We start from the raw sequence: 72,089 nt of genomic DNA, 5'->3' as shown, positions 1-72,089 counted from the left end.
AATATTAATCATTTTATATGGTAGGGCAACAGCTAAACATATTTATATTCCTTTCTGTTTTGTAACCTGTGAAACATTAATTAAGTTCAGTGATTATGAAAGATCTTTTCTTAGCAAGCATAGCATTCTAAATGAATTCTCTTGCATTACAGAGTTTATTTTATAGAGGGTCACTGACAAAGAGTGAAAAACAATACTAGCTAACACTTTCTATCATCTTTATTAAAGTACATATTGTAAAGAAAAATCTATTTTTAAAATAAGAAAATGCAATAGAAAGCTTTGCTCAATGCTTTTGAACGTAATTCTGTTCTACACTGTGGCTGGTAAAGTTTGAGAAGCAAAATGGGGAAACGAGAAGGAAACAAGTAGGAGATAATGAAGAGAGAGGCAGTTGAAAATAATTTGCACAGGAAGATGTTAAAAACCAAAATGGTGGGGGAAAGACAGAGAGTATACGTATATAAGATACACAAACAAACAAACGAATTATATATATACATATATATATAATCATGAAATCATTTATCCCATCTCATACTCTAGTCTAGTCTACCTTGAACAGTCTAAAAAATTATTATATTGCGACCAAAAAATTACTTGGGGCCATCAAATACCACCTCCTCCAATACCCTTGCCCTGTACCACAGTTTCGCTTTTGATCCTCAGTTTCCTTCCATGCTTCAGTCCTGCTTATTCCCTTTCTCTGGTTCCTTTCAAAGTTGACAGAAGTAACCTTGGCTCACGTTTCTAACAGTATATATTCATGCCTGTAAAATGCTCACAAAAGTTTGTCTGTCTTTTCCTTATATTAAAAACAAACAAACAAAAACCAATTTTTCCCCCCTCTGCTCTGTAGAGTTTCATGAATGTTATTCTGGCATAGTGTTTTGTTATTATATTAAGCCTTCTGTGGACTTGTAAAGAGAAATAAAGACATAACTAATCTCTTTGTCGGAAACCCTGGTGGCATAGTAGTTAAGTGCTATGGCTGCTAACCAAAAGGTAAGCAGTTGGAATCCACCAGGCACTACTTGGAAAACTCTATGGGGCAGTTCTACTCTCTCCTCGGACTCAACAGCAACGGGTTTGTTTTTTTGGAATCTCTTTGTCAATCTCAGGATTTGTAACTGAGCAAGTAAAGCAAACCAGCCAGCCTTTAAGGAGCCTGCAAACCGCTATGTAGAATAAAGCATGGAGTAGGGGTTGGCTTCTGTTCTTAAGAACCCTTAGCAGGTGACAAATATGATAATTGCCTGTCGGCACATCTGGAAATGAATCTGCAAATAAGAAAATTACAAAAATCGATAAGATAGCTTATTAGTCAATAAAGTTTGTAGCAGATTAGTTAACAGTGTTAGCCTCTCATTATACCAGAGGCAGAGGAGAAAGTGAAATTCTAGTTTGCATCTATAATCAGAATGCTATCATCAAGCCCAGCATGAATTTTATGGTTTGGATAACGCTCGGTGTTCTACTGTGCAACCTAGTAAATCCTAGGATCCAATTCAATGACTTTTATTCCCAGTGACTCTTTGATTAGAGCCCTGGTGGCGCAGTGGTTAATAACTAATCTGCTAACCAAAAGGTCAGGTGTTCAAATCCACCAGTCGCTGCTTGGAAACCCTATGGGGCAGTTCTTCTCTGTACTGTAGGGTTGCTGTGAGTCAGAATTAGTGGCAGTGGGTTTGGTTTGGTTTTGGTTTTACTCTTTGGTTAACATGAAAACTCAGTCACTAAAATCTGAGTTTTCAGTTTGTGTCTTTCTGGACCTTCAAATTAAACACAATTGAAAAACTACAGGCATCAACAAAGAATGTAAGCTCATGAAATCCTACAGACTTAGGGACTGTCCATTCCACCTGAAAAGTGTGGTGGCAGATCTGACAGAAACAAACAAACAAACAAAAAAAAAACAAACTCATTGCTGTCAAGTCAATTTCAAATCATAGCGACCCGATAGGACAGAATAGGTAAGCCCCATAGGGTTGCTAAGGAACGGCTGGTAGATTTGATCTGCTGACCTTTTGGTTAGCAGCCTAGCTTTCAACCACTGTGCCACCAGGGCACCAGGTCTGATGAGACAGAGTGATTTTCAGAGGCAGACAACTTGTTAGTGTCAGAGCTAGAGAGCAGACCCAGGTGCCCTGGTTCCCAAAGGCCCACTCCAACCCTACTACCCACATTGTATGCCACATTGTGAAATGCTTCCTTCTGTTTTGTCTGTGGCCATCTGTAATCTTGTTCGGAGTCCTGGTAGTTACGCGTTCAGCTGCCAACCAAAATGTCTGCAGTTTGAATCCACCAGGGGCTCCTTGGAAACCCTATGGGGCAGTTCTACTCTGTCCTATAAGGTCACTATGAGTTGGAATGGACTTGACGGCAAAGGGTTGGGTGTGTTTGCCTGTGAAGTTGTCTTACTTCAAATTCAATAGCTGAAAAAGGTAAAACGGACTCAAACTGTGGCTGAGAGAAGAAAGCAGGAAAGCAGTGTTTTTGGCTCCATTAAAATAGATTCTCCACTGCACTTTCAGCACTCTCTAAAGGCAAACAGCATTTAGCTGGAGCCCTAGGGGGGCAGCTTTAGTAATTAGCATGCTGCTTTTGCCTCAAAGCAAAGGTTAAATGTTTGAACTTCTAAGCCAAACCGCCTTACCTTGCACTTAGGGAAAGGGGAGCTACACCCTCTGATTCAATAGGTGAAAAGGGAACAAACCATTTGATTTTTGAAAATGAATTAACAAAAGAACAATGTAAGGTGACTTTCTGAGAGATGGTCGCCTGAATTTGGGATCTGTTGAAATGAATTTCACTCACACAGATAAACATGTATTGAGCACTTTTTTTGTGCCAGGTCCTGTGCTACATTCTAGGGATATAAAGGAGAAAAAAGACACCACCTCTGTTTTGAAGGAACTTAGAGTCTAATGAGAGAAAAAGATACCTGAAACGGGATTGGTATATAACAGGGTAAGAGACCCTGGGTGGCACGAATGGTTAGCGTGCTCAGCTGCTAATTGAAAGATTGGAGGTTGGAGTCCACCCAGAGGCACCTTGGAAGAAAGGCTTGGTGATTTACTTCTGAAAAATTAACCATTGAAAACCCTGTGGAGCACAGTTCTACTCTGACACACATGTGGTTGCCATGAGTCAGAGTCCACTGGATGGCAACTGCCTAACTGGTTAATATAATTGGGTAAGTAAAATGATAGAGAAGTGACAAGAGTATAAAGAAGGTGCACACAGAGGATTAGGGTTTAAGAAAGACCTTTTGAAGCAGAGGTTGTCAAAACTGAGTCTTGAAAGACAGTGGGAGGTGATTTAGGAGATAATATTGGAGTCATTATTCCCTGTCCTAAAATGTGACCCATCTGGAGCTGGACTCACAAGGACTCACAAGGACACATCAGCTGGGCCCTGAGGTATAAAGACAATAGCTAGGATAATCTTGAAAAATATCTTTTAGGGAATCTTTCACATAAAGCCAATCAAACAAACACAAAAGACTTTCTACTCTTATCTTTTTCTATTAGCATTTAGTGAATAGAAAATTTGTTGGACCAATGAAGACCCTCCTGACTGTCATTACTGAAACCTGTACCAATGATTGTTAAGAAAAACGATTCAAAATGTAGGATCACAGTTTCTAGCCAATCTGTGAAAAGGCGAAGCTTTCAATGGTTTTGCCCATTTTGTAATGTCAATATATACCAATGGTTCTGTAATATTCCTTGGACTCTGGGCAGACATGGCTCTAGAGCATGCTTGCCTGTTCTCCCACTCTTGCCTATTCTGTAATATTCTTTGGACTCAGGCAGACATGGCTGTGGCAGCACGGTTGTCCATTTCCCACTTTTGCCTTTTTGAATATATGCCGAATAAAACTTTCTTTTTGCTTTACTAAACTTTGTGGTGTTTTTACCCTAGAACACAGGTCACTGGGTAGGAAGGACATTCCAGACAGAGGGTAAGGTATTAGCAAAGACACAGAAAAGTGAAATATGATGGAGTGTAGAAAGACCTGTGAGGAATTTTTCAAGATCGTCAAGTATTGTCTGAGCCCTGAGGGCATTGAAAAGGGGACGGAGACACCTTCCAGGGGCTGCCTGGTTGAAAACCTTGAAGGCCAAGCTAAGAGTCTTGATTCTGTCACATGGCACAGAAATTAAATAAGAGACAGAGAGGCAGGGAGGAACATTTGAAGACTATTGCAATAGTCAGTGTAAAAGCTGATGCAGAACTGAGCTAGGGCGTTAGTGATAGAGACGGTGAGAGGGAAAACAGTGAAAAAGATGAGACTTTTGGGGATTAATTGGAGAAGAGGGATAAAAAATAAGAGGAGGCTAAGATGGACTCAAATATATCAGAGATCATTTAGATGGCACAGAACTGGGCAGTGTTTTGTTTTGTTGCCATGCATAAGGTCGCCGTACATAAGGAAGCAACTCCACAGCGACCAACAACCGCAAGGATGGTTTGAGAGTCCCTGGGTGGTGCAAACCATCAAAAACATTTGGCTGCTAGCCTAAAGAAAGGCCTGGTAATCTACTTCTAGAATATTAGTGATTGAAAACCCTGTGGAGCACAATTTTACTCTAAAGCACAAGGGGTCACCATGAGTTGGAATTGACTCAGAGGCAACCCATTAGCTGGCTAAGACAGTTTTAATTAGTTTAGGAACAAATTTTCTGTTTTCTTTTGGAGGAAGAAAGGTAAGCACATCTTCATTTTACAAAGGGTAAACGCGTTGCAGTAGAGTCGATTCCAACTCTTGGTGACCCCGTGTGTTCCAGACTAGAACTGCTCCATTGGGTTCTCTTGGATGCAGTCTTTATGGAATCAGATTGCTTTCTTCCATGGTGTCATTGAGTAAGTTTGCACCGCCAACCTGAAATGCAAACTGTTTGCGCCACCCAGGGATCTTCTTACAAAGGAAAGTTGCATCCGATTAGGCAAAAGCAAAATATTTTATTGCTATTTTATGGAAGTTCAAGTGTGTGCAGAGAAGTGTGTATAAATGCTGAGTAGCCAAAGATGTGGACTGCAGTGGTTAAAGCTATTACCTCTCAGTTCTAAATAGATCCTTCCATTCTCTGCTTTATGGAGCTAGGACTGGAACTCTGCAAACTTTGTTCTCATTTGTCAGCTGGTATCCTCTGAGGGGGGCCAAATTGAGACTAGAAGACAGGTGGAGGGTGAAAGGTCTTGCTCCTTACTGATAGATTTGCTGTTCCTGTCAGAGACACTTCAGCAATGGCCTTTCAGCCTGGAAGTGCTAATTGGCTCCAGTCTCCAGCTTTTTTTCTAGCACATCCAGAAGCCCTCTCATCGTGCTTACCAAAAGGTACCAGCACCACCAGTGTTTCCTCCTCAGAGGTCTGAATCTCAGCTCAGCAAGGCACCTCTTCTGTGATCCTGAAGGATTCATAGGAAGCCAGCAGCATCCCCTCCTCAAAGACCTGAGGTCCAGCTCTCCCAGGGCTTCTTGTCCAAGCTTGCAGGTTCTGAGAACCCCACAGCTTCCTTCAGTGGCATCACTAGGAGGGTGCGGGGGATGAGGACCACACCAGGTGACACTCTCAGAAGGGGTGACACCAAAAATGACTGTCTATGAAATTTTTGTGCAGTGTTTCAACAGAAATTTATTATTTTTTTAAAAAAAATCCCTGTAGTTAAACAACAAAAACATTTTTTGTAAGCCCACCTTACATATATCAATATACCTACAAGCCTAAAACTCTATGCTAATTTACTTTTTGAACCCTCTAATGCCCTCTGGTCAGCAATATCATTGTTACCCAATTACAATGATGCTTCGAATCACGTGGTTTCATCTGCTCGTGGCTGTAAGCCTGCACTGCTGTTTTCCTTGCTGTGGGTGTTTATATGGTAGCTGATTTTGTCAAATTTTCTGGTGTTTTAGCTACAATATTGCTATAATTAGTATTCGTGAACCTATATCAATACTTGTTTGAGAATGAACTAGTAACTGAAGGAAAAGCAGGAATTAAGATTTACGAGTAACATTAGTACAAAAAATATTACTAAGGATTCTGTTTGGTCTGGTATGGGAGGAGGTCCATGGGGAGGTGGTACTATGAGTTACCCAAATGGGTGACACTAACCCTAGTAACGCCACTGGCTTCCTACTGTTTCCCACTGCACCCCCTCTGACGGTGTCACCGGGTGCGGTCCTCACCCCCAGCATCCTACCAGTGACACCACTGAAGGAAGCTATGGGGTTCTCAGAACGTGCAAGCTTGGAGGAGAAGCCCTGCAAAGATCTCAGGTCTCTGAGGAGGGTAATCACTTCCTGCAGTTACTATCTCTGTGTTTCCTCTGTGTCCCCTTTTAGCTTTTGAATTCTCCAAAATCTGTTTAACCAGTTCCTTATGTTAAATTCTCTCACCGTTCAGCCAAAGATTAGACAGCCCCCTAAAACAAAATGAGACTAATGGGGCACAACGGTCCAGGGACAAGGACTAGAAGGCAAGAGGCAACGGGAAAGCTGGTAATAGGAAACCCAAGGTTGAGAAGGGACAGTGTTGACAGGTTGTGGAGTTGTTGTTAACCAATGTCATAAAACAATATGTATACTAACTGTTTAATGAGAAACTATTTGTTCTGTAAACCTTCATCTAAAGTACAATAATAATAAAAAAAAAAAATTCTCTTTTGCTGTGATGCCCCCGCCCTTTTTTTTCCATTTCCCAACTGGATCCTGACACATTCAAGCTTAAAGTTAAAGAATTTATATTGTTGTCAGGTTGTGTTTGAGATGCCTATTCAGATTAAATTGGGTAAATTCAGAAAGTCATCGGTTTTAAGAGTCTGAAACTCAAGGGAGAGAATATAGAAGAGCCTGAGATATTTGTTTGGAAGTCATAATAAATAAGTGGTAGTTAAATTTTTAGAGAATATATAAGAGAGTCCCCACACCCCCCAAAAAAACACAAGTAAATCTCTCTCTCATCGATTCTGTGGCACTACTAAGCCTTTTACCACATTCAAGAATAAATGTTCCCCAGAATCAAACACCTCTGAGGATCATTATTTAACTTGTATTTTGTTTGTTTTATTAATGCCTTTTGTTGTGTTTGGCACAGAGTAAGAGCTTATTTATTTATTTTGAATTAATAGAAGAAAGAAAAAAGAAAGCTGAAAAAGATACTCCAGGTCAGAGGGGATGGAGAGGCTGCTAGTTGCTTACTGAAGATCTTTTACCACTTTATTATTAAGTAAGAAAATCATGATTCGTCTGGATTATGAACAAGTCTATTTCCCAGATCTCTGCAACTAGCGTATGGTCAGGTGACTAACTTATAACAAATGACAGGTAAGCAGAAGTGTTGTTTATGACTTCCAGGAAGCATCTCGAAAAGGAAGTAATTCCACTTTTCTTCTTCCTGCTTTCTGCTGTCTAGATGCAATGCCTGAAGCTCCAGCAGTCATTTTAGACCATGAGGTGACTTTGAAGATAATGAATCAGAAAGAGAGGAAGGAGCCTGGGTTTCTGATGACTATAAAGTTGCCTTCCATGGCCCAATCTGGCTATTTCTAGACTTGAAATGAAAGAGAAATCAGCTTCTTACTTATCCACTGTTTTTATTATATGTAGTACAACCTATGCAAAGGGATGTAAATAGGTCTTAAAGTTAACCTATAAGAGGTAGTTGAAAGCCCTATTTGACTTTTCTATTTATTTTTCACCCCATATATGCTTCTAGAACTTCTTTACATTCTGAGTAAATCACTCTGGTTTTGGATAGCTTTGGCTCTTATAATTTCATTAAATGAGAGGAAAGATTTCTATTAATTGTTCCTTGATCTACTTTATGGAGTGTTATGAAAAAATGCCCATTTCTTCTTCACTAACAAGCACTGTGATTCCTGAGGACAGTTATTATACTCCTCACATCTGCAGGCTAAACCCTCCAGCTTCTTCCTACTAATCAGCAATTAGACATGGTTTAAAATTCCCATTTTAACTTAATCCCCAGATGATCATCAAAGGGAGGGATTCTAACATACTATTTCCCAGTAGCTTTCTTATAAGACCCTGACTGCTATTGACCCTGGGACTGTAGGTTGTTGTTAGTTAACTGCTGTTGATGGTTAGTAAAAAAATTTTACTAACCCTCTACAGTAACTAACTACTGGAGCCTTCTGTTCCAGTGGAGAGCCAAGGGGGCCAGTGCTAAAGGAGAAATAAGGAAACCCTTTGGATGTTTCATTCTCCTAAAGATCATTTTCAGTGAGAATGCTTAAATATAGCAATTAAGGGTTTAATAGTCTTTAATAAAAAAAAAAAAAAAAACTCATCTATTGCGAGGCAGTGTAGCCTAGTGACTAATCTGGGTCCAGATTGCTTAGGTCAAACCCCAGCTCTGTGTCTGACATGGCCTAGCCATAGCTCAGTATCCTCATCTGTAAGAAGAAGTCTTAACAGTGGCACTCTCACACGGGTAATTCAGAGGATGAAATGTGTATGTAAATTCCTATGTAAAGATTTTTTGGCACCTATGTCTCATCAAAGTTTCTAAAAGGCGATATAACTTTTACTCCAAAAATGTTAGCTATTTCTATTCCTACTACTGGTGGGATTTGACACAGTGACTAATTCCTTGTTATCTGGTGTTCTAAACCAAAACCAAACCAAACTAGTTGCTGTGGAGTTGATTTTGACTTGCAATGACCCCATGTGTTGAGTAGACCTGCACTTCATAGGGTTTTCATGGCTTTGACCTTTAGGAAGCAGATCCCCTTTCTTCTGAGGCCAACGCCAACCTTCCAGTTAATAGTTGAACGCTTAACAGTTTGTGCCACCCAGGGACTCCATGGTGGTCTAATGACCTTAATAGTCTCTCAGATTCATTTCCTAAAATTTATAGTAAAAAAAAAAAAAAAATCACTCTTCCTGTGATGGTTTTCTCTTTTCCTCCTCAGTAAAGTTCTACTAATACTTTAAGACTCAACTTAAATATCTCACATTTCTTCTTGACCTTATTCTTTCCTTCACTGGAATAGCAAGCTCTTCAAGGGAAAGAACCATGTTATACTCATATTTAACCAGCTTAATATCTATTATAATATCTGGCTTCCTATAGATGTTTATTACATGTTTATTGAATGATAATGAATTATTGAATAATGCAGTTGTTTTTAAAACAAAACACTTATTTTATTATATCTCTTCCTTCTTTCCTCCTTTAAGGATAAGGACATATTTTTTGACACTGTGTATTTAATTTCAGACAGGCTAATCCTGAAAAATAACTAACATTTTACTATCACCAATCTCTGTGCTGTTTTACATATATTATTTTATTTTATCTTCACAAAATTCCATTTGACAAATGAGGAAACTGAGATTTTAGAGAATTGTAGTAACTTCCCTACTTTTACGTGACTAATAAGTGGTGGATTGATTATCCAAACTCAGTCCTGTCTGACCCTAAGTCTGTATTTTAAATCAGAATGCTACACAAGCGCTTCTTGAACCTTAAGGAGAATTTAACAAATCACCTGGGGAGTTTGTTAAAAAGCACATTCTGATTCAGTAGGTCTGACATGGGCCCAGAGATGCTGCATCTCTAGCAGGCTTCCAGGTGATGCTGATTCTTAGCACAGACCACACATGGAGTGGAGTACATGGTGCTGATTGCCACACCCCTGGTGTGTCTCAGCTGCTTTAACCTACAGGTCCTACTTGGCTTGGTCCTTGGATTGGCTTCCAGCTCAGCAGGGGGCCTGTGACAGATTTCCTTTTCTGTATAGCAATTATCTCAGGTGCAAAATGTCCTTGTCCCTTGTTTCAGGTCTGGTTCCCATCTCATCCTCTCCATCACCCTCTTGGCTTTAACCTGACATCTGTGTACTTCCTGACTCTTGACCTCACTTCCCAGTTTCTAACTCATCGCCCTGCTTATCTTATCTGTGATTCCCACCTCAGTTTTGAACATTAGCTGTAGACCTTCTTTAGCTCTTGGCTTTATTTTAAAATTTGGAGTTGCTAAGAAATAATTTTCGCAGCATGTAGACTAAACTAACATGGACCGCATTCAAGCTTCAAACACATATTACTGCTGGATATTTAAAAAAAAAATACAAAAATATATAGAGTCAGATTTGAAAAATGGTGAAATTATTATTTTTTCCTCAGAAATGAAGAGTTACTGTACAAGCTGACTCAGTAGCAGTCCAGAGGGTAATAGACTCAGATATAGTCCTGCACACTTTAGGGGGTTATGATTTAATATTCATACAGGAACTTTACCGGATCTTTGGAGTGTGCATGAGATAGAAAGCTAGAACTAAGAACAATGCACCAACTGAAGTCTCTGGAAGACCCACTGCCTCCAAGAAAAAGGAGTAGGAAAACTCTTCCTGCTGTCATGGATAGCAGCAAGAAAACTTGTCATCTGCCAAGGTATTTCAGTGGGAAGAAAAATGTTTTTTGTAAATCAAAATCCCAAGATTTCACCATGGACAGATGCAAAACTTGAATTTATACCATACATGCTACTGGTGCCCTAATTTGATGAATTAACAGAATAGTAAATTAACACCGTGCATAGATGTCCCCCCCTTCCTCCCACCTCCCCACAAACTCCTACTGAAAAAGAGCTGATAGTAGACGTTGCGGAGCTCAAAAGTTTACCACGGATAGATGTAAGACTTGAATTCATATCACATGTTCTGCAAGTATCACAATTTATTAAGTTAATGTGTCACCTGAACTCAGAGTAGTAATTTCTCCAAGGCTGTAAGCAGAAGCTTATACCATGGCACTCTATTCGGAAACTTCCACAACTCATGGTGCACAGATGTCCCCTGCGCATGTGTGTGGGCATGCACACATGGGCAAATGCAAACATACAAATGAAAAGCTTCCACTGAAGATGAGCTCATAAGAAGAAATTACAAATCTCAGGACTTCACCATGGAGAGATATAAGACTAAAGGTAAATTAACATGTGAACTAAACTCAGAGTATTGTTTTCCCTGAGGCCCCCTAGTAGAAGCTCATGCTATAACATTCATTTAGAATTACCCAAATCCATGGTACATAGATATCCCACAGAAAAACCAACTCACACTGAATATGAGCTCATAGTAAAATATTATAAATCCTTGAAGAAACAATCTACCTTGTATGTGACTTGATGCACTAAAAGCATGAGGTAATAGAACAACCTAAAGGAGACTGTAAGTCTATTTAAAAGAATAAATAAAATCACAATGAAAGAAAGGGTACTATGAAAAGATGCAAATAAAACTAATGATGAATAATACAATCATTAGAACTAATAACACAATGTATGCATTAAAAAGATTTGACGGAAAATTAGTTAAGCAGAAGAAAAAAATGAGAAAATACTGATAATTCAGTCTAGAAAAAATATGTAAAGGTGAAATTAAACGAAAAATCCATTGCTGTCAGGTTGATTCCAACTCATGGTGACCCCATGTGTGCAGAGTAGAACTGCTCCATAAGGTTTTTATGGCTGTGACCTTTTGGAATCAGATCACTAGGTCTTTCTTCTGAGGTACCTCAGGGTGGGTTCAAACCAATAACCTTTTGGTTAGTAGCCCAGCGCTTAACCTTTGCACCAGCCGGGGAGACTGAGATGTAAAAGATAGTATGAGGAGACTGAACATATGTATCAGTAAGGAATCATGAATAAATAAGAGAAAATGGGGTAAATGCAATATTTAAAAATATGAAAACTGAATTCTAGAATGGAAGAAATGCATGGGCTCTCAAGCTGAAGAAGCCCACCAAGTTCTGAGCTCCTAGACAAAAAGTCTGCAGAACAGCAAAGAAAAAGTTCTTAAAGCAACTACAAAGAAAAGGCTGATTTTCTATCAAAGAAAAACAAATTAGACTGGCAGCAGACCTCTCTGCAGTACAATAGTGCTGAGAAGATAATGAAATGGTGTCTTCAGTGTCTTGGATGAAATAATTGTCCACCTCAATTTCTATACCCAGCTCAACTGTCATTTAATAAGGAAAAAAATACAGACTGCTGTTTTTTCAATAAAACAAAGAATAAGATAATTTTCCTCTATAGAGTCTCACTGATTGATTTTCTAAAGGATGAATTTTCATAAGAAGAATATTAAATGCAGAAGTAAAGATTAACTAGCAGCAATAATAAGCAAACACACTAGTAAATATGAGGATACATATGCAAAATGATTGTAAAAAATAATGATAATATAATTTTAACAATGATTTTGGGGAGTTAACTAGAAAGTAACACTATAATAATGGGCAATAATTATGTGGAATTTGAAATGGCATGATTGGAATTAAAGTGTTCTGATTCCCGTTCATGGTTCAGGTAGAGGATAGAGATGTTGGTTAGATTTACATTTTTTTAAGGCAAGTGTATATTCAAAGAAGTCCTGGTGATGCAGTGGTTAGGACCTATGGCTGCTAACCAAAAGATCAACAGTTCGAGTCCACCAGCCACTCCCTGGAGACCCTATAGGGCAGTTCTACTCTGTCTTATAGGGTCACTATGAGTCAGATTTGACTTGACAGCAATGGGTTTGGGTGTATTCTAAGGATAAGGACAAAGAGAAGAGAAATAGAATAATTTCCAATTAAGAAAATAAGAAATTCAAGTGCATTACTTCTCTATGGTCACTATAACAAATGAACACAAGTTGGATGGCTTAAAACAACAGAAATTTATTCTCTCACAGTTCTGGAGGCCAAAAGTTCAACATCAGTTTCGCTAGGCTGCATCAGTTTCACAGGACCTCACTCCCTTTGGAGGTTCCAGGGGAGATTCTGTTCCTTGTCTTTTCCAGCTTCTGCTGGTGATCAGCATTCAGTTTCTGCCTCCATCTTCACGTCACCTCTCCTCTGCTTGTGTATGTCTAATCTCCCTCTACTTCTACGTTATAACGATGCTTGCGACGGCAAGTATAATCCAGGAAAATGTTCTTATCTCAAAATCCTTAATTGTATCTGCAAAGACCTTTTTCCAAATAAGGTAACATCTACAAATTCCACGGATTAGAACATGGACATATATTTGGGGCTACCATTCAGCCCACTATAATAAGAATAAATAAAACACAGTCTACCATATAAACAACAGAAAAAGAGAGATAGTAAGAGCAATGAAGCCAATAACCATTTTGTCTACTTTGAACACTCTTTGAAAATTTCATTTCCTCAACTTAACCTTTTACTCTGAACCAAGATTGGAGCAGTGGAAGGTATTAGATAAGGAGTCAGCGCACTATGGCCAGTTGGCCAAATCCAGCTTTCTGCCTGTTTTTGTAATCATAGTTTTATTGGAACAGCCCTGCCCATGTTTATATATTGGCTGTAACAGCAATGGGTTTGGTTATGGCTGCTTTTGTGCTGCAACAGCAGAGTTGAGTAGTTATAACAGAGACTGTATGGCCTACAAAGCCAAAAATATTTACTGTATTATCCTTTCCTGAAAAAAGTTGCCAAACCCCTGCTTAGATTATCCACCCCAAGCTGAAATAGGGAAAAGGAGAATGTCTTAGTCATCTGGTGCTGCTATAACAGAAATACCACAAGTGGGTGGCTTTAACAAAGAGAAGTTTATTTCTTTTCAGTAAAGTAGGCTAAAAGTCCAAAGTCAGGGCATCAGCTCCAGGGCAAGCCTTTCTCTGTCTGTGGGCTCTGGAGGAAGGTTCTCATCGTCATCAGTCTTCCCCAGGACTAGGAGATTCTCTGTGCAGGAACCTCAATTCCAAAGGATGCGCTCTGCTCCCGGTGCTTCTTTCTTGGCAGTATGAGGTCCCACTGTCTCTCTACTCACTTCTCTCTTTTATATCTCAAGAGATTGCCTCAAGACACAATCCAATCTTGTAGACTGAGTCCTGCCTTACTAACACAACTACCGCGCATCCTCCCTCATTAATATCATAGAGGCAGGATTTAACAACATATAGGAAAATCACACAATACTGGAGAATCATGGCCCAGACAAATAGATACATTTTTTGGGGAACATAATTCAATCCATGACAGAGAATTAGATCTATTAATTCATTGACTCTGTGTGTGCGTGTTTGTGTGTGTGTGACGCATATATATTTTGGATCAAAATCATTAGCAAGGTCTGACGCCTTCTATAGAACTGAAGTTATCTCAGAGAATTGACAATGGAAGATCAAATGGTTTCCTTCCTTGGATTTGGAAATCTGGATTCAGGATTTCCTTCAACTCCACAGAATGTTCTTAGACAAAAGATTTGCAGCTACTTGTTAAGCACATTTAACTGGAGGGACAAGGAATAGCAAACACTGCCACAGATTTTATGAAAGGTGTATATAACCTGGATTTTACTCCTAATGGGATGCACATTTTGGCTTCCTTTCATTTTTGCTACAATTGTAAGTTACCTTAAATAATTTTGGTGCAAGTAGATGTGTTATAAATAAATAACCATCCATGGCCAACACCAAAGAAAGAGAAAATGTGGAGCAGAAAAAATAAATCTCATAAGCAGTTGTATTTAAGTGGAAGGTCAGGCTTTGCATTAGGTTGTATTTATAAGATATTTGTGGAGTGACTTAAAATGCCATGGAAATGTCAATGATGGTCACAGCTCTTGAAAACTATAGTGTCAGAATGAGCTAACTTAGTTATTCCACTGCTTGGCTTTCACTTCTATGTAAAAGACATGAATACCTGTTCCTCAAGGCTCCTTGTCAGGCTCAAAGATGACAATGCTTTCTGGCCCAGGGTGCTGCTGACAGCTTCCACTGACGTGCCAGCTCAGGAAGGGTACAATTGGGCTCTCTGAATTTACAATAAGCATGGCTAAATATTTAGGAATCTGACATTGTTTTCGTCTACCAATTATCAAAAAAGAAAGAGAGAAGTTTCTATTTTATAAGACAAGCCTTCACATTATTCAAATTGATACTTGTCTGCACTGCCTTGGAAATAAAATGGAGGCATTATCATTCTCTCTGCTTGAAATAGACTTCTTCATAAAGAAACTGACAAATAATAGACTCATGCCACCCCCTCTCCATCATCTGTTCATTTTGCTTGGTCTTTCATCTCTCTTGCATATCTTGGAGATTCTCAGCAAAGGAACGAAGACTTCCCAAGAAGTCGTCAGTGACATCACTGAAGATGTGGTCAGTGAGCAGTGCATGGAAATATGGAAGAAAAACAGGAAGGGGGTCAACTCTGGACTCGCCTCCCCCAAAAATCAGAGAGCAAATTGATGAAGCATATCTAAGTTTATTAGACCCACGAATACAATCCCAACAGAGCCTTTATACGTAGTATCTCAGAAGACAGAGAACAGGGGAAGATATTTAAAGGATTTTGAGGACTGGGCTCAAGTAGTTTAAGGAGATCTTTCAAGGCGGGGAACTGACTGGGACTGGATAGATTTTTTTACATAATGCTTTAAGAGTGATGGGCACTGCAAGGTGATGGTCTTAAAGCTAGTCTTGATAAGGAAATTTTTTGTTTGATAAGTGAACTGTTTGCCCAAGGGATCAATTTATTTACCTAAGTTGAAAACTATTTGTTCCCATAAATTGGTTTGCAGAAATTCCCTGAAACAAACAGGGAAATTTTTTTTATTGGTTTACGGCTTTATCTTTCTGGGCAAGAGTTAAGTCAGGTTGACACAGGTGGCCTTAGTTCAGTTTTGGTAGTTACGTGCATTCAGAGGGTCTCCATTCTCAAACGTTTGACCCTGAAACAGAACACATAGTTACAGGTTAAGGGTCGCTACTGTTTCTCCACTTTTAGGAGTTAAAACTTGTTCATTACACCTTCAAATGTATTCTCCTGAAGGAAAGTGTCTAAAACTTGCCATTGCTTTTGGAACTTTGCTAGCCCCTACTTTTGTCTGGCCACATTCAGCTGTATGCTTATTTTTACTGTCTGCACTTGCCCAGCCCTCAGTAGAGCTGAAATTCTCTTCAAGAATTGACAATTGATGGAAAAAATGTTTTGCCTCTTTGGAATTGAAATATGGACTCAGGATTTCTTTCAACTCTGCATTCTGCTATCTTAGAAGAAAGATATATAGTTAGATGATATGCACATTGGACTAAAGGATGAATAGATAGTAAATGTTGGTAAAGGCATGCCTAAGCTGCATCCTTTACCCAATCCCTACACTGAGTGTCCAGTTTTGAGAAATGAGGGAACATATCGGACGCTTGGGCAGATGACCATGTTTTTGGAATATGACTCTGGGTGAGGAAGCTTGATATTTTGTGTAGCTTTGTCTTGCTCCCTCCATAAGAGCTGGATCATCTCTGTAATGCAAGAGTTGGGCCTTCTTCCACCACTGCCACCACCACAAGTTGTCATCAAGTCAACTCCAATTCATGGCAACCCCACGTGCGTCAGAGTAGAAGTGTGTTCCTTATGGTTTTTAATGACTGATTGTTCGGAAGTAGATCACCTGGCCTTTCTTCAGGGTGCTTCTGGATAGACTTGAACCACCAACCTGTTAGTTAGCAGCCCAGTGCATTAACTGTTTGTACCATCCAGGGACTCCCAGTCCTTCTTAAGTGTTATTAAGTCCATCTAGAACTACAGTACTTTGCTAGAGGAGAATTGTCACGCTTCTACGTCTCAGAGACTTCTGACCATAGGATTAGGCTCTTTGGATGTCGTGACAGTCAAAATCAGGTCTGAATTAGCCTTGGCCTGTGACTAGAAATGATGGTGCCCTTTCTTACATCATCTGTTCCCTTGGAGAGCATTGATGTCTTTCTTATTTTCATGTTGCTATGGATCCTGAATTGCTTTCTTTACTCCATCAGTTTACAGTAAAGTACTAACATAGCTCTTGGGCCTGGGCTGAAAATAATTTTTGGCAATCTGGCAATGATAAAAGGAGCCTGGTGACACAGTGGTGAGGAGCTTGGCCACTAATCAAAAGGACAGTGGTTCGAAATCACCAGCTGCTCCGCAGGAGAAAGATGTGGCAGTCCGCTCCTGTAAAGACTTACAGCCTTGGAAACCCTATGGGGCAGTTCTACTCCGACTTATAGGTAGTCTCTGGGAGTCCGAATTGACTAGACAGCAACGGGTTTTGTTTAGTTTTGGCAATGGAAAAATTTTCATGTCCTACCTGTGTATTCCACCAAGACTGCCAGGCAAAATCATTTCATCTCAACTGTATGAAAGGCCCACCAGAGAGCTGCCCTTCTGCTCCCATGCCCCAGTCTACTTTAAGTCTCATTCCCTGCTTATTCTCTCTCTTATTAGGTTCCCCTGTTCTCCAGCACATCAGGCTTCTTATCTTGACTTCCATCTTTGCTGAGCCAGTTTAGATTTATTTTTGTTTTTAATTTCACAATGCCAACCTAGACTCTGATCTGGCACTTAGTAGAGAGGCCAAACCCATGCCCTGAAATCATGGAAAGAAGACTTCCCATGACTACATCATGTCCAAGTGTCGCCTGAAGCACCCAGCTCTGCTTCTGCATGGTAGGAATCAGATACCACCATTGGCTCTATCTAGACCCAGCTAACATGGAAGATCAAAGGAAAGAGCTTTCAATCTGAGCTTTTGGTTTCTAAATTGGCTTTTCCCCAATATAATGACATTTGTCTTTTTTGTTTTGTTTTTTGGTCACCCAGTACCTCCTAACAGATTGTGGCGTGCTAAGTTCTGATGCTTGCCATCCCAGTCTAGAACTAGTTCTTGAAGGTTCCTTTGATGAGATCCTCTCTCTCAACGCCCCTTCAGCTAAGATGCAGCTCATTAAGTTTTCTTTGGGGATTCCGATTTCTGAGGGGAAGGTCAGAAGTCGCAGAGTTTGTTTCTACTAGTAGGGGAAATCGTGGAGTTGTTCCTGCTACCAGCACCATCTGGAGCAGCCTTGTTTCTGTCTCAGGCTTGGTTCTGGTGTCCCCTTTCATTGTCAGCCATTCCTTGTAAATCTCCTTCATCACTGAAGGTAGTCAGAGTCTGTTGTTTTCGTTTTGTTTTGTTTTTCTGCCTACAAACAAAGAACCTTCCCAACTCTTGTGGATTTCAAGAGGCTGTGTGTTAGAAAGTTGCATTTTGGTGCCAACTCGTTGAAGCTGCCCTCTTTATTACAGCCAGACCAGCCAGACCACCCGTGCCCTGTGCCAGTTAATTAGAATAGTTCTGACGTATCCTCAGTCAGTCAGTTCCCTAAACAAAGCTCTATAGGAAAAGACACGTTTACAGGAAAAATATTTTCTCTTAAATTGTACACTAAATCTGGCTTACCTCTGAGCTCAGGGAAAAATTACCTCCTTCACTTATATGATAAGCCAAGGCTGCAGTGGGGCCGTTTCAAAAAGCAGGGACTCACTATCAATTTTGGCTTGAAGCTAGCAGCTCCGAAACCAGCTTCTTGCTTAAGGTTAAGTTTTTATTCTTGGCTCTGTGTGTGTGTGTGTGTGTGTGTGTGTGTTTGTGTGTGCGCGTGTGTGTGAGAGAGAGAGAGAGATCGTAAAGACAATCATGGCTCAGTTGAACAAACCAGCAGTGCTTGTTCAGTTCATTACACCCTTTTCCCAAGGGAGTGCTGCTTTGTTTTCCTTTCATTTGCTTCCAACCTGGTTTTAACATCTCCCGTCGTTCTCTCTTATCTAGTCACTCTTTTGTAGTAGTGATCAAATGGCAACCCACATGGCACTGAGGTTAAGATTTCCCAAGAGTCTTGCATTGTTAGATTCCCCACATGAAGGGAAATGGACTTCATGGCCAGGGCAAGTTCACGTGTGTATACCAGCCCTTAGCTACCACTCACCTCCGCTTGGATTTTTAATCAGGTGAAATGCTGTTACTGTAAATAGTGAAGGTCATTTTAAAGAGGAAAGAAATCACAAAAGGCTAACAGTGAGAAAGGTATGTCCAGTGTCATAATGATGGTAGTGATCAAGAACAGATGCAGACTAATTATTAATAAACATTATCTATGTGGAGCATTACAATGTGTATCACATACATGTAAAATGAACATATTGTTCTCATTTTATGTCTCACAATATCCTTGTGAGATACATATTGATATTGATCTTAATAATCCCAATTTAGAAACTGAAAAAACAAACTGATGTCCCAAGAGTTTAAGTGACTTGTCTAGGCCAGAGTTAATAAGTAATAGGAGTTTGTCTCTAGCCCTTGGCTAGCCAAAGGACCGTGGACCAGCAACATCAGCATCGCTTGGGAGCCTGGTAGAAATGCAGACTCCTGAGCCCCACCCCAGACCTGCTGAAACAGAATCTGTATTTTAACAAGACTCTAGGTGAGTGATTCTTTTGCACCAGAACACGTAAGGAGCACTTCTCTAGTCTGAGTCTCTTTTATAATGTCATGGAAGCTTTAGTGCTTTTTATCACTGGCGACCTTCTTCTTCCTCAAAGCTTCTCCGCAAGGTCACTTTCTAGGAGTCTGGCCATTAGAGTGAGGAATCACAAAGTCTGGAGTCTCTATCTTTGGATTTTCTTGAATCTGAGAAGTCAATCCTCTTTTCTCCAATGGTATCGTTACTGGAAAACAAAAGCAAGTAGAGCTATAGAAGGGCCAAAGGCAGGAAAGAAGAAGAAAGCGTGTTCGGTAGATTATTCCCTGTTCCTTCTGATTTGGAGAGCTGCTCCAAAAAGCACATGCCATTATTACCAAATTCGGAGGAGTCTGAGAAGAGCTGCAAATGGAGTCATTTGCTGTCTGTTGATAACGTAATCTACCAGGGAGACAGGCATGATTTTGCTTCATTTGTCTCTGAGCTCTAGTACACACTGTCTGTTGTGAACTTTTCACACTGAAAAACAGTATGGCTTAAAAATGTGCAGACTTACATCTCTCGCTGGGAGATCCAGGCTAGCAATATTATAAGGAGGTAATTAGACTAGGCCTCCACAAAGATGTAAGGTATCAAAGGCCACTGACCTGGAAGCCTGGAGGCTGAATTCCATCTTGCCCAGCGCTTGCCCAGGTGACCTGTTCCCACTGAGTGTCCGTCGATTTACCTCTGCTTACCCTGAAACCAAGGAAAAATAAGCTGCAATGATATGTCAGTTGTCTTGCTCTAATCACACTTTGTTGTTGTTGTTAGCTGCTGTGGGGTCGCTTCCAACTCATGGTGACTCCCTGTGTGCAGAGTAGAACTGTACTCCATAGGGTTTTCAAGACTGTGATCTTTCAGAACAGACTGCCAGGCCCATCTTCCAAGGTGCCTCTGGGTGTGTTGGAACCACCAACCTTTTGGCTAGTAGCCTAGTGCTTAACTGTTTGCGTCACCCGGGGACTCTTTGCTTGGAATTAACTGATGCCTAATCCATGATCTGATTGCTGAGGCTCAGAGTGCTGTAATGGTTTTAGAGGTTGGCAGCCTCCCCACTCCCACGCAAACCAAACAACATTTGCCTACTAAGTCTTTTCAATTCCTCATATTTTACACCATCTCCAGATATTTCATTCTTCCAATAGTTTTTTCTTGCCAGGTCCATATTTTTTCATTTTAAATTAAAAGATTTTGTTTTGTTTTTCTGGAAAGTTCAAAGACATAGTGCTCCAATAGGATAGGAGCGAGCTGATGTCATTGGTCAAGAGCACATGTCACTTCAGTGAACATCTCAAGACCTTCTTCCCAAATAGAAGTAAGTTCGAGTGAACAAATATGGAAATGTTCACAATTTCTCCTCTAGATTTTTCTGTAAGCTTGTGTTCACTTTATCTGATATAACTAAATGTTGGGGAGGATACATATGATTCTGAGCATTACCTCTAGAGAAAATATGGGACTAACATGCCAGAGGCCAGAAGAGAAAGCCTTCATCACTGGATGGGATGATTAACTCAAACACCTTCCAATTAGGGGAGAGATTATATTTGCGGGCTTGTTTTCTCATGACTAATTTACTGAGTGTCACATTGTTTATTCTGGGGTATTCTTTTATGCAACCAACATTTACTGAGTACCTGTAATGTGCCAGAGACTGTGCTAGCCACTAGGTAAAGAGAAAACAAGATGGACAAGTCCTTGCTCTCAGAGCCCTTACATTCTAGTGGTTGTTGGTCCTTATGATGACAAAAAAAGGGAGGTTACCTGGAAGAGCAATACAAATGATGGTTTAGTATGGAAAGGGGAATGGGTTAGGCTAATTTCTGTGAATACTTTCATGGGAGCTGGGCTTAAACATGCAGTTTCTCTCTGCTCAAGATGCCAATATATATCATGAGGTCAATAAGCTTTGGGAGATGCTGCAAGTCGGAGAGTCTCTCTCTTGACTTTTCCCCCTGTTGGCCACACAGATGTCACAATTACTGAAGGTTCTCAGTCCCAGAAACAGGTTTTATCTAATTATTAAGATCTAGGTTCTTTAAAATAAAACATAAGGGGGTACTGAATGACCCTGCTTCGAAAGCTCCTGTGTTGCCCATCAAATGGATTCTCTCTAAGTGGAGTGGATCCTCACATTCACTCTGCCTTCCATGGAATAAGCTGTACTAGCCAGCAACCACAATAGCTGTCATCTGTCAGCAGTTATTACCTACCATTAAAGCTAAGTGGAGCTTTAATGAAAAAGATTACAACATGCTTTGTAAAATTCACAAACCATTTTAATGTTATCCCCTGCCAAGCTGAAGACACAGGCTTGCCTAATCCTCATATTTTACCTCTCGCATCTTCTCCTTCACCCTCATTTCCAGGTACCCAGCATCCATCCAGCTTGCCGTGTGAAAGCCTCCATTCAATTACTTAATGCAGAATTCAGTCACATTATACCAGAGGTTATCCTGCAGGAGTCTTTTGTGTTTTGTCTTTCCGTGTTCTGAAAAGAGTGTATATTGAAGGTTGCGGACCATTCTTCCTGAGCCGACAGCTTTACGCGGACTCAGAAGCCTCATTGTTCTCTCTGACACAGCTGGAGAGAAGCTGAAACAATGCTCTGCAATAAATAGGCTTTGTCTGCCTGTGCTGGCAGCAACTGCTCCAGACTGAGTTCATAGGCACTATGCGACTGTGCATTCCCCAAAGGCACTCCTGCACACAGCTTCTAAATCTGTCACCTTTCTATTCTGCTCTCTCCAAATTCCTCTTCTCCCTGGCCAACGACATATGACATAAACTTCTTTTCCAGTCTCTGGGGCCCATGATCTTTCTATTGTCGTGAGTGTTCACTTGCTGGGCTGGGGTGTGCTATGGGACTAAGTCCCCACAGTTTAAAAAATGAATTGTATCTCAATGTCCCCAAAGGTATATGCTAGTCAGTGGTTCTAAATGCAAAAATGAAGGATCTTGGGTAAAACCTATAAGCAGTGCATTGTAGATGCTGAGATCTCTGTGAGCTTTTGGTCATCTTAGAGTCTTCAAGCCCTCAAAATCCTCTGAACAACCACCTTACTGAGGAGAAGACGGACGGAGGCCTGACGGGAGAGGCTGGGTACACACAGTCGGCATCCATGCTGGGATCAGAGCGCAAGGTTCCTGCTCCCTGTTTGGTCAACTGGATTGGAGTTGTTAAGGCTAGAATTCACAGAGGAGGAGAATTTTGAGCTAGGTTTTGAGGGCAAATATCTATGTGGTATAAAAAGTAAAATCTTGGAAAAAACACAATCGTGTGTGTGAAGGCAGAGACACGCTAAAAGATGGTGTTCTGAGAACTGTAAGGAGCTCGGCCAGAACAAACAGGAAGTGCATAAACAGGAGTGCCAGCGAAAGAGACTGGAAGTCTTGGGCTAGAGTGTGAAGGGACATGCAAGCCCCATTACAGAGTGGAGTTTGTATTTATCTCACTGGAGTCCCTGGTGGTGCAGTTAACGTGCTTGGCTGCTAACCAAAAGGTTGGAGGAGCAAGTTGACCAGAGGTGCCTTGGAAGAGAAGCCTGGTGATCTACTTCCAAAAAATCAGCCGTTGAAAACCCCATGGATCACAGTTCTACTCAGACACATGTGGAGTCTCCACGAGTCAGAACTGACTCCATGGCAGCTTGTTTTGTTTTTATCCTGGTGGGCAGTAGAGATTTCCTGACGGACATGATTAGATTTCATTTTAAATAGATCAGTACACAGTTTTGCTCACACAAGACAATCGTCCTTGATATTGGAAATTAAAAATATCAAATGTAGGGTGCAGGCCTAGCCATACACTGTGGTGTTAAGAGAAGAGAGATTCAGAAACTCTCCAGAGTTAATAGGCTAGCTGGAAAGATAAATCCTGCATGTGTTAAGAGACATAAGAATGATTCTTTAGAAATGTGGATTTGGATTGTGCCACATGATTTGATATTTTTCATAAGCATTGAGGTAATGTTTAGGAGAGGAGTGAAAAGGGTGGCTAAACAGATTTTCCTAAAGAAAAGGAATTTCTGTTTGGGTTTTGATGGATGTGAGAGATAAGAATTTGTGAGGAAAGAAAAAATTAGAAAGAAAGCAAATATATGTGGGATACACGGAGCTGATTCATTTGGTTAAACAAGACGGGCTGTGGAGGTGTTAGTGAGAAATGACTGTAGGGAAACTTCTAGCGGTGAAAAGCAGTTGACTGGGGACACCGGCTGCCAGGTCATGGGTCTCACAGCTTTACCAAGTTACCCGCAAGACAAAGTTCAGGCAGTCCATTAGGTGGCTTGGGTAAAGATTTTTTGTCAAAGTTGGAATTACTTGTCACAAACAACTGAAATTGATGCTGGCTGATTTAAGCAGAAAAGGAATACCTTGAAAGGATTCCAGGTATCTCACAGACTTGCTGGGAATTCTGAAGAAATGAGTACTAAAAATGAGCAGGACTAAAATGAGAATAATTGGCCAAAACCATAGCCAAGATAAACCAAAACCAAACCCATTGCCATCAAGTTGATTCCAATTCACAATGACCCTGCCCCATAGGGTTTCCAAGGAGCAGCTGGTGGATTCAAACTGCCTAGCTTTTGCTTAGCAGTCGAGTTCTTAACCACTGAGCCACCAGGGCTCCACAGCCAAGACAACATCGCAGAAATAGTAACCTGGGGGATACACTCCCCCTGCTTCCGAACACTAGGCACCACAGCTTACATGCCCAATATCAAATTTGATTAGTAGGTGTGGAGCGCTGGTGTCACAGTGGTTAAGAGCTCAGGCTGCTAAACGAAAGCTCGGCAGTTTGAATCCACCAGCTGCCCATTGAAAACCTTTTGGGGCAGTTGTACTCTGTCCTATAGGGTCGCTGTGAGTTAGAATGGACTTGGGTGCAATGGGTTTGTTTTTTTTGTTTTAAATAAGTATAGAAGAACAGGTTGCAAAGAGGAAGAACCACAGGTGGCTCAAATTTGGGTTGGGGGGTAGACAATACTCAGGGAAGAGAAAGCAAATACTTGGCTAGGTAAAGAGTAGACGAAGACCATTCCAAAGAGAAGGAATAGTATGGGTTATTTTATGTGGTTCCAGTTGCTTTGTGTGGGGGTAAGCTTGATGGCTTAAAGGATTAGGAAGAAATGGCACTTGGAGTTCAAGTAAGGGCCCCTGCCATAGGCAACTTAGCTAAGTAAATCATACCAGAGAACAAAATAGGAACCCAATTCAGGTGAGTGAGCGAACATTGACTGTATGGGAGGAGGGATGATATGACCTAAGATCTTAGAAATCCTCTGGGCTCATTCTTCGTACCTGCAATATGAAATCTCCTCATTGGCAAAGCCAATGCCAGCCTTAATGTCCTTAACATCATTCAACAACCCTTTGCCTCGTCTTTGTCTGTTCCCGCTTCCATTAGGGATCATTTCAAGCTTTACCACGCCTCTCATTGTCTATCAACTCTCTTATTCTCTGTAACTCTTAACAAATTTCACCACTTATTTTGACTAAGGAAATTTGATCCATCAGACATGAACCATCTCAAACACAGCTTGTCTACTTACAAACATATAACATGTACCACCATTTCCCTCTTTCTTCAAGATTCAAATTGTAAATTTACTCAACATTCTCAACTCACAATTCCTCATGCTAGGACAAGCAAGGTGTCATGGAAAGGTCCAGGTTGACAGAAGACCTGGGTTCTAGCCTCATCTTGGCAGCTAATTGCTTCTTTGACTTTAAGCAAGTCTCTTTCACACTTCTGTCTTGGAAGAAGTACAACCAGAATGTTCCTTAGAAGCAAGGATGGTGAGACTACGTCTCACATACCTTGGACATGTTATCAGGAGGGGTCAGTTTCTGGAGAAGGACATCATGTTTGGTAAAGTAGAGGGTCATTGAAAAAGGGAAGACCCTCAACGAGATGGATCGACGCAGTGACTGCAACAATGGGCTCAAGCATAACAATTGTGAGGATGGCGCGGGATCAGGCAGTGTTTCATTCTGTTGTACCTAGAGTTGCTATGAGTTGGAACCCACTTGACGGCACCTAACATCAACAACAACAAAGTATAAATGAGGCCTCTTTCTATTGAGGACCAACTCAATACTTTTAATGGTATCTCAAACATTTATCCTCAAGGACTATGATTAATCAGTTATCCCTGCATTATTCTACACATCTCATACTCTCCTTCTCCTCTGAATCTTTCTTTTCAACCTAACAAGTTATCAAAGCACTTCCATTTAAGAAAAATCCACCTTTGCTCCTGTGTCACCCTCCTAATTGTCTTCTCTTTTCCCTTCCTTTCCTAATTTCATCCACTTGTTCTGATTATAAGAATTACATGTATATATAAATATATATATAAATAATATATAAATATATATATATAAATATATATACAAATTTATAGATATGCACACACATATATATTAGTATATGTTTGTTGTATAATTTATTTAAAAGACACAAAAATCACAAAGAAGGAAAATAATATTACGTGTAAATCCTTCTTCCATTTACATTTTTATTCAAAGGTTTCTAAAATAATAGACACTTGCTAGCACTTCTGTGTTTACAAAACCATGTCTTAGTTATCATTTGGTGAATATCTCTTAGGTGATCAGTCTATATAGAATCAAGGGGAAATATTTTCCTTATTCTCTAATCTTCTTTCTGACTTTTCCTGGCCTGTTCTAGAAGAGCCAAGGAAGGCGAGTTCATTTTGAGGAGCTCTAGTTAGTGGCATAATTCATTGAACCTGTTGCCATCGAGTCACTGCCGAGTCACAGCAACCCTATAGGACAGAGTAGAACTGCCCCATAGGGTTTCCAAGGAGTGGCTGGTGAATTTGAACTGGCGACCTTTTGGTTAGCAGCCGAGCTCTTAACCACTGTGCCACCAGGGTTCAGTTAGTGGCATAGTCCATGAAGGACTCTGAGATAAACTGTGAAGTTCACAAGGTTTGTGCTTTGATTACCTTCCTTTACCCTTTGATATGCCTTACCCATTCCAGCTCCAGTACCTCCGCAGAATCTGGACTTTCATGCAGTGTGAACTCTGCTCAAGCTGGGAATATCACACTGCTGACGGTGAAACAGATCTTTCCTCACCTCCTCAGCTCTGCCCACATGTACCTGCCCATGATCAAGTTCCCCAGCACTGTTGAAGCCAGTCTTATAATCATAAAAAGAAAGAGCAAATACACTGAATGTTTCTTATGGGTTTAATCTGAGGCCCTTCTAGGTACTATAATGATCTAACTCAATAATTTGTCCATGCCTTCAGACTCTCCCTCCCCTCACAAAAACAAGCACACAAACAAAACAAATATAATGAAGAAAAATATCATCTGGAAATTGCTTATCAATGACATTCCTGCAGGACAGGTTTCTGTCGTATGCCATGAGGCAACTAGTTAATAATTAAGAAATGGAGCATTTTCAAATCTGCTTTTTAATATCACTTGATTGCCAAGAGCAGCCTGGCATGTGGACTGAGAACATCTGGGCCAGCTCAGACAATGGTATGAGAATGGGTAGAGTCAATCCCAGGGCCATTCTCATTAAACTCCTGCTGACTTCTCACTTAAAGAGGGCAGCAGTGTGTGTTCAGGAATGTAGGCGATTGAGGAATGCCCCTACCTAAAAAACAGAAAAGATGTTCTACCTCATAAAAGCTCTTGCTCTAGAACCAGTGAATAAGATATGTATCTTCTGTTTCTGGGCTAGCTTAAGCAAGGCCCCATGACTTCCAGCAGGTTAGGAGGTGGGAGGGAGTTGTATCAAACCAGATCCTGAACTAGACCCTGGCAACATGCAAGGAGTAACACTAGTAACCCCCAGTGGGTTAACCAGACTTGTAAGGCATGTATCTAAGTCAAGTCCAAGAAGCCAGTCCAAAGTCAGGTGAGTCTTTCATATAAATGATGGATCCAGAGATCAGAAAAAGAAAAAAAAAAAAAATCCAGGAGAGGTGATTCTTACAGTTAGACTCAATGTCAGGAAATTCAGTGGGCAGGAACTTCAGTCACCAGGTTAGGATCCGGGTTGAGGCAATAGGAAGATCAGGAATGAGTACCATGGGGTGGAAAAGCTACTGGACAGACAGGTCCGGAATACCCTATATAATTTGTTCTTGTTAGCTGCCTAGAGTTGGCTTTGACTCATGGTGACCCCAAGTACAACAGAACAAAATGTACTCAGTCCTGCACCATCTTCACAACTGGTGGTATGCTCACGTTCATTGTTGTGGCCACTGTGTATTCCAAGTGCCTTCCAACCTGAGGGACTCATGTTCCAGCACTACACTGGACAACATTCTATTCTGATCTGTAGAGTTTTCACTGGCTAATTTTCAGAAATAGATTGCAAGTCCTCTCTTGCTAGTCTATCTTAGTCTAAAAGCTCTATTGAAACCTATATACTGTGGGTGGCCCTCTGGTATTTTAAATACTGGTGGCATAGCTTCCAGCATCATAGTAACCACACAAGCTGCCATAGTGGAATACACCGACAGACGGGTGGCCCCCCATACAGCTAAATGCAATTAAATCAACAAATACTTACTAAGCCTATGAAGAAGGGGAAATAGAATGGAGGAAAGGGTAAAAGAATGACCATATGGAATCTTTATTCTTTAGATGATATTAGTCAATTTGGAAAGGCAAGTTATAAATAATAGAAATTTTTAAATAACAACACAAAAATCTCACTTATTAAAGGCAATGTGCTAAGAGATGTTACCAGCTAGGACATGATTAAAGGATTAGGGTTTTAACCAAAATAGAGTTCTCAGACTGAATCATTAATTTATTTAGTACAATTAGTACTAATATTACCTAGCAAAAATGGTAAATTGATTATGCAAGTGTTTTTGGTTTGTGTTACTGGGTAACTTACAGTGTATTGAGCAGCTTTGTTTTTGTTTTTTTTTTTTTAAATCTTATACCTCACAATGCTTGTAATAACCCTTGCAAATTCCTTCTTGGAGTCCCTGGGTGGTACAAACAGTTAACACATTCAGCTGCTAACTGAAAGATTGGGGTTCGAGTCCACCCAGATGCACCTCAGAAGAAAGTCCTTATGATCTACTTCTGAAAAATTAGCCATTGAAATCCCTGTGGAGCATAGTTCTACTCTGATACACATGGGGTCACCATAAGTCAAAACTGAAAGTAACTGGTTTAATTCCTTCTTCCTTTGGCAGTTACTTTTATCCAATGTTTTTCTCAAATAAGACATCATGAGAACTTCTGACCTGTTTGTCCATCCCCTACAGCTGGCTCAGACAGGTGTCAGCCGGGCGTTGACAGCCTGGCTTTGCTGAGGGATATTTCCTGTCAGGCTCTTACCCAAGAGTTCGCTTGGGTTGCATCTCCATGACAACACCGCAGTCTGGGGAAAATTCTTCCATTGTTCAGTTGCTGTGTTCCCCAATGCTCAGTGACCTATGTGAATGACTCCCCCATTTGTTTGATTACAATGGCCTCTTTGAAGCTTAGCTATTGTCCTTATTTCTGCAGTAAATGGGTTTGTTCCATATCATGCCAATGACTTTTTTTCCTCTGTAAAAATTAGCTTCATCAACCATGAATGTACCGTTTTCCTAAGAATGAAATTGCTGCCATTCTAATGGATGGCTTAGCAAGTAGGACTTTTCTTCTCCACTTCCATTCCTTGCTGGTTTCCTCAACTCTCTGAAGAGAAACTGAGTTATTAACCATGTAACTACTTGTTAACGTGTCAAGTTTCTCAGTTTTACAACTAAATTGACATTAACACACATAGCCAATGGATATGGAAAAACCTTTTTAATTTCCCTCCTGTTTTTCTCTCCACATTTAGCTATGGTAAAATATCCTGTTTTGTGAACACTGCATTTTAATGAATTTTAATACGTGGAATCCTTTTCAAGAGTTTTTTTTTTTAAATTGCTCTTTTAATTACTGAGATCAGCTTGAAGCATAGGACTTGAAAAGCTTTGCCAGCAAGGAAAAAATAGGATTCTAGAAAAAGCCAAAGTAAAGTGTTTTGACTTTATTTTTCTTCTGTTAAACTCATGGCAGTATTATGCTAGCAATTACTATCTTTCAAGTCAAAACTTTAAGAATCAACTAAATATCAGCTAATCAACAGCATTGTGCAATTCACTAAGAATGATTTAAAGCCCAAGTGGAGAGGAAAAATACATATATATATATATATATCTGAAGTGGTTCTGATAAGCTCCCAAAGATCAGCCCTTATCTGAAAAGATTTGATGGAATCAGAACAGAAAGGAATGTCATAATTATCCAGGGCCATTTTTTCACATAAACCATTTTCCAGCATTTAACTTGTACAAAACTAATTCAGTTTGAAGAGAGGTCATTTTATGAACTCTCCAATAAGATGTTTTAAGGTCTACATGGGGCTATCTTTCTTGGAATCAAAGCTAGGAGAGGTTGAACTGCCAGATACTGAATTCAGGGTCAGAAAATACTTTTTATTTTTTTAAAGTGTGATGTAATTAAATAGTTAGACAATGAGGTTCTGTTTTCATTATAGTGAAATCTTCATTGACATTCATCCCATTATATAAAAACATGTTTACATTAGGACCGATTAACCCACCGGGAAATTTTTGTCCATCACTCCTAATAGAATACATTTCCCCGAAGATGTACTATTCACTTTGTCCTTGAAGCAAGAAAGCAAGAATCCAGAGATGCATAATTGATTGTTTCTGTTATTAAATTTAAGGAGAAATACTTTGAGTCATACTCTCATAATGGTCATGTACTTCTCTGACTTCCTGACAATTTCCTAGTAAGGCGAATACTTAGGATAGTAGACTGTGAACATGAACCCTCTCTAGTTTTCTATCATTGTGACTAATGCCTACTTCCCTTATTTGTTGTTACAGATGGTGAATTTGGAAGTTATTTTGAGTCTTGCTTGAATTAGGGTAATCAGTGTATTTTGAATTTTAAATGATCTTCAGTAATTTAATAATTGTTATGATCTGTTTGTATTAAATTAACAACCAGCATTAAGAGACCCAGTAAAACTCTGCCACTTACAAGCTGTGTGACATTGGAAAAGTCACTTAATTTCTAAACTCCTTGGGTCTTTGTGTCCTCATTTATAAAATAAGGTGCGTCACCATGACGATAAATGCAGGAGATATGTGCCTCAAAGAAGTGATTCCCAGAGGGAGGTTTGGAACACAGATGGTGGCACAGTGGGGCAGAGTTGTGAGAAAATTTGAGATAAGAGGGAAGAATAAACACCTGGGTGAGAAGAAATTAAGAAGCATTTAGAACAGACATAAGAGTCCAGATTTTGATTGCTAACCCCTTTGACATGATCTTGAACCCTGTGTGCTCCCAGAATGGGGATCCAAGTGTGTAGCAGCTCTGAGAGCAAAATCCTAAAGAAGCACTGAGGCAGAGTCCAAGCAGCTGGGAAAGTCTGGGAAAAACCTAAGAAAGAGGTGATTCAAACATCAACGGCTTTTCTTTTGATGTTATTCTTTGATCTTTGCCTGGAGGCTGGAAAGGAGGATAAAATTGGAAGGACCAGTGGGCCAATCTGAGCTTCTTCTAATTGAAAGATAGAACTCAGTACTTTGACTCATCTCACAAACATTATGGGGAGGGGGTGGTGGGAGAAGGGAGCACTGGGTGCACTGTGCAGCTGGAAGAAGCAAATAGCTTTCAGGTCCTTAGAAGCCACATTTACCTTCAGAGTGGGCAGCAAGGCTGAGCAAATAGTATGATTTGGGCATTGTGTTAGGCTGGGTTCTCTAGAGAAGCAAAACCAGGAAAGCATATAAATATATATAGAGAGAGATTTGTATCAGGGAAATGGGTCACGTGGTTGTAGAGGCTGGAAGGTCCCAAGTCCTTGGGTCAGGATAGAAGCGTCTCCTAATTCACGTAGCCACAGGGGCCTGATGCACCCAAGATCGGTAGGTCAGAGAGCAGGGCTTTTGCTTACAGTCTGCAAAGATCAACGAATCCCAAGATTGGGAGGCAAGACCACAGGTAAGCTGCTAGCTCAAGTCCCAGAAACCATAGGTCAAAAGAACAGGAGTCATCTGCAAGATCCAGAGCGAGCAAAAGCCCAGAAGCCCTGCCAGAATGTCCACTTATATTTGATAGAGGCCACACGCCCAAGGAAGCTCCCTTTCAACTGATTGGCTACTCATAGCAGATTCCATCATGGGTCTCTCAGCTATGGTGCTAGGTGACAGCATGTGTAGCAGAAGTTTTCAGTCCATCTAACCAAGCCTACCGTGCCTGGGGGGATTGACCAAAGGAAGGCTTTGAGTCCCTCACCTATGGTGCAAAGTGGGGCACACATAAAAGAGTCATCATTTCCACTAGGACAACCTTTTCAAGTCATAGGGGAGACCAGCTTAAAAATAGATGCAAATTTGTTCTAGTGTGCTGTCTACTTCTTTTTGTAAGTCATAAAAGCTACTGCCCATATGATAATGCTCTGGGAGTGTCTGACGTGTGTTCAGGCTCTGATTATGTGATATTCATGGAGGAATCACCATCAGTGACTGGTACCCTTTTTTTTAATGACCTTCTGGCTATTTAGGAATGTGGGACAACCTGTGAGTGCATAACATGGCTTTAGAGTATGAGTCAGTTTGAGACCCAGAAGTATGTCTTATTATTCTGCTTAGGAAATACTTCAAAAACTCATGGAAAATATGTCCACAGTGATGTGGAATGGTTGATGATCTAAAGATATGTAGCACAACAATCCTTGGGACAATCTGAAGGAGATATAAAACAAAAGTGAGACTAAGGTAGAAGAGTTAAAGCAAATTTGCCAATTGAGGAACATCAACACAAAATCAATCCTCTTACAAACTGAGATGGTCTCCTCCACTTATCCATGGTGTCTTATGCAACTAGCTCAGCATTTGTGCCAGTGTATGTTAACATCAATTCCATGGGAATTATTTTCACAGAATATTGCGGTGGCTTGTTTATTCCCTTTCCGTTGAGACAGAGTCCCCATAGTGTTGCATTAAAAATCCTATTTCCTTTGCTGGGCTTCCTCCCCCCACAGCTTTGCATTTAAATCCTACGTTTGCTTGGAAGTTATATGTAAACCCCATTGCACCTGCATAGTATGACTAAGAATGCTGCTGACGTAATTTGTGTGAACTCCCCACTAGTAAACTGATTAAAAGTTAACTTTTCTCCTTGCCCATGGTGAGCAGTCTTGGCAGTAGTAACTCCAACTGACTCCTTTTCCTTGTGCAACAACGTAAAGGTGTCTTTCCTGTTCTCCCACCTCAGTCTCTCGTTTATTGGCCAATGCGAGTCATGCCGAGCAAGAACCTGGAGTTTTCACCTGGTAACACCGTCACCACCCTATCGAGCAGCGTTCCTCGGAATATCTAAAATCCAGACAGATAATCCAGTTGTATTGTTATCTCAATGGAAATTTGTAACATGAGGAAATAACAAGTAACTAAAATCACGTTTGTATTTCATATGCTACCAAAATGTATCCTTGTCTGAGATCAAATCTTTGGGCAGTCACTTGCCCACATGAATAAAGATTTCAGACCTGTTCTGGGGTCATCCTCCCATGATTCGAGTGAAAGCTAGTATCTGAAGCTCTTCCTAGAACCCCAAATGACAGTCACCTATGCCACCTGTCCTCTGTTCCCTGAGTTGTCTTTGTCTTCCATGCCTTTATCATAGTCCTCTGCTGAAGAAATAAGGGGAGATTACAGGTGCTTCTCTTTTTGCAGTGTCATCTCTCCTTCCCTCTGCCCATGGTTTTCATGGTTTACTCTTCCTGCAGATTTTCTGCGACTGGCCAGAGAGTGACTACAAATTCCCAAGAAATTATTTTCCTTAGTTGACCCTCTAATTCCCATTAGATCTAGAGTATACCTCTCTATCTTGGTATGATTAAAATAAGGCGCTATTTTTTTTTATATCAATTTTGAAGACACTTATTTGTTATATCACCAGGGTAATTTTACTCCAAGAACTGACAGTCTCAATATATGTGTCCAGTGGGAGCTAGATTGGTTTAACGTGTTAATGTTTCACAATGATAACCAAAATCATAGTCATATTTTCATTATATTTTATTTGAATTTGATTTAAGCTCATTGTTGCCTCTCTTTGTTAATCTATTTCTGGAATACAAGTCACTTGGTAATATGGCAAGTATTTAGAAACAGAGCTTTATGAATTATAGCTCAAACTTGATAGATGACCAATATGTTATAATGGTGATTAGAATTCAAACACCAAATAACAATCATCATTCAATTCACTCAAGCACATATTTATTGAGCACCTGCTGTGTGCAAAGCACAAGGCTGGGTACTGTGAGAGAAACAGTGATAAATAAGCTCTGGTCCTAATCTTCCAGAAGTTTACCAAAAAGAAGTGACAGTCTTACAGGGGCTTACAAATGTGAAAAAATAAAATAAAATAATAAGAGGCTGGCTGAATGGAACAAAGACCATGATAAAGTTATAGGCAGTGTGTTTTGGGTACACAGAGAAAGGGGTAGTTAATTCTTTCAGGGGAAACAGGTATGGGCTTCCAAGAGGCCTTGGAGAATACTTAGGAAGGAAGAAAGGACATAGCAGCCTAAGGGAACTAAATGACCAAACGCTTTCCTCTAGAAATCCATATGCTGCATTGCTTTTGCCTATGCTGATGATGAGGACGATCTATCAGAATGCTAAGTGTATGCAGTTCTATCCCGTCTTTAGGTCCTTCCCCATCATTGAAGTGGCACATGTCATGCCTGGAGAATGAAACTGCATAAAAAAAAATTATAGCATTTCATCATTTTAAAAATTTTAACTTATCAAGAAATTTGTTTCCAATGCTTGTGAATGGGGGTTTCTTGCACCTAGGAGCGTGATTAGGAGCCCTGGTGGCGCAGTGGTTAAGCATTTAGCTGCTAACCAAAAGGTCGGCAGTTTGAATCCACCAGCAGCTCCTTGGGGCAGTTCTACTCGAACTGTTGAAATCGACTCAACAGCAGCAGGTTTTTTTTTTTTTTTTTTGGAGCTTGGAGCATGATTACTTTCTTTTCCCCCAAATAAAGCCAATAGAGTATCTCAGTAGAGCTTACCATGGTACAAAGAGTCTGCTTACCTCAGCAACTCACCTTCTGTCACTTCCGACAGTACAAATGCTAACCCTAACCCTAACCCTAACCCTAACCCTAACCTTCATGCTGTGGTTTTCTGTGACTCTTTTCCTTTGTCTGCGCTGGTCCACCTTGTAGGAATAGGGCTGCCATGAGTCAGAATCAACCCAGCACCAACTGGTTTTACATGGCTATCTGTCGTCTTAGTTGAAAAATCATCCCTTTGAAAGTTTTCAGTGGAACCCCCTTCTGAAATAAGCCTAGTTAAGAGACATTTTTCCAGATTATTGGGGTAGTAAAGGTTAGTTTTTGTAATACATGGTTTATGGGTATCTCTCTCCCTCTAGGCCACGCGATACATGTCAATCAGAAATATGTGTTACATTTATTTATATATATTTGACTGTTGATACTTACCCAGAAATAGTATGTGGCATATTTATCCTATTCTCCCTTCCCTCACTCTCAACAACAAAAACAAAACAAAACAAAACAAAAAAAACCAAACCTGTTGCCATCGAGTTGATTCCCCATAGGGTTACCTCTGGTGGATTCGAACTGCCGACCTTTTGTTCAGCAGCCATAGGTCTTAACCACTGTATCACCAGGGCTATCACTCTCAACAGACAGCAATAACCCATCACTGTATTACTTCCTACTGAGCCCTTTCTCAAATTATTTCTCATCTCAGTGCTCCAGGCAGATGCTTCCAATCTGTCAGAGCTGCCCCCACACAAATCCATGTGCCACCCTTACTTGCCTTTGCTGTTGGTGGTGGTAGTTGCCTTTGAGTCAATTCCAACTCATGGCACTAAGTCATCATATGAACAATTAGTACAGCTAAAATGACCTCCTGTTTTCCTCATACTCCACCTAGAGCTGGTGTAATAACTGCCTACTATGTTCTAATCATCTTCCTAGGTCATTTGCATACATTACCTGGTGTCATTCTCACAAGCGTGTATTTTTGCTAGGTATTAATTTCTTTATTTCCCAAAGATGAGAAACACAGCAGAGGTGTTTAGGCACTTGTCGAAGGCCATGCTAGCAAGCCTGGATTATAAACCACAGCCATTTGACTCCCAAATCCAGGTTGTTTCCATTGCCTTCAAGAAGCTTGGGTTTGTTATTTGCTATTAAACCATAGCTTCTAGCCACTCATACGCAAAGAACATCTAGCCAGGCATCTGAGGTGGCTGCCTCCTATCTCTTAACTGGCTGGTCCTCTGCCCCATTGCTATAGTAAAGAGACAGGTAGAGCTGCTCAGTACTGACGGTGTGACGAGGTTAGCAGAGCTGACCACAAAGGGTAGATGTGACTCAGCTGAATAAGAATTCTAGTGTCCTCATAAATGTACTTGGAATTGGCGTTTTCTTCACCTTTTTCTAATTCTTTCTTTCCCATTTCTTATACTTGCCCTGTGGAAGTCGGAAGGGGTAGCTGCTTTTCTTATCACATATACTCTCCTCTTCTGTCACACACACAGACTGACTTGTTATTTCTGGCTTGTTCTTGACAGGGCTTCAAACCGGTTCATTCCAGTTTGAACCCCTGCTAAGAATTTTTATTTCCACCCAGATATACTGAATTAGAATCTACAGTTTAACACGGTCCCCAGGCAATTGTTATGTATAATAAATTTTAAGAACCACTCCTCTACTACTGGTTCTCAAAATTGGTCCCTAACCAGAAGCATTAGCATTGCCTGGGAACTTGTTAGAAATGCCAATTCTCAGCAGGAGTTCGAACCAGAACAAACCAGTTTGAAGCCCTGGTTCTTGAGTGCTGGACTATTGTTGATCATTGATCTTTTTTCTGTCTCAGAAAAAGGAGCTGCAAGGCATTGTCTTTCAAAGGAAAAAAAAAAGAGCTAGAAAGAGAAAATCACACATCTGAATGATTACATGGACTATGTAAATAGATTTGTTTCGAAAAGTTTTTATTTTAATCTAATCAAAACATTTGAGCAATCTGAATGGTGTCTCTGCCTTTAAGTGAAATTGACTGCAATTTTACAACAGAAACACATCATTTTGAAGCTTAACGTGAACTTGCCTTGAAATTTAGATACAAGTAAGGAGCTTGGGTGGCGCAAGCATTTTGTGATGTGCTGCCAGCCTAAAGGTTGATGGTTTGAACTTACCCAGTGGCTCTGTGGGAGAAAGACCTGGCAAATTGCTTCTGCAAAGATTATAGACAGACTCATGAAAAGGTTTACACACAGAAAGAAACAATCTTTAATGGTTACGAAGAAGAGTAGGGATGGGGAGAGAAAATAACTAGACAATAGATAAATGGTAACTTTGGTGAAAGGTAAGACATACACAATACTTGACCAAGGCAAAGTCGTAGAAGCTTCATAGACATATCCAAACTCCCATAGGGATCGAGTTACTGGGTTGAGGGATGGGGACCATGGTCTTGGGGGACATCTAGCTCAATTGGCATAATCAAGTTTATAAGGAAAATGTTCTATAGCCTACTTTGATGAGTAGCGTCTGGGGTCTTAAAAGCTTGTGAGTGGCCATCTAAGGTATGTCTACTGGTCCTACCCCATCTGGAGCAAGGGAGAATGAAGAAAACCAAAGACTCAAGGGAATGATTAGTCCAAAGGACTAATGGAACACAGCTACCACAGCCTCCATAAGATTGAGTTTAGCACAGCTAGATGGTGCCCTGCTACCACCACTGACTGCTCTGACCGGGATCACAGTAGAAGGTCCCGAACAAAATTCTAACTCACAAAAAAAGACCAGATTTACTAGTCTGACAGAGACTGGAGAAATTCCTAGAGTATGGCCTCCAGACACCCTTTTAACTCAGTGCTGAAGTAACTCCTGAGGTTCACCCTTCAACCAAAGATTAGACAGGCCCATAAAACAAAATAAGACTAAATGGCCACATGAGCCCAGGGGCAAAGATGAAAAGGCAGGAGGGAACAGGAAAGACGGACAAATGGAAATGGGGAACCCAAGGTTGAGAAGGGGAGAATGTTGATACATTGCGGTGTTGGCAACCAATGTCAGAAAACAATAAGTGTATTAATTGTTTAATGAGAAGCTAGTTTGTTCTGTAAACCATCACCTAAAGCACAATTTTATATATATAATGAAGCCAAAAAACATTACAACAGGAAACCCTATGGAGAACTTCTACTCTGTAACACACGGAGTCGCCATGAGTTGGGGGCCAACTCAATGGCAGCTAATAACAACAACAAGGAGTGGAAAAGCATCACAGAAAGTAGCAATATGTATCTCCTTTTCGTGAGTGCTCCCTCTTTTACTCACAGTGCAAGATCTTCTCCAGGTGGCTTAGGCTTTCAGTAGACTTCAGTTCTGAATTAGCTTCATCACTTCTATCCTTTTTTAAAAGCTCAGGATTTTATTAATATCTACAGCTCCCTTGTGTTAAAAGTCTGCTAACAAACAATCTGGGGAAATAACTGTGAAGTTAGGTACTAGAACTCATAGCACTGATATATGAAACTGTTCCCTCTACCACTGTCCCCACTGACATAGCTGATTATTATCTGTAGGAGTCCTGCTTTCTTTTAAAGTCAACTCTGATTAAACTGAGTCACTTACGAACGTCTGTCTTGCTGCAAAAAACCAGGGAAAACTAAATCTTTCTTCTTAAATTAGTAGTCCCTGGATGGCACAAACGTCAAGTACATGGCTACTAACTGAAAGGTTGATGGTTTGAACCCACCCGGGGGTGCCTCAGAAGAAAGGCCTGGTGATCTACTTCATGAAAGTCACAGGCATGAAAATCCTATGGAGAAGAGTTCTACTCTAAAACTCATGGGGTTGCCGTGAGTCGGAATAGATGCAAAAGCAACTGGTTTCTTAAATTAATCCTCATGACTAAAAACCATGGAAAATCTCCTAACTTGCCTTCCTAAGATTTCATGCCCTGGAGTACAAGCTTCTCGAATGTGTAAATAGCATGTTATCTTAGATGCTAACTACTGCTGAGTTCTATACTATCTAGCTTCAGAAGCCAATCGGTTTTGAGTGAACAGTAACTCTGAACATGTACAGCAGGTTAATCCACTTTTAACCAGGGTTTCAAACTGGTTCTTCCCGATTCAGTCATGGCTGAGAAAGTGTCACAGACGCTTTAAAATTTCGGTGAACCGGCACGGTAACTGGAAAGGAAAAACTACCTGTAATTTTTTAATCTCCCTTCTAGAAAACAAGAGCAGTGTATGGGTTGCAGAGTAACCAAATCTCTTGCCCACTGGACTTTGAACAGAGATGGAACAGCAGTGCCCCGCTCAAAGATGGTGGGGCCCTGCTCAAAGATGGCGGCCAACCGCACTGCTTTCAATATGTGTCACTCTCCACAGTCCTGCCAGTAATCCAATCTTGCACACACCTCATGCTCCTGAAAGGGCTCACTACACCTCTTCTAAGTCTTTCATTCCACGGTTTTGACCTGTAATTTTTTCTGTTCTGGTTACCATACCAAATCACCCAACATTGTAAAAATTCAGGTCTGTTCCTTTTTCGCTTGGTCGGCCATGACAGAACCAGTTCAAATTGGTTCAAAGCCCTGCTTTTAACTAGAGTATAACGCTAAAGAGACAAAAGTTATAGGTCACTCCTAGTCAGCATGTGTCTACCTCCCTGCTGCTGGAACACTGGTCAACTCTCTTATCCATTGATTTTTGGGGCACAAAGGAAAAGTGACAAGAGTGTGTGGAATGAGCAGTGCAAAAATATCATCACTCCTGGGAAAGAAGGGCTCATCAAGATTTCTCTGATTGATGGTGGATTTGCTGCACTGTCTTCACATTTATGGAGGAAACATTGGCAACACAGGAGTTTTGTTTTTCCAATCATTCTTCTGGGTACAGTTATGCCCATTTTAAAAGTTTTATTCAACATTTCTTCAGAAAGCACTTATCAGGAGGACATTCTGTACAGAGCCTCCTACTAGAGATTGTCATTGGAGGGTTGAGGGGAGGTGGCTGTTAAAAAGGATTACGTACTCTTGCTAAGAGGAGAGAATATAAGTGGTTACAAAATAATTATCCCTTCTTTTGCATTATGGTTTACTGCTAAACACTCATACATACATCAGTTATTGTATTACTTTCACAATTCTTGAGGTGAAAGGTGGGTACTATTAGCTCCTCCTTTTAAAGATGAGGCAAATATGACAGACAACTTGAGGTAATTTCCTGAGGTAGACTTGTAACTGACTCAGTTCTTCACCTCCCTCTATCCATGCCCTTGGCCATGTGACTTTGCAGTTCTTCCCACAAAAAGAGTGAAGAATATGTCCCTGTTTTTTGACTCTGACTTCATGCTGTCACTTGCATTGGCCAGCAGAAGGAGAGGGAAGCAATGATGTGCCAATTCTGAGCTCAGGCCTCAGGAAGCCTTGTATGTTACCATTGTTCTCTCGAGAAGACCATGTTCAGGCTAGCCTGGGGGTCCCAGGAGGAGGATGAGAGGAACTTTGAGCAGAGCCACCCTACACTAGCAAAGCTCAACCTGGATCAGGTAAACCCCAGCTCACCTACAGACCTGTGAGGAATAATAAATGACTGGTATTTTAAGCCACTTAGTTTTGGGTTGGTTTTGTAATAATAGCTAACTGACACATTGTTCAAGGCTACACAGCTAACTAGCAGTGGAGTCAGAGGTACAGTCACTATTTTTGACTCCCAAACCATCAATCATTCCAGAATACCAGACTGCCTACTGAACAGAGTATGTGAGGCTGGACACCTTCTCGGTTATGAGACTAAGAAACTTTCTTCTGGCAAGTTGTACCTTACCTAGTTCAACTTATCTCTCATTATTCCCTGACACTCTCCTCTGCCCCAGACAGGCTTGGGTCCTTCCCATCAGCCATTTATACGTGTTATCTTTCTTTCTCTATTCACTCACTCCTAGTGATCTGCTTCTCTCTCTCTGCACGACAAAATCTTCTACTTATTTTCTCATTTCACTTCTAATATATCCATTTATGAGTTCTCCCTTATTTGCTTATTTTCTGCTTACTTAGCACTTAACATTTACATGTGGTCTCAACGCAACATGATTATACCCTTTATCCCCACTCTTTGATAATCATGTGTTCTGGCTCCATAGCTCAATAAAAGAGCTGAAGTAAAGGGACCAAGACATCTACTTCCCTGCAGCACGTGTAAGTGAATAAATAAATAAATGTAGGAAATAATTAAACTCCTAGAGTATAAGCTATACTAGCAAGAAGGCTAAATTAGCACAGTATCTTTCTTACTTTTTTAATAGAATTACCTCACATCTCTAGACTGCTAAACAGCAAATACAAAGATTCTGTGACATTACCTTGCTCTCCTGTCATCTGGAATATTATTGGAAAAGAAGAAATAAGTATACCTTACTCAGAGAGACGAATGCTTCTGTTCTCCACCAGGTGTCTCCTCAGGTTCAGCCAGGTTCATCATTTCTGTAAAAGATCAGGAAGTGGCGAGATCTAATAAGTAAGCACAGTACGGAGGAAGCCTGCCTGCTGTAGAGGCCTGCAGAGCTTAGTACCTGCTAGGGCAATCAGGCATGGTTACAACTTCAAAAGTTCTCTTTTCTATGTGCAACATAGGCAAAACACCTATTTCAAAGACCACACCGTTTGGAAACATAGCTTATGGACCATTACTTATAAAAGATTACCAGTTCCTTTTTTAAAATTTAATTTCCACCCCAGGGAAAGACGTAATTTCCATGCACATCATTTACTACCTTTTACATATAGGTGGCTAATTAGCAGATTGTGGTATTCTTTAATATTCCTTTACTGGAACTTTTGCATTTGAAAGAAAACCAATCAACAATAACAGCACGAAATTTACTCCCCTGTTCTTCCCAGCTTTCTGAGCGCTGCATTCAGAGTTGTAGACATACATGAGCCTATCCATTGCCGTCGAGTTGATTCTGACTCATAGCGACCCTACAGAACAGAGTAGAACTGTCCCATAAGGTTTCCAAGAAGCGGCTGATGAATTTGAACTGCTGATCTTTTGGTTAGCAGCTGAAGCTCTTAACCACTGTGCCACCAGGGCTCCAGACATATGTGAGACCTGCTTAAAAAAAAAAAAAAAGAAGCCAAGATTATTTGTATTCACCAGTGGTTATCTTGTGGGCAGCCAAAATTGAAGGATTTCCCAAGATGCCTCCAGGACCAGAAGCATGTAGAACTGTATAGTCAATGAAGGAGAAGAAGGTAAATCTGCCAGCTTAGATGCAAAAAGACACAAGCTTTTAGCTATGAAGGCAAGGAGCTCCTGTTTCATATACAGCATATATGGCGTGCTACTATTTCTTTTCATGGTTTGCTTGGGATGTTTATTTTAACATGGACTCTTTAGACTCGTGTGTGTGTGTATGTGTGCACACGTGTAGTGAAGCGTGCATGCCCACATGTATAAGCCTGACTCATGAAAGAGATCAAGTGCTGCTTTTGTTCTGGACACTGCATCATCCAGGGATGGTCATAGCTGGAAGAAAGGGAAGAAGAAAGCATTGCTGGGGAACAGATTAATCCCCAGTCCCACATAAACCCTTGTACCAGTACCAGTTACCTTGTAGTCGATTCCGACTCATGGTGGCCCACTGTGTTTCAGAGTAGAACTCTGATCCATAGGGTTTTCATGGCTGTGACCACTCAACAGCAGATTGCCAGGCCTTTCTTCCAAGGTGCCTCTGGGTGGCTTTCAACTGCCAACCCTTTGGTTAGTAGCCCAGTGCATAATTGTTTGCACCACCCAGGGATTCCAGATCTAATGATTTCACACAGGTAGATCAGAATGAGGGTGGGGGCTGGGTATGGTAGACAGATGGGGAAGGAGTAGCAATTCAGTGTTTCTGGCCCAGAAGCAGTTGAAGTCACATTAAGAATTTTCATTTAATTTGTAGTGGTGTTGAGGAGAAAGGGGGGAAGGACAGGGAGCAGGAAAAGCAATCTGGTTGAAGCTGTACTGTTCTATTAATATTGGTTAATTAATTACTTATTCCAACTCGGTCAAATCACAATAACCTCTATCCTGTAGTAGATTTTTTTTTGTTAGAAACTTATTAGTTACGTGCTGAATCAGCTTGCTGTGAGACATACAGTTCTGAGCATTAAAGCTTAATATTTGCTAATTTTATTTGCTAGTTCTTATCTACTAACCTAAAGGTTGGCCATCTGAACCCACCAGTGGCTTTGTGAGAGAAAGATGTGGCAGTCTGCTTCTGTAAACATTACCCATTGCTGCTGAGTCTATTCCAACTCATAGTGACACTATTGGACAGAGTAGAACTGCCCCACAGGGTTTCCCAGGAGTGGCTGGGGGATTCGAACCGCTGACCTTTTAGTTAGCAGCCAAGCTCTTAACAACTGCACCACCAAGGGAAACCCTATGGGGCAGTTCTATTCTGTCCTATAGGGTCACTATGAATTGGAAGCAACTTGCAGGCACCCAACAACAACAAAGGACATGATGATCATGGCACATAATGTGTCTTAGGGATTAGTCACTAGTCAGTCTACCTAGTCTCAGTTAGCTCTATCTTGTCATTAAATCCTAAGGAAACGCCTTTGCTTAGGGATATCATTGCTATATTCAGCAAAAATATTCCACAAAAACTCAAGGTAAAATGATAAATTCTAGTGTCATATTTTGTCCCATCTTTTGAGGGGTTCAGTGTTTAGATATGAGGGTATTATTAAGTAGCTTTGGGGAACAAGAATCCAATAGACACCATTGCCAAGTTGTATTTCACTCAGCACGTTTACCTGAGATCTGAAGCAGCCTTGGTGTGTGATTTTGGGGTTATAATAAAGGCCTGGAGAGCAGCATTCCTATCCTTTAGTCCTGGTTTCTAGCCCTACTGCCGAGATCCATCCTGGATGCACCCCTGCCCTACCATCCCATTTGCTTAAAGACAGGGACTGAAATACCTGTGTGGACATACAGTAATGATACTACTACTCGTGGATCTGGTCTTACAACTACGTAAGCTGACAAGAGCGTTTAAGTGTTGAAGGTGGTATGAGTAAACAACTAGATATTGCCAAGAACATCTAGAAATAAATAGCAATTTTCACTTAACCAGCTCTATGTACTAGGCAGGAGTACTTCACCATGCATACAAGCTCTACCCATGTTTCAATTCAGCCCAATTCAACTCAACGTATATAAAGTACCTACCAGCACAAAAAAGCTGCACTGCGGTTGATGCTATGCTTCTCATACATGTGCTTGGCTTATTTTCTTTGCCTGCTTCCAAGAAAAAGAGTACTGCCAGATGGTCTCCCTATGTAGATTTCTTTCTTAAATAAAAAATAATAATAATGAAGTTAGGACTTTAAAAGTAAATAAGCAAACCAAATTTCTCTTTGACAAGTGCATTTTTTCCTGGGAATTGGCACCCAGAATTTGGAGTTGGTAGCCACTTTAATCCACTACCCCTCTGTCAATTTGTTATACTGTGGTGGCTTGAGTGTTGCTGTGATGCTGTAAGCTCTGCCACTGGTATTTCAAATACCAGCAGGGTCACCCATGGTGGGCAGGTTTCAGAGGCACTTCCAGACTCAGACACTAGGAAGAAAGACCTGGCAATCTACTTCCAAAAATTAGCCAATGAAAACCTTATAATCACAACAGAACATTGTCTGATAGAGCTGAAAGATGAGCCCCCTAGGTTGGAAAGCATGCAGAAGTACACGGCGTCCATAACAATCCCAATGATCGTGAAAATGATGTAGGACTGGGCAATGTTTCATTCTGTTTTGCATGGGGTCGCCAGGAGTTGGGGCTGACTAGACGGCAACTAACAATAAGAATAAGCCACTTTGAACATCTGGGGACATTGAGGTTCAGGAACCTGCACCAGGGCCAAGTGATAGATGTCTTTGACAATGATACTCCCCAAATAAGTGAGAGCTGTGTGACCACACTAAGAAAAAGCCACACGGCTAGAAACTGAGCTGCAATCAAAACAGTGTGGGGACCCTCTGAATGAAGCTCCCTGGGGCAGGGAAAATATCTTCGTCACCTTTGATTCCCTGCGACCGACATGATACCCGGACCAAAGTGAAACCTCATCAATGCTTCCTGAATGAATAAACAGTGGAAGCGCCAGTGACTAGATTTTAGGAAGATAACGATAAACATTAGGCTGCATATTCACACCTGGATATTGAATTTTTCCACCTTGGAAACTCTTGTCTGTGCTACTCTCTTATTCAGAAATGAGAGTGAAATTGTTTAATCGACAAACTGCAAATCCTGAACTGCTTAAGACTTGATTGTATTTGTTTGCTGTGTACTGGGGAGGAGGAACAGAGAGTGGTGGTATTATATTTGAGAGTGTTATAGTGTTACTAGTCACTGGGTGTTGCAAACAGTTAAAGTGCTCCACTGCTAACCAAAATATTGGAGGTTCAAGTCCACACAGAGGTGCCTTGGAAGAAAGGTCTGGAAATCTACTGCCAAAAAATCAGCCATTGGAAACCCTATGGAGCACAGTTCTACTCTGGCATACAAGGGGTCGCCATGAGTTGACTCCAAGTTGACAGCAACTTGTATAGTGTTACTCTGCACATTGGGGAAGCCTCTTAAAAAATAATTCCACAGACACTCTCAGCCTCCCACTCCTCCACCCCTCCCCACGCCTCCTCCCCAATACCGGAGTAAAGGGTTCTCACACCATGGCAGCCCCACTCAGGGCAGGATGGCGGTGGGGTGAATGATGGACCAAGCCCTGAGAACTATAGCACACTACAAGCAGATAGACGTCATTTCCAGGATAGAAGACTGTGTACCTCCAAAACCCGTTGCCGTCAAGTCGATTCTGACTCACAGCAACCCTATAGGACAGAGCAGAATTGCCCCATAAGGTTTCCAAGGAGCAGCTGCTGTATTTGAACTGCCGACCTCTTGGTTAGCAGCCGAGCTCTTAATCGCTGCGCTACCAGGGCTCCACTGTGCACCCGGGAGGGGGGAAATATAACAAACTTCAACTTTCAGCATTGCCTAGATCTGTGTAATAGGCATCACTGGCACATCGAGTAAGCACTTGGCTGCTAACTGAAAGGTTGACGGTTTGAACTCACCCGGTGGCTCCCCGGGAGAAAGACGTGGTGATCTGCTCCTGCAGATTACAGCCTAGAAAATCTGATGAGGCAGTTCTGTTCTGCCCCATGAGGTTGCTAAGAGTCAAAATTGATTCGATGGCACCCAACAACAACAACAACAGATACAGAGAGGGTATTGGTTGCTCAGTGGTAGAATTCTCGCCTTCCATGCAGGAGACTCGGGTTCAATTCCCAGTCAATGCACCTCATGTGCAACCATCAACTATCTTTTAGTGGAGGGTTGCGTGCTGCTATGATGCTGAACAAGTATCAGTGGAGCTTCTAGACTAAGACAGACTAGGAAGAAAGTCCTGGCGATCTACTTCCAAAAATCAGTTGATGAAAACCCTATGGATCACAATGGTCCAATACAGTTGTGCATGGGTTGCATGGTGGGGATCGATTTGATGGCAAACAACAAATAGATACAGAAATGGTTGATGAATCGTGAATTGTAAGCAACTGTAGCTACAGCCAGAATTTTCTGGAAATGGTCCATAAGTATCCATACAAGAAACAATTATTCTAGTGCAGGCAAGTATAGGACACAGAGGAGGATCTGCGGAGAGACCAAGACAAAGACCATTAAAACAAAAGAGGGTCCAAATAGGTCCAGAGCATAGATACCATTTCTCTCATGCCCACATGAGTTTAACAACTCCTTAGTGAGGCAAGATGGGAAACTAACACTGGAAACACAAGCATAACATTTGCAGTTATAAATATAGATTTATTCTTTAGTTTATAAGCCAACCAGTTGGCTACCCGATGTGTGTCAGAGTAGAACTGTGCTCCATAGGGTTTTCAATGACTGATTTTTCAAAGTAGATCCCTAGAACTTTCTTCCAAGGCACCTCTGAATGGACTCAAACCTCCAACTTTTTGGTTAGCAGCCAAGCGTATTAACCAGTTGCAAGCTCAGGGACTCCAGTTTACTTTGTAGTTAATAGTTCACTCAACAGTATGGATCCGTCCATTCTCAACTGACCTTTGCGTGGTTACTATGATATCTAATGTTAAAGATCTTTCCGATTATTATAAAGTTTTCTCAATTTCTGGTGACCTACAATTGAAAATTGCTGTCAGGATTCCAGTTTCTAGAGGAGCAAGACAGGTAAAAAAAAAACACCACTTGGAGAATGCTGGCTTAATAAAATTGTGCTACTTGCTATATAGCCTTACAAATTCCGAAGCTGGCTGTGCCTTAATTGCTGTTTGGCTGGCTGGCAATGCAAAATGCAGAGAAAAACAGCATCTGCTTATGAAAACAAATTCTGGTTTTGAATCTCTAGGTAACAGAACTAGCCACATTGTCAGTGCTGAAATCAAGTTATTTTCTTTTCGGTTGTGACAAATACTAAATGTATACTTTTTTAGACATTCTTCCCTTGGGAGAATGACTGTCTAAGGTTCCCTGCTGACAAAGCTTATCACTAATTCATTTGCCTCCTTTAACAATAAAAAACCATTTTCCATAAACTCAAGTGAATTTGCTACATTATAACTCAATCACCAATGAGGAGAATTTTCCTTCTACATCAGTTGAAAAACATTAAAATTTTTCTCCATTTTTTGCAAAGTAAGAATCTGTGTGCTTTTATATTCCTACTTTTAACCCTGAAAAAGAGGTTCCTTTCGGTATTGAAATCCAGAATGGTCTACACACTAAATTTAATCAAGCCTCCCCTGTATCTTCATAAAGTTGCCATACATTACATCCATTTTGGAAAGCAATAATTTTAAAGTTATTCAGTTTGTCCAAATGAATAAACCAGAGATGGAATCAGGAACGACTGGAATTAAAACTGACCACCAGGCTTTCTGGGAGCTCTTCTTTTATCTGCTTATTTTTCTTATTTTCAAGTAATCACAACCTAAATTGGATGGAGGATATATTAGAAAGTAGCATCCTTTGTTTATAAATAGCTAGAGCACTGATGGGACAAATTTTTTTTTTTTTATAAATGTGTGAGGCTTTGACAACAAATCCTTTAATTAGGACAACAAAGATTAGTTGTTATATAATTAAATATCAGTTGATTGTTGAAAGGTGGTTTTGGAGGCTATGAGTAGCTAAATCTCGCTGTTATACTATTTTCCCCAAATTATGAGTCTCCAGTGTATAACTAGTGTGGAAAATTGAAGATCTTTGTGCTGTAGTGGTATCAAGTGATGATGTTGTGACTCTGGTTACAATGAAACCCATTGCTGTCCAGTCAATTTCAACTCATAGGGGTCCTACAGGACAGAGTAGAACTGCCCCGTACAGTTTCCAAGGAGTGGCTGGTGGATTCAAACTGCCGACCTTTTGGTTAGCAGCTGTAGTTCTTAACTACTGCACCACCAGGGTTTGAAAGTCTCATGCAAAAATATAAAAACAAAACCACAACCCACCATACAACAAAACATCTTGTGGTTCTCTAGCACAAGAAAGGTGTCTGTGTAGCCTGATTTAGTTCAAGCGTCATAGAGCAATCCCCGGGATGTACAGGGTCAGCTCCATTGACATTTAGGATCCCAGAAGTAACTCTGCTATGAGTTCCAATAGTGTCCCCAAACTTTGCTTCACATTAGAATCACGTGAAAACAAACAAACAAACTCATTGCCATCGAGTTAATTCTGACTCATAGTGACCCTATAGGACAGAGTAGAACTGCCCCATAGGGTTTCCCAGGAGTGGCTGATGGATTTGAACTTCCGACCTTTTGGTTAGCAGCTGTAGCTCTTAACCACTGTGCCACTAGGGCTCCAGAATTGTCTGAAGATCTTTTAAGTCTAAACGCCCACGTCATATACCAAACCATGCCAGCTGCCATCGAGTCATTTCCAACTCATGGCTACTCTATATGTGTCAAAGTAGAACTGTGCTGCATAGGATTTTCAGTGGCTGATGTTTTGGAAGTAGATTGCATCACCTTTCTTCCAAGACATCTCTGGGCAGACTTGAACCTCCAAACTTTTGGTTAGCAGATGAGCGAGTTTGTACCGCTCAGGGACTCCACTCAGGACATAGCCAGTCTCAATTCCATCAGAAAGTCTGAGCATGAGAGTCAGGCTCCAGGAGTTTTTAGAGATCCTCAGGTGATTGCAAGGTTCAGTAAAGTTTGAAGACCACTGGGTTATAGAAAATAAAGGTTAAAAATCATTAAAGTATCACTAAATGTTCAGAGAGAGAGCTTTCACATTTTGCCAGGATAAATGTAAGTACAGGTTCCTGTTCATTCCCCAGCTTGAAACCCATGAGGATGGGTCTGCTTCAGTCTTCAGAATTTTTCAGATTTTAAGAGTTATATAGTGCATGTACTCACACTATGTAGCTCCCCAGTCGGGGTATAAGTATAGAGCACCCTGTAAGCACAAAACATTCATATTTCTGCAGGGACTCTTATCAATATTCACACTAAGTAAGACAAATCGAAACTATAGATAATCTCACATCAACTTTTTGCCGCCGAGAATACTCGCCCACACTTACATAAGCCACTTTTGGTTTTCGGAGCTTTTGGGATTTCATAACTGTGGGTAGAGACATGTGGACCTGTGTTGAATCAAACTGCCAGCAAACCAAACTGGGGACCTAAAGCAACAGACTCCACTCACAGCAATAGCAGTGGCCCCTGTGAGGCCGGCAGGGATGAGAATGATTAGACCACTCTGATCATCTCACCTAAATATAATCTCCTTACATCTAAGAACAGTTCTTATACAGAAACTGATAGTTTCTAAGAGCTGAATTCCTTGTGTATGTTTATGCACACACGCATACATACATACACACATACATCATATATAATGTAATGCATATTATAATAATATATACAATTATAATGCCATATAGTTAAAATGCCAGCTCATCAAGACCTTTATCTTAAGGAATCAACCAGTCAGGACACTAGATTTACAATCGTTGACACTATCCTTTCCTTTAGTATCTGTTAAACCACCGCTGTGATTCAACAGCTCACCCAGAGTCTAGCAGCAAATCTCACATCCAAAATAGAGCAGGCTGAATCAGTTCTTGCAAATAGCCTATTAGTTTTCTGCCCTGGGGCAGAGTTACTCACTGGTATTAATCAGAAGAGGAGGAGATTCATGAATTTTACTGAAGAAAGATGTATGTATGGTCAATGAAAACACAGCTACCCCTCAAATTGAAGTCTTTAGTCTAGAGACACCTAAAGAAAATAAAGCTTTATAGAACTGGGTAGAAGGAATAAGTTTTGGTGCTGGTCAGCCAGTGGAGACCACCCCATAATTAGGCTCTACCGGGAGCTGTGTAGGATAATATGATGACAGGAACAACACAAAGTTAAAAGAATCACCATTGTGTACTAAGTTGCCAAGACTTCCTTCAAGGACTCTAATCTCAGAACAGCCTCATTTAGTCTTACTGAGAAATAATCAGGTCGACCTGATGCCCCGGGTGTGTGGTAAACGGAGCCCTTCTTCTCCCAAGGGCACCAAACCCAAGAATCAGGGAGTGAGGCAGGCCTTGATTTTCTGGCATTGTTCCAAACAACCAAGTACAGATTTTATCATACTAAGAGAACTACTCAGGATAAGATCTACTGACTGCATTTTGGAAACCATAGTTAAGTCTTCAGAGATGCTTCAAATAATCTTTCCATTGTGATTGGTCACTGGCCTCTAATTTAACATAACATTCAGTACAAATGTCATCTTTCTATAGTCCTCTACCTCTCCTCTGTCTCAGGAAATGAGCCTGGTTCATTGAACAAAATGAGTCCATCATGTCTGAATTCCCTCAACTTCCTTTCCCCTACACTTACAAATTCATCCATTTCCGCACTCACTTTCCTGTTACCTTCTTTCTTGTTCCACGTCTAATTCTTGCACTTCTCCCAGAAGATCAGAGACCTTTCTCTACGTCTTCTATGTCCTCCGCCCAAATAGCTGTCTCCTCTATCTATAACCTGCTCAAATCTTTCCCATCTCAAAAACAATAGTAGAAAGGGGAAATGACCTTAAGTTTGCCATAGCTTTACTTTTCTTGCTTTTATAGCTTAGCTTCTTGAGAGGGGTGAATGGGAGATGAGGAAATGAAGACTGTTAACTTGGCTTCCCCTCCCACTAGTACCCTGAAATTGTTCTTGCCAGGGTCAATTACCCTAGTAGCGAAATTCAACAGACATCTTTCAGTCATCTCAGATTTCACCCCTCTGCAACATTTTACATTCTTCCTGAACTGGAGTTGCCCTTTTGTGACACTACTTTCTCAATGTTTTTCTCATGCCTTGAGGCCCTTCATTCTCCGTTTTCTTCATGAGTTGTTCTTCTTCCACCTGCCAATTAAATTACTGTGATCCCATGGTTCTGTCAATGACTTCAAGTACATCTTTAATATCACTCAGACTCATCCTCTCATCTCCAGCACCCCTGACGTGAACTTAATTTAAAACTTCATCATTTCTATTCTGGAGTTCAGATACAGCCTTCTACCTGCTCCTCCCATCATTCTTCAGCTGGCCTGGCCTCACTTACCAGACCTTTGATGGCAACTATATAGCACATCATCTGCGCTTCTCCACAATTGTGGCCTTGACAGCCACAGTTCTTTTTAACAGTGGAGAAAAAAAAAAAATCTTATTTCTCTCAGAAACTTAATCTTCCCTTGACTTATGTTGGCATTAAATCTTCAATAAACCTTACATATCCTAGATATTGTGTGGCGAATTTGGATATATTTTTGGAAGTGATGTAGTGACAGCAGAGCTGTCTTTTGGGTGTTGACCATGGGATAACAAGCCATACCTGGTACATAATGATGGCATTTTACCAGTTTAGCCTAAATGTAGCTTCAGAGTCCTTCTTAACCTGGTGACAATTAATGGGAGTTGAATATTCTTACTTCGAATATTCCCCATGATGCTACAGAGTGGTCCTTCTAAAATGAACAAACAAAAAAATGTGATCTTGTCACCTCCCTGTTGAAACTTTTGAATCATTCTCCTTTACCTATAGGGTAAAGTCTTTGATTTTATTCTGGCAGAGAGGTTCTTCAAGACCTGGTCTTGCAGATCTGTCAGTCTGTCTCCAGCCACTCTCACTGTTTCCTAGTCTGCTCTGTGGCTTTAGCATACAACTACCACCTGACAGATTCCAAGTGCTCTTTGTTTTCTTTTTTGTCCCTGTAAGAAGAATTGTAGGGGAAAAAAAAAAAATTGCAGCTATGAGGGGAGATGAGGCCCTCAAAGAAATGAACATTTAAAAAAGAGACAAATGGACCCAGAAAATACCCTGGCAGAAACCTCTATCAAGGAGATTAAGCAGAGGAGGAAGGCCCAGAGAAAGAGTTGGATGGAAAGAGGGTTGTTAGAAAAACTACTAGAGGAAAGTGTCACAGAAACCAAAGGAAAGGTAGGTTCAGATATTGCAGATAGAGCAAAGTAAATGAGAACTGACAGAAGCTCTTCAATGTGGTAATTATATTGACATAAGTAAACTTGAAATGGGTATTTCCAATGAATAGTGAGGGTGAAAATCAGATTACAAAGAATTATGGACTGAGTAACCAAAACCAAAAAACCAAACCTGTTGCCATCGAGTTGATTCTGACTCATAGCGACCCTATAGGACAGAATAGGACTGCCCCATAGGTTTCCAAGGTGTGGCTGGTGGAATCCAACTGCCGACATTTTGGTTAGCAGCCCAGTGCTTAACCACTGCACCACCAGGGCTCCCTGGGCTGAGTAAGTAGTGAGAAAACAAACAAACTCATTGCACTGATTCCAATTCATAGTGACCCTGTAGGACAGAGTAGAGCTGTCCCATTGTATTTCCAAGGAGTGGATGTGGATTCAAACTGCTGACCTTTTGGTTAGCCAAACGCTTAACCACTGTGCCACCAGGGCCCCAGTAGGTAGTGAGGAGGTAAATAAAGTGAAGGAAAGATGGCCTCTTTCCTCACTGGAAAATGAGCTTCTTGTAGGCAGAGAATAGCACTAGTAGAGGACTTGTGCACAGTTTTCTTGGGTGAGTATGATTTATAACATACTCACTCCGTAAAGCCTGCAAGCGAAGATCTGATCATTGTCACGAAGATGAAAACATGAAAGTGCCTTTGATTGACCATTATCAAAGCTTTCCATGGGGACCAGGTGGATATTCTTTGTCCCAATGGATGGTGAGTTTTCATGCTGAATCACTTGGACTTCAGAGTCAATGGCCTTTTCCTTGAAAGCAATTTAATATGCTTGAATGATCCAAAAACCAGCCGTATAATCTCTAATGGAGGCAGGATCATATGAATAAAAGTGTGTTTAAACCAGTTTTCCTCCCCACTTCACTCTAAGTTTTTTCTTTGTGATATTCTGTTTATAAACAGTGTGAAGGTTATCTAGCTTTTGACTTTCATCTTCCTAAAAGCTGGTCTAAGCTGTCTTCATAATTTTAATTACCCTAAGTCTTAATTTGTTCCTTCTTATTTGTTTTCACTGTGCTACTTTATTCAGAACCTCTTTATTTTTCACTTAAATTGATTTAATATCCTTATTGAGGCTAATAGCGTCCAGATTATTTTGTCCTGCGTATGGATTAATTCTCGCTAAAAAGCAAACAAAATAAATCAAACACAAAAAAATTAAAAATTGTTCTCTATTATCTTCTGTGGTAGTTACTTGTATGTGTCAACTTGGCTACACTATAGTATCCAGTTATTTAATCAAACACAGTTGCTGTGAAGGTATTTTGTAGATGTGGCTAATATCTACAATATATTGGAAGGCCTTAAGAGCAAAAACTGAGTTTTCCAAGTAGAAATTCTGCTTCAAGACTGCAACATCAGCTCCTGCCCAAGAGTTTCTAATCTTCTGGCCTGCCCTACACCTTTCAAAGTTGCCAGCCCCCAAAGTCACGTAAGTCAGTTCCTTGAAATAAATTTGATCGATGATAGATAGACAGATAATCTACTACTTATCCGTTTCTCTGGTGAATCCTGACTGATATAATACTGTCCAAATCTTTTAATCTGATTTTCAAAACTCCTTACTCTACTGTTCACTTTTATTTCCAATTACTTCTCTATTACTCTTCCCAATTAAGTTATCAGTCCCATTCCTACCAGGGCCTTTTGCTCCCTGGCTCATTTACACGGTTCTATTTAGAGACTTGGAGACCCTTTCCTTATTTTTAAGAATGCCCAAATTCTCTTTTGCTTCATATTGCAGGAAGGAAAATCCACTTCTGGAGTCATTCTTAGCTATCCTCAATCAGAATTTACATTCCTCATATATGAATGTCCACAATACTCTATGCCTTTCTGGTGATATATTTCATATTCTACCTTGTGTTATAGATTTCTGTACATGTCTTATTTCACCCACTGGATCTTCACACATTCTTAGTCTAGTCTTATCTGCATAGCAGTTACTCAATAAATATTGGATGACTGAACAAATGAGTAAACGAATGAATAGGCTGAACTAAACTATTAGCTCTTACTCCTAGCAAGAGTAAAATAAGACTAAAAGCTAATCTATGGAGATTTGCTATGCAGTTAATTTATTTAAAATATGTGGTCCTCTAAGTTGGCTAAATCAGACAAACAAAAAAAAATGTATGTTTTAAAAGTAACATTTAGTATTGGATCCATGTGGATAGCAAAAGTCTCCTCTTCATTTTGGACTGAATTGATAGAGCGAGTAACTGTATCAGCGGACAAGGATGGGGGATTGGAAAGGTTGTTTGAGGTCAAGCCAATCTTTACTACACAGATACATGTTTTAAATGTTTGTTTCTACGTGCAGACCAAACAGAGTAACAATTCTACATTAGCAATGTTCCAAAAAGCATTCTTAATGTTGGTCTTTTAAAAGCAATCTCAACAATTAGGTACATTTCTTCTTTAAAATAGTTATCCATAAAAGATGTAAATATTCTCACTACAACACTCTATGCTCTTAAAAAATTTATTGGCTGTAGGACTGGGAGTAGAAAGCAGAATGGAGCCAGCCTGGATTAGAACCAGGTCAATCAATTAGTTGGAACATGATGTTAATGAGGCTGGGGTTACATATTCAATCCCCACATTGACCAGTTAGCTGGACTCCACTCAAGGTCCACAGCCTGAACCTCAGTCCCCAATCAAACGAGAGAATGAAGCTGGATCAGCAGAAATGTATCCCCATTCTTGGAAAAATAAAGCAAAACACTTCCCTTAAGTAAAGAAGGTCAGGATAGCCATTAACTTGTAAAAGATACATTCCATGAAATTGAGGGCAGGTTTGAAGACAGAGAAGTCAAGAAATCTGGAGAGAAAAAATGGGCTTCTTACAGGCGAGCAGGGAGCAAGATAACTGTTGTTCCAAAAGGAAGTTTGGAAGCTGAAGAACTGTGGACGGTGTGGTTCAAAGTAACTTAGTAGAAATAGAAAAAACAAACAAATAAATAACTTGGGGAGAACTTTGGAATGCTGACTGGCATGAAAAGCTGGGGAAGAATTTTGTAAATTCTCCCCTGGTCCCTTTCTCAATTTTATGTATCATTGTATGCTCGTCATACCAGTTTATTGCATTTTTTGAGGGGGGTGGGTAATAGGAATGGGGAACATTATCAACAGGTTTACTCTCAAGATAGTTATGCTACTGAAAAACAATTCAATGTAAACACCCTTACTTGTAAGATGTATTAAAGCACAGATTTCCTTTTTTTTTTTTAAATTTAGCAGGGATTTTCTCTCAAAGGCAAATGATGTGAGTTGCAGTTAAAAGTAAACAATTAGAGGTTAGGGCTTGGACAAGCAGTAAGAAAATGTTACTGGAATTTGAATTTTTCCTGAACATGTGACCATGCTTGTCTATAAAGCTGCTTCAAGTGCACAAAAGAAAGGACATTGATTGAGGCACAGAAATCCACTGTGAAACGCTCCTGTCTCCTTGGTGTGCATGCATTTCAAAGTAACTAATGTTTCCAAATTACTTTATGCTGGGTGCGTATCCACTTCCTGTCTCTCTCTGCGCATATGTGTTTATAATGACATATTGATTACAAGTCCAGCTTGAAATGGAATGGAAGCTGCCCCTCCCCTAGAGAGGGGGACATTTCTCCTAAGTCAGCTCACCCTGTGCGTATTCTCAAGGCATGATCTGTCTACTGGGTGATTGGGCCATGAGGAGAAATGAGGTTGAGGAAGAGGGGCTGGGGGAGGGATAAGAACAGCGATACGACCTTTCTCATTTTGGAGGTGAATTGAGTTCCAGGCCTGGGTTAGTGTTGTCTATCAAATTCTGTCCAAATCCTTTCCAAAGTCAAACACTTTAAATCTAACAACCTTGACAAGTCAGGGTATACATTCTAAACCACAGCGCTCAACTCAGCATTCTATTTCTGCATCAGTAGCCACTGCTAGAATTATTACCCTGCTGTGATTCATCTAATGACTTGTGAATAACATACTGACTAAGCGAGCAGAAGACCTCAGAGAGTTTCCATTCTAATTTCAGAAAACCTCCTCAATTCTGAATAATTGGCAGTGGAGAAACTATACAGTAAAATGTAGCAACAACAAACCACATGAATTCCACAGAAAATATTAGACATATAGAGACCAAAATAAAATGCATACAAAAAGTAAGATGTTTAAAAAGCAAATATAGTTTACTTACTCTCAGCTGCATACGGTAATATTGACAATAGAGTGTTTTCAGGTAGCAAGACTACTGGATCTGCTCTAATAAATAGGTAAGATGAATTTGTTCTAAGAGCCTTCCATTTTCATACAAGTATGATGGTATATCTTTAAAAATGCTTTTAATCTAGAGTAGGGTAAGGAGCTAATGTTCATCAGATATTACTAAATGCTGGGACCTGTGTCAGATAATTTGCATATGTTACCTCCTTTTTAATTCTACAGTGTATTGTATATGCCTTTTATACAGATGAGAAAACTGAGGTTTGGGGAGGTTAAGTAACATGTCTAAGTTTAAACAACTAGTGAGTAATAGAGCTCAAATTTGAATCAGAATTTTTCAAAGCCAGTGTCCTTTGAGCTTCTGGGTCCCCTGGTGTAGTTTAAATATGCTAAAGATCACTGTTGTTCTTCTTATTAAAATGCATCATGGGAGATGTGACCAAAAAATAAGACTGGGTTAGCACACAAGTGAAATTGCATAGTTCATTTTATATGTATAGATAAGGTATATTAATGCTTTATAGAAGTAAATTTGAAAGTCTTAAATTTAGACCAGTATTTCTGCCATGCCTTAAATATCTTAAAAATATTTTCAGAATTCTTCTCTGGAATTACTGTCAGAGCTAGAATGTCTATGTCATGCGTAAAACAATAATCATGACATATTTATTGAGAACCTTCACTAAGTTGTGGGAAAATAAAAATATACAAATAAATACAAGCATGCAATGCTTTCGCTCCAGGAGTCTGAAATCTAGTTGGGAGAATGGGATATTTAGATTTCTACCTTCAATGCAAGGCAATATAGCAGGGCACATGCCTTGCAAGGAGCCCTGGTGGAGCAAGTGGTTAAGCATTTGGCTGCTAGTCAGAAGGTTGGCAGTTTGAATCCACCAGCCACTCCTTGGAAACCCTATGGGGTGGTTCTACTCTGTCCTGTATGGTCACCCATGAGTCAAAATTGTCTTGATGGTAATGGGTTATGCCTTGCAAGGGGTACTTCTCTACATACTATGTGTGAGAGAATGAATGACTACTTTGTAATTAAATTTAGCCTACTGAAGAAGAATTTTGGCTTTTCATTATTTTAGATTTTTTCTTATAAGTAAAACAAAACATATTCCAATCATGCACAGAACGAATGAATCCCTTCTATAATGTCTGGAGGAATAGACACCAAAAGAGTTAGGAAAACGCTTAAAAAAAGCTTCCAATCCTTTTCTTGTACAATGAATAGACATTACGTGTGTGTTAAGAAAGTGAAAAAATAAATTATATGCTAACTTACCATTAGTTTATGATGAGGTTAATTTTAACATATTGATTGATTATTCTAAGTTTCATCTAGTACTTCCTGGCTAAAATAGTGTGTCCCATCTCCTCATGGTAACCTGGCCAAAAATGGCTGGGATTGTCAGTTGTCAGATTGAGATTTTCATCTTTGAGGATGGGTTTGCTTTTAGAGAAATGAGCAATAGCATTCAGACCTACCATAATTGAGAATATTCAAAAGACTCTGTCACAATCTTTGATGATAATTCCAAAAAAGTAGTCAAAATGTGTGGATGCTGGCCAATGCCTTTTGAAGGAATGGCCAGACTTCCAAGGTGACTACTATGAAAGTGACAAGACATATTTGTCATCACTTTATAGTCACACTTCATGAGTAGTATGCCCCTACCCTAGTATATTATCAAAATATTCCAATTATTGGAGACTAAACTAATGAGATTTTTTTGTTTCATTAAGTGAAATTATCTTCTCTCAGAGCTTTACTCACTTTTCCGATGAGCATGTTGTCAGCTATTGTTGAGTTCTATCCAGTTCATGGTGGCCCCAATATACAACAGGACACTGCCTGGTCCTGTACCATCCCCATGATCATTTGTGGATCCTATCATTGTGATCCATAGGATTTTCATTGGCTGATTTTTGCTTGTAGATCACCAGGCCTTTCTTTTTCTCTGTCTTAGTCTGGAAGCTCAAGCCTCCACTGACAGACGGGTGGGTGGTGGCTGAGCATGCCATGCATTGACCGGGAATCAAACCTGGGTTTTTCTCATTGAAGGTGAGAATTCTACCACTGACCCACCAATGTTTCATTCCAATGAGCATGGACAGTGAAAAACTTGTTTATTCAGAGACCTTCTAAAACCTATCTGTGAAATACCCACAGTACCTTTCAATCAATCATTTGGTAAATATTTCCTCTGGCTTCAGTTAATCCAGTTCAACAAAGACATCTATGTTTATGGACCAAGAAAATAGGGACATTTGGTAATTACTGGCTTGCTGGTTGATGCAGAAATCCATTGCAAATTATTCAATAGCTCAGGCTCTGAAGAGGATATTTTGGTTTGAACTGTTCCATCGGGCTTTCATAAGTTATGTATAACCACAAGATTTTCTCTTTGTTTAGTGCCGTAAATCAGCAGCAAAATGAAAAGAGCTCCCAGGTACAGTGTAGATAAAAGGACACAAAAAGCAATTTTACTTCTGCGTTTTTCCTCTCAAGGCTTTAAAATTTCTGATTATTAATCTGTTGTGAAGTTTCTATCTGTGCTTCTTTCCAGTTATCTTGCGAGCAGGTGTTCCGGGAGACTTGCTCTTTCCAAAGCTAACCTTTCAATAGATAAATAAATATTCTAGAGGCTGGGAAATCAACAAAACCAAAAACACGGTTTCCCCACTAGTCACCAGAATACAAATAGTAATAGCATATTATAGAAGGGAAATGGTTCAGGCTCTGCTCTCTCTGCTATCTGCCACCCACGCACACTATGCCCAGGGCAAGGAGAAAAAGTAACATTTTATTGCTGATTTCCATGGTGCATTGTTGTGAAGATTTGCAGATACAGTTCAAGAAAGCCAAGTTCATTGCTCGCCGTAGAACTGAAGAAAAGGTAACCTGCGTTGGGGCGGGAGGAATGGTAGGAAAAGAAAGTAGTAAATGTTTCCACCTCTCTGGACTTTAATTCAGACAAGAACTAAACCAAGGATGAATTGAATCCCTACTCTGTGTCTTTCCTTACCTTTCATGACCCTCCCTCCTTCATCATTCAGCTCCTAGAAGCACCCTCCCTTCCTCTCCCTTCTCTTCTTTACCCAAATCCTTCACCCTCACAGCCTCCTTATGGATTTCAAAGCCACAGGTGTGGATGCTGAGCCAGTTGCCTCTGCTTTCACCATTGCTTTCTGTACAGTCTGTTGGCAGCGGGAGGGAAGGCTACTCTCAGAGGCCTGTTGGGTGAGGAGGAGGGGCATTCTCATACCAGAGTGGAGACCATGGAAGGTATGAGCTTTACTATGCTCCAAACTAAGAAAAAGCCTTATCTATATGTAAGCATAAATTTGTATTAATTTTATTTTTATAACATCATTATAATAATTTTTTAATTTGTTTTATTTTTGTTGTTGTTTTTGACAACATACACAGCTGATCATGCACCAATTCAACTGTTTCTACATGTACAACTCAGTAACACTGATTACATTCTTCGCGTTGTGCAACCTTTCTCGCCCTCCTTTTCAAGTTGTTCCTCCGCTTTTAACATAAACTCACCCCCCCCAGGTTTCCTAGCTAATCTTTCAAGTTGCTGTTGTCAGTTTGATCCTATATAGATAGATCTTAAAAGAGCACAATGCTCAAGGCAGATATTCTTTACTAGTTAAATGAATCTATTGCTTGGTTTTAAGAAGACTTCAGGGGATAGTTTTGGTTTAAGTTTCATTATAACAAATTTTAATAAACAGTTAATCATGATTCTGAACTGGTTGTTGCTGTTAGGTACCATAGAGTCATTTCCGACTCATAGCAACCCTGTGTACAACAGAACAAAACACTGCCCGGTCCTGCACCATCCTCACAATCATTGCTATGTTTGAGCCCATTGTTGCAGGCACTGTGTCAATCCATCTCATTGAGGGTCTTCCTATTTTTCATTGACCCTCTACTTTACCCAGCATGATGTCTTTCTCTGGGGACTGGTCCCTCCTGATAACATGTCTGAAGTATGTGAGACGAAGCCTCGCCATCATCACTCCTAAGAAGCATTCGAGCTGTACTTCTTCCAAGACAGATTTGTCCGTTCTTCTCGCAGTCCATAGTATATTCAATATTCTTCACCAAGACCATAATTCAAAGGCATCAATTCTTTGGTCTTCCTTATTCATTATCCAGCTGAACTGGTCAATTGCTTCTTATGTACTAAATTTACACACACACACACACACACACATACACACACTCCAGAATAAAGCAAGAGAATTGCTTTCCTAATCCTCGTTAATGAACCTGAATATTGCTCAGGTAGCACCTGCTATTTAGGGGGACTCAGAAAAAGTAAATCATTTTCCTGAGGGGTAGGCCTTTTCCTTGAGTTTTTACCTTGTCGGATTGTGAATTGAATTTTAGGCTGTTCTCATGATCGCCTAGCGTCCACAGAGCGTTAGCATCAAAGGATCATCTTAAACAACCACCCAGTTGATGCAGTTTCCCTTTACAATATCTTCTGGCTTCTGTTTGAATTATCCAAAGAGGTTTGAAACTCCTTGCCTCCCGGTGCATCTTGGATGACTCCAAACCTTAGAATCTCCCTCCCTCTACTGCCGTCAATCTGTATCCTGTGACTTCCATTTCTTGGGCCTGTGTTACTCCTGTACTTTCATTTCTCCACAGACGGCAGTCTTTGCTTGCACACACACCTTAACTCACATCTCTTTTTCTAAGGCCATTCATTTCTTTCTTTGACTGCCTGCCTGTTTCAAGTCTCTTCACCATCCTGGTGGCTCTTCTCTGGCTACGCTTCTATTAAACTTGCAAGCTCTTTCTTTAATTCAATGTCCAGGAAGCAAGAATAAAAAGACTCTCTGGAAAATATACCTTTGTAGGTTAGTGGTGAAAAAACTGCTGAAAGAACACTCAGAACAGCTCCTGTAATTGGTAAGGCAGAAGCAGGTAGAATGCCTTCCCCGTGCATACTCGTGAAGGGCACAATGCTCTTGGATCCTCTTAGATGTGAACTTGACTGAAGAGGCAATAATAGGATGGTGAAGAGAAATATAGGTGTGTGTTTTGCTATGTGTGGTAGCACGGATTTAGAATCAGACCAGTTTGGATTCAGAGCATTAGCTCTGCCACTCACTTTGTGATCTTTGACAACTTAATATCTCTGGGCCTTAGTTCCATCATCTGAAAAATGGGAACAATAGTCTGTGTCTCATGACTGCAAACTATTGCTATTTTTTTCTTCTTGGTTTTGGCTTGGGAGATTTGAGCCTGAGTTTGGGGAAAAAAAAAAAAAATGTGGTCTTCTCTCCATTTTGTAACAAGGAGCGCAGAAGGAAATTGGACTTGCTTTCATTAATTCAATAATTCAGTTATTTATTGAGTATTCTTTATGTGGCAGACACTATTCTAGGGACTGGACAAACTCAGTGCAAAATATGCTACTGAAATTCTACTACACTGATGTTTAAGACTGAAGAACTAAAATTTTGATAAATCTTAAAAACTAAAATCAAGACCCTTTGCCATCGAGTCAATTCTAACTCATAGTGACCCTATAGTTACCATTATTTATGTAATCCAGAAAGAGTAGATATGAAAAACTACCCACTTGCTCTTTTATGTGTATTTCTTCTACTAGTATGTTCTGAAGTACTTTTGTATTACAGACATATAGCAAGGCTACACCTGTGGGTAGAGCGTATTGTTTTCCCAGAAGGCAATGGCTATTCAACCTGTAAATGCCCCTGAAATAAAGCAGAGCCTAGCAAAAAGATTTTAAAATGTGGAAGATGAGGGAGAAGCACTCTCTTCTTTAGCCCTGATGCCACTGAGCCTGGTCTGTTAGAAATATAGAGATGCTTGTGTGTGTTTCTGGGTGATGGGGAGTTCTGCAACAAAACTCGCCTCTTGTTGGGTAAGGAGGTTGGTCTGCAGCCACCAAGAGAAGCCCCTTGCTAGGAATTCAATGGGAATGGGCTTCTGGGTCCAGAGAACAGCCACCTCTAGTAATTGAAAGGTTTATATGCATTAAAATCTTCTTTAATCTCCAAATTTTCTTTACTGTCTTGATACACAATCTAGGTTTAGCTAGTTTATGGGATTTGAAAAATGGTAAAGAGGAGAGTTTGGTGCCTGAGGCCAGCATAATAAATGTAGCCACCTCTAAAGCAGTAGTTCCCAATCAGAGACAATTTGCTGCATTCCTAGGGGACATTTGAGAATGCACGTTGACTTTCTTGGTTGTCATAATTGGATAGAGACCAGGGATGATGTTAAACATCCTGCAATGTACAGAATGACCCTCCACAAGAAAAAAAATTATTGGGCCCAAAAATTCAATAGAGCTGTCTTAGTTAGATAACTGCTATAACAGCAATACCACAAGTGGGTGGCTTAATAAATAGAAATTTATTTTTTCAAAGTTTAGGGGGCTAAAAGTTTGAATTCAGGCCACTGGCTCTAGGGGAAGACTGTCTCTCTCTGTTGGCTCTGGAGGACAGTCCTTGTTCCTTGGTTCCTTGGTGACCAGGCATGGACTAGTAACTTGAAATTTGCCTCCAAAATTGGAGGATGCCAAGAGACAGAAGAAAGAGGAGGGCAACTCTAGTTTGGTGGTGAAGGAGTCTTTCTTAGGGAGATTTACATATCGATGCAGTAATCCTCGCCAGCAGGAGAATCAAGGCAGATCTCTGCACCCAGCAGTAGGGGGGCGGGGGTGGTGGAGGTTTTATAGTGGTCAAAGACAAAGGTGACTCTGAGCCAGAGAGTTACCTAAGGCTGCCTCAGCAAGTTCACATAACAGAGGCTTGGAAAATATCAGTGAACTAACAGAAACAGCAGTGAACTAATGGAAAGCATGAAGGCAGCCATGTTCAGCCTCACAAAGCCTATTTTCCCCTTCAGTCCACCCCTTGAGGCTGGTTGTTACAATACCATCCATTCCCCCTCTTCCACAAAGTCCAGGAGGACCCTTAGAGGAGATTATCACTTTAGGGACAGACAGCATTGCTATAATTGGAGGCACGGACCACACTAGCAATATAGACAAACAGAAGACAATCTCTATACCCAGGAAGAAACCAAGACCCATTATAACACAATGCCAACTAGAAGGGTAGCCAATCAGTTCTGGTCAGGGGCTCCATGCTCCGAGGCATGCCTTTGGCGCTTGAGAAGAGGAATTGTCCACAGATCCAGTAGCTGTTTTGCTGTGGACTACTGTGAAGCTGTGAGCCCACTCTAGGAAGAGGTTGGCAGCCCCAAAGGGAAGAAAGCCGAGTAGGCTATACCTATGGTTGGAAAGACAGGTGTTTATTAGATACCAAGAGGGGTAAATCTTCCCCTTCTACTAGGCTCCCACTAGTGGCTTCCCCTTTGTTAGTGAGAACAGTGGCTGCTTTAAGCATTTTTCCTGGCTGAGTGTACCATACTTGCTGCCCCAGGAAGATCACCTGTGGGACTGTGAGTAAAGTCACTCATTTTGCTGTATACCAGAAAAGGAGACCCACTTCCATCCATCGAGGTATAGCCCTTTCTTGTGAAGTGTGACTGCCAAAGCCCTCCGTGTAGTAGGACGATGGGCTCCCACATTAGTCTGATCAGTTTCTCCTTCTCCAGAGGGACAAAGTAACCAATCCATCCTGGTGGGGTGACCCACGACAGGTGCCAATAAATGCCCCACTTCCCAGTGCCAGGTCCTGCGGTGTCCGGAAGACCATGCTGTTCTGTTCTGGCAACAACCTTTGTGGATACGCATCTGGAGCTTGTAACATCACTCGGACCATTGCTTGAGGGTCACTCAGGGCTCCTAGTCTAGCATAGGGGCTAAAGCCCCAGTGGGACCCAAATTTACCAACATCAAAGCTTCAGGCAGCACCTTAGTCCACCCTTCCAGGGAAGCCTTGCCTGTAAGGGTTTGTATTTGTTGTTTCAGGACGTCATTCTTCCTTTCCACCAGGCCCGAGGCCTAGTGGTCGTAGGGCAGGTGGTCATCCCATTGTACCTTGCTCTTAGCCACCCATTCGCACACATCCTTACCTGTAAAGTATGTCCCCTGGTCACTGTCAGTCCTTCAGGGTATCCCATACATAACACTCAATTTTTATAGTCCCTTTATAATAGAAGCCTGGTTTTCTCGTTTACACGGGAACGCCTGTGTCAAGCCGGTGACAATGTTCACACAAATGAGAGCATACTTCGCTTCTTCACTGGGAGGTAGAGGTCCTATAAAATCTACCTGCCAGTCTGTCACTGGCTGTGTTCCCTTATGTATTTACCCAGGATCATGTGGCAGACACCTTGGGTGTTGGCATGAGCACATAGGGCAATTTTGTACAGCACCCACCAGATCACTATACTTTACTGCTTGCCTCTTTGGCTATTTTGCAAAAACCATGGGAACTACAGTGTCTGCTTTTCTGGTGAATCCAATGGGCAGCTTGCCCCTTGGCATGTACTGTTCTAACTTGTGCTATAGCCTCTGCTTCTTGGTTTCACGGCAGGGAAAGAGGTGAATGGGCTGCTGCATGAAAAACAGGTCAGCATCTGGGGTTTGGAAGTGATCCCAGATGCCCTTCCATGAGGCTTACCCCCACAAGATTTTATCTACTTTGTCCACTGCTCCTTATGCCATTGGTCTATCCACATAGTCAACTCACGGGCTACTGCCCAACTATCTATACACAGGATTAAGGGCTAGGGTTCCTGGGTGATGATTATCCACACAGCCCTTAATTCACCCTACTGATTGCTTTATCCTGAGCTGGTTTCAAACCAAATAGTGTCAGTGGAAGTTTGCATTGCCACCGTCATCCACAGTGGTGGCATACCTTGGCTAGAGCCATCTGTATACCAGGCATCTGCTGGCCGTGAGCCTTTCCCTCTCTTGGAGGAGAGGGGAGGCGTCTCTGGAGGCATGCTAGTCTGTGCTGGTGGGTCATCTTGATATGTCACTGGACCAAAAACAGCCTGTAACTCTTGGGACAATGGACTGGCAGAAGGGACACTGTGCTGTTGCTCGTATGCATGCCATTTGGTCAGTGTAGCCGTCCAGGTGATGACTTAGAAAACAAGCCATTGACCACCCATTTACAGGCAAAGCTATGGAAAGGGTGGTCCTGCCCCTGGCTCTACCTGGCAGGGAGAGTCATAGGCCACTAATAATTGTTTCTCTATGGTACTGTATCCATTTTCTGGCCCCCTCCACACTTAGGACTAAGAACCTAGGTTCGCTGATCCTGCCACAAGGTCCAGCCAAAGCCATCCTAGGTACAGCTCACATCTAACTGTAAGGGTAACCCTTCCTGTACTGTACCCAGCACTTTCACCTGTGCAGTCAACACCTTTACTCTATCAGAAGCTCGCTGATGTTCATTACTCCAATCCCAAGAGTCAACCTGTTTTACTAGTCGGTAGAGTGATCTCAAGCACTGGGCCAAGTGAGGAATAAATAATCTCTTATACCCCTAATTGTGGACTTGTTCTAAGTTTCTTCAGTTTCAACTAGAACTTGCATATGAGCACTTGATGGTCTGTTCCACAGTCAGCCCCTGGCCTTGTTCTGACTGATGATACTGAGCTTTTCCGTCGTCTCTTTCCACAGATGTAGTCGATTTGATTCCTGTGTATTCCATCTGGTGTGGTCGCTGTTTGTGCAGTCGCTGTTTATGTTGGTAAGGAAAGGTATTTGCAATGAAGAAGTCGTTGGTCTTGCAAAATTCTATCACGTGATCTCCAGCATCGTTTCTGTCAGCAAGGCCATATTTTCCAACTACTGATCCTTCTTCTTTGTTTCCAATTTTCTCATTATAACAACATGTGCAAAGAGTTGGAGATAGAAAACCAAAAGGGAAGAACACGCTCAACATTTCTCAAGCTGAAAGAACTGAAGAAAAAATTCAAGCCTCGAGTTGCAATAGTGAAGGATTCTGTGGGGAAAATATTAAACAACACAGGAAGCATCAAAAGAAGATGGAAGGCATACACAGAGTCATTATACCAAAAAGAACTGGTCGACGTTCAACCATTTCAAGAGGTAGTTTATGATCAGGAACCAATGGTACTGAAGGAAGAAGTCCAAGCTGCACTGAAGGCATTGGCGAAAAACAAGGCTCCAGGAATTGAGAGAATGTCAATTGAGATGTTTCAACAAATGGATGTAGGCCTGCAAGTGCCCACTCATCTATGCTAAGAAATTTGGAAGACAGCTACCTGGCCAACTGACTGGAAGAGATCCATATTTATACATATTCCCAAGAAAGGTGATCCAACCGAATGTGGAAATTATCGAACAATATCATTAATATCACACGCAAGTAAAATTTTGCTGAAGATCATTCAAAGGCGGCTGCAGCAGTATATTGACATAGAACTGCCAGAAATTCAGGTCAGATTCAGAAGAGAATGTAGAACCAGGGATATCATTGCTGATGTCATATGGATCCTGGCTGAAAGCAGAGAATACCTGAAAGATGGTTACTTGTGTTTCATTGATTATGTGCTAAGGCATTCGACCATGTGGATCATAACAAATTATGGATAACATTGTGAAAAATGGGAATTCCAGAGCACTTAATTTTGCTCATGAAGAACCTGTACATAGATCAAGAGGCAGTTGTTCAGACAGAACAACAGGATACTGTGTGGTTTAAAATCAGGAAAGGTGTGTGTCAGGGTTGTACCCTTTCGCCATACCTATTCAATCTTTATGCTGAGCAAATAATCCAAGAAGCTGGACTATATGAAGAAGAACGGGGCATCAGGATTGGAGGAAGACTCATTAACAACCTGCATTATGCAGATGACACAATCTTGCTTGCTAAAAGTGAAGAGGACTTGAAGCACTTACTGATGATGATCAAAGACCATAGCCTTCAATACTGATTACACCTCAACATAAAGAAATCAAAAATCCTCACAACTGGACCAATAAACAACATCATGATAAACGGAGAAAAGATTAAAGTTGTCAAGGATTTCATTTTACTTGGATTCGCTATCAACATCCATGGAAGCAGCAGTCAAGAAATCAAAAGACAGGTTGGATTGGGAAAATCTGCTGCAAAAGGCCTCTTTAAAGTGTTGAAAAGCAAAGATGTCACCTTGAGGACTAAGGTGCACCTGACCCAAACCATGGTGTTTTCAATCACCTCCTATGCATGTGAAAGCTGGACAATGAATAAGCAAGACCGAAGAATTGATGCCTTTAAATTGTGGTGTTGGCGAAAAATATTGAATATACCATGGACTGCCAAAAGAATGAACAAATCTATCTTGGTAGAAGTACAACCAGAATGCTCCTTAGAAGTAAAGCTGGCGAGACTATGTCTTACATACTTTGGACATGTAATCAAGAGGTATCTGTCCCTGGAGAAGGATATAATGCTAGGTAAAGTAAAGGGTCAGTGAAAAAGAGGAAGACCCTCAACGAGATGGATTGACAAAGTGGCTGCAACAATGGGCTCCAGCATAACAACGATTGTGAGGATGGCGCAGGACTGGGCAGTGTTTCATTCTATTGTACATAGGGTTGCTATGAATTGGAATCAACTCGACGGCACCTAACAACAACAACAAATACCTCTAAGGAGCCCTGGTGCCTCAGTGGTTAAGAGCTGCAGCTGCTAACTAAAAGGTCGGCAGTTGGAATCCACCAGGCGCTCCTTGGAAACTCTATGGGGCAGTTCTACTATGTCCTCCACAGTTGCACTAGGGTCACTATGAGTTGGAATTGACTCATTGGCAATGGGTTTCTTTGGTGTTTTTAATACCCCAAAAGACCCACGAAGGCCTGCATTTCCTTTGGCATCCTAGGGGTGGTGTAAGCTTGTATCTTATCAACTATGGTTTCAGGCAACACATGAGTCTTATCTGACCAGATGACCCCTAGGAATTTTATCAATGTTCCTGGCCCCTGCACCTTGTAGAGATTCGTGACCCATCCTCTCCTCTGCAGGTGGCTGACTAGGGCATCTAGACACTCCTGTAACAGGGAAACATCTTCAGCAGTTAACATGATGTCATGAAAGTAGGGAAATCAATGGACAGCAGCGGGGAAGGGGAAAAGTCAGATCTGTAGCCACCATACCATGGCAAATAGTGGGACTATGTGAGTATCCTTGTAGAAGCACTTGAAATACCCTTTGCTGACCTCTCTCCCCCCACCCCTCCCCGGGTGAAGGTAAACTGGTCCTGGGAAAATGGGACTAGAAGGTTGCTAAAGAATGCATTGGCCAGATCTAACACAGCATGATATGTACCCTGATCTCTACTGAGGATTTCTAACAAAGAAGTTATGCTCAGGACTGTAGCATGTATAGGAGGGATCACTTTGTTAAGTTCCCTGTAGTCCACAGTCATGTACCAGGACCCATCTGGTTTCTTCACAGGCCACATAGGGCTATTAAAAGCACTGTGGGCTTCCTGGGGGATACCTACTCTTTTTAATTCCAAAATAGTTTCACTAATTTCCTTATGTCCTCCGGGCAACTTATATTGTTTGATGTCTACCACTCTTCGTGGTGGGGGCAGGGTCACTGGTTCCCATGCTGCATTACCTCTCAGTACTGCTTTTACCACCTTCACTCGCAGTCAGAGTTCTCTCACAGCCATGGTCAAAGTCATGAGTCATGTCCATGAGGACATCCACTCCTAGAATGTATTCTGGTATTGGGGAAATATAAACTTGATACTGTTTGGGGGCAGGGGGTACATCCTACTTGCAGGGTCAGAAGTACCTAATGTACAAGGATGGACTTTTTACCATACACATCAACTGCCAAAGGGCATCCTTGAAACCACTCAGGGTTTCCAAAGCTAAGAGTAAACTCGGCCCCAGTATCAAAGCTAGCACCCGCTGCTTGTTTATTCTTGATCAATGTATTGTGACCTCTACATGGGGCCTCTCTCCCCCTGCAGTTCCCTTACCTGCATGTGACCTTAGCCACACCCCTACTCCCTAGGGATGGGCAAGGTCCACCCAGAGGCAAGGGGCACTTCCTTGTGAGGGTCAGTAGGACCCAAAGGGTGATACTGTTGCTCCGGCTTCAGATCTTTCCGAAGACTAACCAAAACTGCATTTGATTGCTTATCTCTTTTGTACACTGCCATTCCAGCAAACACTAAGTTCACCCACATCCCCCTTCAGGTCATTTTCAAGGGGCCCTTGGATGGTTGTCTCTCAGGTTTCTCTGTTTTTCTTTTGTCTTTTCACACAGCTCATACTCCCTTCTCCCTAGGCTTCTGGAATTCACCCAGATCAGCTATGGTTTGTCCCACCTGATACACTGTCTGGCCCGCTAAGGGACTAACAATAGCTACCAGCGTGGCATACCAGGAGGGAGGAGCCACTTGCAGGATTCTTGCTTTCATTCCTGCAGTAAAAAGTTCCTTGTCTGGCCTCGGAGGTGCTCAGCATAACTGGCGTGGTGCATACCTAACTCCTGAATTAACTGGTGTAACTTTTCTACTGAAGATCATTTCCTGACCGTGCTGGGAAGATCCCCCTCGTTCGGCTATGCTCTTCTGCAACGCAGGATGATCCTACCTGTGAGGGTATGTATGCCCTCTGTTCCCAGCTGAGTGTAAACGTTGTTGGAGGGTGGGGTGGGTGGTTACACTGCCTGTTTTCTCAGCACTGGCTCCATTTAAAGAGACATCGTCTCCCCCAATATCCTACAGAGGTAGTAACCAAGCTGCAATAGTTTCCTTCTTTTCTGCTGGAATTTCCTACACAACTCAGTCAGCTTCGTAGGGGTGTACTCCCATATTGTCATGGAATTGGCTGGCAGGATTTCATGTCTGGGGTCAACGGGTTCCTGGGTACCTTTCATCTTTTGAGTAATAAGCAGCCATGCCTGAGGGGGCCCACTCTGCAGACTCTTCCTCCACTATCACTTCCACATCTAATTCACTACTAGATCCATTCTCCCACCAGATTCCATGTTTTCACATCCCAGTCGCCTCTCATCAGTGCTTCCCTAATCCTTGCCTTTGGCACTTTCCTTCTCCACAGCTTTACAAACCTGCAAGTGAACATCTCTAATTGCTTGTCCTGGTCTCGGTTATGGCTGCTTAATACACCAATTGTTGCCACACAGGGCTGATAAACATCTCTTTCTAACTGTAGCTCTTCCTTAAGGGATCTTATGTGCTCTTCAGCAGCTGGCTGGGCCTCAGTGGCCAGCGGAACAGCCCAGAGCAGTGGCCATTCCATGGCTGCTACCACTCTCCTAGCTTCCTCCCCACTCTTATGAAGGTGCACATTTTCCCACAACCATGGTGTGCCATTTGGCATTTTCAAGGCATTTCCATACTCACACAGGGGGTTGCATGTATCAAGCACATGGGTCAGACCTCCTCACATGGAGGTCAATGGCCAACCCAGGATATCCCCTTCAGATGCCTCACTCCCACTTGCCATTTCCTCAGTCTCCTTGGTGGCTCACCAATTGTCCTAGCATGGATCAGTAGCTTGAAATTTGCCTCCAAAATTGGAGCGTGCCAAGAAACAAAGAAAGAGGCAGGCAACTTCAGTGTGGCAGTGTAGGAGCCTTTATTAGGGAGATTTACACACCAAGACAGTAGTTCCCGGTGGTAGGAGGACCAGGGCAGATCTCCACACATAACAGTCAGGGTGCAGAGGTTTTACAGTGGTCAAGGACAAAGGTGGCTCCAAGTCAGAGAGTTACAAAGGCTACCTCAACAAGGTCACATAACAGAGGTTCGGAAAACAGCAATGAACTAACAGAAACAGCAGTGAACTAACAGAAAATGTGATGGCAGCCATGTTAGGCCTTGAAAAGCCTGTTTTCCCCTTCACGTGGCAATCTTCAAGTGGTGTGGCATCTGTCTTCCCTCATTTCTACTTCCTTGCTTGCTTGCCCTTAATCTGCTCTTTTATATCTCAACAGAGACTGACTTAAAACACACCCTACACTAATACTGCCTCATTAACAAACAAAGAAAACTCACTTCCAAATGGGATTATAACCACAGGTTTAGGAGTCAGGATTTATAACATATATTCTTGGAGGAACACAAGTCAATCCATAACAAGGGCTGATTGAGAAACCCAGATGTAAGGGAATGTCTACTTTCTCAGACGTGCAGGAGGAGCAGGTAGCAGCCTATGTGTGATTGCAAGACTGGCCATCTGGAGCCAGGTAAAGATAGAGGCAGAGGCAGTGACTAGCACCAAAGTGGAAACAAATGTGTGACACTCATTGTAGACACAATGGAGTTCCCTAGAGTGGAAAGGAAAACTTGGAAAGGATTTGAAGTCCTTCTATCCTGAGAAACATTAGGTTGCACTAGTAAGCCTTTCCAGACAGTAGAATTATTCCCAGAATCCGTGAGCCCTACACTACTGAAGCAGGCAGTCTTTGCTTGGATGTTAATTGCCTTGGAGGGTCTGCTGGAGCTTTTAAGATAAATCTCAGCGTCACATTGTCCCCAGCCTAGCTGTTGTCATTGCCCCTGTACATGTGAAATGAGGGACTTTTCCAGTGCTTTAGTATATGGATTCACAGTCCCCAACAGGAAACTATTTCCCTCTTCCCTTCCTCAGCCTTATCTAGCTATTAGTTTAATGTTTGTCAGAGTTTTTAATCTATTTCATCTGAAATATCTGATTCAAGGCTGAATCTTAACTTCCATTCTGCTGAGTCTTTTGTTCCAACTCAGTATATGTGTCTATATGTTTTCTGTTATCTCAGTACAATAGATTTGCCTGGATGAAATCACCACAACAGTAGCTTTCTTTAGAGTTCTAAGATTAATTCTGATGTGTTATTGCCCCATTTAGCTTGTTACATCATTTCTACATCCTGAATTACATCCTATTTCATAGTTAACAGGATTATACTCATTACAGCTT

This window comes from Trichechus manatus, unplaced genomic scaffold, assembly GCF_000243295.1.
Source record: "Trichechus manatus latirostris isolate Lorelei unplaced genomic scaffold, TriManLat1.0 scaffold00109, whole genome shotgun sequence".
NCBI lineage: Eukaryota > Metazoa > Chordata > Mammalia > Sirenia > Trichechidae > Trichechus > Trichechus manatus.
Note: the sequence above shows the minus strand (reverse complement) of the source record.